We start from the raw sequence: 72089 nt of genomic DNA, 5'->3' as shown, positions 1-72089 counted from the left end.
CTCCAGTGGTGTCTCTATATGGCAAGATAATACGGCTTTTACAACACTAATACAACACTCCAAATATAGGTGTTTGGAGCACTCTAGTAGTGTCTCCAGATGGCAAGATAATAGGTCATTTACAACCCAAATACAACACTCTAATTGAAGGTGTTTGGAGCACTCCAGTCATGTCTCTCAATGGCATGATAAGAGGGCATTTACAACTCTAATAAAGCACTCCAATGGAAGGTGTTTGGAGCACTCTAGTAGTGTCTCTATATGGCAAGATAATAGGGCATTTACAACCCCAATACAACACTCCAATCGTAGGTGTTTGGAGCACTCTAGTAGTGTCTATATGGAAAGATAATAGGGCTTTTACAACCATAATACAACACTCCAATTGAAGATGTTTGGAGCACTCTAGTTGTGACTCTATATAGCAAGATAATATGGCATTTACAACTCCAAAACAACCCTCCAAACGAAGATATTGGGAGCACTCTAATAATGTCTCCAGATGGCAAGATAATAGGACATTTACAACCCTAATACAACACTCCAATTGAATGTGTTCGGAGCACTCTAATAATATCTCTATATGGCAACATAATAGGTCTTTTACAACCCTAATACAACACTCCAATTGAAGGTGTTTGGAGCACTCTAATTGTGACTCTATATAACAAGATAATAGGGCTTTTACAACCCTAATACAACACTCCAATTGAAAGTGTTTGGAGCATTCTAGTTGTGACTCTATAAAGCAAGATAATAGGGCATTTACAACCCAAAAACAACATTGCAAATGAAGGTGTTTGGAGCACTCTAGTAATGTCTCCAAATGACAAGATAATTGGACATTTACGACCCGAATACAACACTTCAATTGAAGGTGTTTGGAGCACTCTAGTAGTGTCTCCAGATGGCAAGATAATAGGTCACTTGACACTCCAATTGATGGTGTTTGGAGCACTCTAGTAGTGTCTTCAGATGGTAATATAATACGACATTTACAACCCTAATACAACATTCTAATTGAAGGTGTTTGGGACAATCTAGTAGTATCTCTATATGGCAAAATAATCGGGCAATTAGAACCCTAATACAACACTCCATTTGAAGGAAATTTGGAGCACTCTAGTGTGACTCTATATAGCAAGATAATAGGGAATTTACAACCCTAAAACGACACTGCAAATGAAGGAGATTGGAGCACTCCAGTAATGTCTCCAGATGGCAAGAGAAGAGGGCAATTGCAACCCTAATACAACACTCCAAATGAAGGTGTTTGGAGCACCCGTAGTGTCTAGAGATGGCAAGAGAAGATGGCAATTACAATCCTAATAAAGCACTCCAAATGATGGTGTTTGGAACACTCTAGTATTGTTTCTATATGACAAGATAATAGGGCATTTATAACCCTAACACAACACTCCAATTGAAGATGTTCGGAGCACTCTAGTTGTGACTCTATATAGCAAGATAACAAGACATTTACAATCCTAATACATCACTCCAATTAAAGGTGTTTTGAGCACTCTAGTTGTGACTCTATATAGCACGATAATAAGACATTTACAACCCTAATACAACACTCCAATCTAAGGTGTTCGGAGCACTCAAGTAGTGTCTCTAGATGACAAGATAATAAGGTATTTACAACCCTAATACAACACTCGAATTGATGGTGTTTAGAGCACTCAAGTAATATCTCTATATTGAAAGATAATAGGGCATTTACAACCCTAATACAACACTCCAATTAATGGTGTTTGGAGCACTCTAGTTGTTACTCTATATAACAAGATAATAGGGCAATTATAACCCAAAAAAAAAAACCCCAATTGAAGGTGTTTCGAGCGCTCTAGTAGTGTCTCCAGATGGATAGATAATAGGGCATTTACAACCCTAATATGACACTCTAATTGAAGGTGTTTGGAGCACTTTACTAGTGTCTTTATATGGCAAGATAATATTGAATTTACAATCCTAAGAGAACACACCAATTAAAGGTGTTTTGAGCACTCTAGTTGTGACACTATATTGCAAGATAATAAGGCATTCACAACCCTAATACAACTCCGCAATTGAAGGTGTTTGGAGCACTCTAGTAGTGTTTCTAGATGGTAAGATAATAGGGAATTTCCAACCCTAATACAACACTCCAATTGATGGTGTTTAGAGCAGTCAAGTAATATCTCTATGTGGCAAGATAATAGGGCATTTATAACCCTAATACAACACTCCAATTAATGGTGTTTGGAGAACTCTAGTTGTTACTCTATATAACAAGATAATAGGACATTTATAACCCTAAAACAATACCCCAGTTGAAGGTTTTTCCAGCACTCTAGTAATGTCTCCAGATGGCAAGAGAAGGAGGCAGTTGCAACCCAAATACAACACTCCAATTGAAAGTGTTTGGAGCACTCTAATAGTGTCTCCTGATAGCAAGATAACAGGGCATTTACAACCCTAGTGCAACACTACAATTGAAGGTGTTTGGAGCACTCTAGTGGTGTCTCTATATGGCAAGATAATATGGCTTTTACAACCATAATACAACACTCCAAATGAAGGTGTTTGGAGCACTCTAATAGTGTCTCCAGATGGCAAGATAATAGATCATTTACAGCCTAAATACAACACTCGAATTGAAGGAGTTTGGAGCACTCTAGTTGTGTCTCTAGATGGCATGATAAGTGGACATTTACAACCCCAATAAACCACTCCGATGGAAGGAGTTTGGAGTACACTAGTAGTGTCTCTATATGGCAGGATAATAGGGCATTTACAACCCCAATACAACAACCCAAATGAAGGTGTTTGGACCACTCTTTTAATATCTATGTATGGCAACATAATATGGCTTTTATAATCCTAATACAATACTCCAATTAAAGGTGTTTGGAGCACTCTAGTTGTGACTCTATATAGCAAGATAATAAGGCAGTTGCAACTCCAATGAAGCACTCCAATGGAAGGTGTTTGGAGGACTCTAGTAGTGTCTCTAGATGGCAAGATAATATGGCATTTACAACCCTAATACAACACTCTAATTGAAGGTGTTTGGAGCACTTCAGTAGTGTGTCAAGATTACAACATAATAGAGCATCTACAACCCTAATACAACATTGGTTAAAGGTGTTTGGAGCACTCTAGTTGTGACTCTATATAGCAAGATAATATGGCATATACAACACTAAAAAAACACTCCAAATGAAGGTGTTTGGAGCACTCTAATAATGTCTCCAGATGGCAAGATAATAGGACATTTACAAACCCTAATACAACACTCCAATTAAATGTGTTTGGAGCACACTAGTAATAAATCTATACGGCAACAGAGTAGGGCTTTTACAACCCTAATACAACACTCCAATTGAAGGTGTTTGTAGCACTCTAGTTGTGACTGTATATAACTAGATAATAGGGTTTTTACAACCCTAATACAACACTCCAATTGAATGTGTTTGGAGCACTCTAGTTATGACTCTATATAGCAAGATAATATGGTATTTACAACCCAAAAACAACACTCCAAACGAAGATATTTGGAGAACTCTAGTAATGTCTCCAGATGGCAAGATAATAGGACATTTACAACCCAAATACAACACTCCAATTGAATGTGTTTGGAGCACTCTAGTAATATCTCGATATGGTAACATAATAGGGCTTTTACAACCCTAATACAACACTCCAATTGAAGGTGTTTGGAGGACTCTAGTTGTGACTCTATATAACAAGATAATAAGGTTGTTACAACCCTAATACAACACTCCAATTGAAGGTGTTTCGAGCACTCTAGTTGTGACTGTATATAACTAGATAATAGGGTTTTTACAACCCTAATACAACACTCCAATTGAATGTGTTTGGAGGACTCTAGTTGTGACTCTATATAGCAAGATAATATGGCATTTACAACCCAAAAACAACACTCCAAACAAAGATATTTGGAGCACTCTAGTAATGTCTCCAGATGGCAAGATAATAGGACATTTACAACCCTAATACAACACTCCAACTGAATGTGTTTGGAGCACTCTAGTAATATCTCGATATGGTAACATAATAGGGCTTTTACAACCCTAATACAACATTCCAATTGAAGGTGTTTGGAGGACTCTAGTTGTGACTCTATATAACAAGATAATAAGGTTGTTACAACCCTAGTACAACACTCCAATTGAAGGTGTTTGGAGCATTCTAGCTCTGACTCAATAAAGAAAAATAATAGGGCATTTACAACCCAAAAAACAACATTCCAAATGAAGGTGTTTGGAGCACTCTAGTAATGTCTCCAAATGGCAAGATAATTGGACATTTACGACCCTAATACAACACTTCAATTGAAGATGTTTAGAGCACTCTAGTAGTGTCTCCAGATGGAAAGATAATAGGTCACTTACAACCCGAATACAACACTCCAATTGAAGGTGTTTGGAGAACTCTAACTGTGTCTCTAGATGGCATTATAAGAGGGCATGTACATCCCTAATAAAGCACTCCAACGGAAGGTGTTTGGAGCACTCTAGTAGTGTCTCTATATGGCAAGATAATATGGCATTTGCAACCCCAATACAACACTCCAATTGAAGGTGTTTGGAGCACTCTAGTAGTGTCTCTATATGGTAAGATAATAGAACATTTACAACCCTAATAAAGCACTCCAATGGAAGGTGTTTGGAGCTCTCTAGTTATGACTCTATATAGCAAGATAACAACGCATTTACAACCCTAAAACAACACTCCAATTGATTGTGTTTGGAGCACTCTAGTAATGTCTCCATATGGCAAGATAATAGGACATTTACAACCCTAATACAACACTCCAATTGAATGTGTTTGGAGCACTCTAGTAATATCTCTATATGGCAATATAATAGGACTTTTACAACCCAAATACAACACTCCAATTGAAGGTGTTTGGAGGACTTTAGTTGTGACTCTATATAACAAGATAATAGGGTTGTTACAACCCTAATACCACACTCCAAATGAAGGTGTTTGGAGCATTCTTGTTGTGACTCTATAAAGCAAGATCATAGGGCATTTACAACCCAAAAAACAACATTCCAAATGAAGGTGTTTGGAGCACTCTAGTAATGTCTCCAAATGGCAAGATAATTGGACAATTACGACCCTAATACAACACTTCAATTGAAGATGTTTGGAGCACTCTAGTAGTGTCTCCAGATGGAAAGATAATACGTCACTTACAACCCGAATACAACACTCCAATTGAAGGTGTTTGGAGCACTCTAGTTGTCTCTACATGGTATGACAAGAGGGCAATTACATCCCAAATAAAGCACTCCAACGGAAGGTGTTTAGAGCACTCTAGTAGTGTCTCTATATGACAACATAATAGGGCACTTCCAACCCCAATACAACACTCCAATTGAAGGAGTTTGGAGCACTCTAGTACTGTCTCTATGTGGCAAGTTAATCGGACATTTACAACCCTAATAAAGCACTCCAATGGAAGGTGTTTGGAGCACTTTAGTAGTGTCTCTATATGGCAAGATAACAGCTCATTTACAACCCCAATACAACACTCCAATTGATTGTGTGTGGAGCACTCTAGTAATGTCTCCATATGGCAAGATAATAGGACATTTACAACCCTAATACAACACTCCAACAGAAGGTTTTTGGAGCACTCTAGTTGAGTCTCTAGATGGTATAATAAGAGGGCATTTACAACCCTAATAAAGCACTCCAATGGAATGTGTTTGGAGCAATCCAGTAGTGTCTCTATATGGTAAGATAATAGGGAATTTACAACCCCAATACAACACAACAATTGAATGTGTTTGGAACAGTCTTGTAAAGTTTCCAGATGGCAAGAGATGAGGGCGGTTTCAACCCTAATACAACACTCCAATTGAAAGTGTTCGGAGCACTCTAATAGTGTCTCAAGATGGCAAGATAATATGGCATTTAGTACAATAATACAACACTCTAATTGAATATGTTTGGACCACTCTAGTTGTATCTTTATATGGCAAGATAGTAGGACATTTACAACCCTAGTACAACACTCTAATTAAAGGTGTTTGGAGCACTCTAGTGGTGTCTCTATATGGCAAGCAAATACGGCTTTTACAACACTAATACAACATTCCAAATATAGGTGTTTGGAGCACTCTAGTAGTGTCTCCAAATGGAAAGATAATATGTTACTTACAACCCGAATACAACACTCCAATTGAAGGTGTTTGGAGCACTTTAGTTGTGTCTCTAGATGGCATGATAAGAGGGCATTTACATCCCTAATAAAGCACTCCAACGGAAGGTTTTTGGAGCACTCTAGTAGTGTCTCTATATGACAAGATAATAGGGCATTTACAACCCCAATACAACACTCCAATTGAAAGTGTTTGGTGCACTCTAGTACTGTCTCTATATGGCAAGACAATCGGACATTTACAACCCTAATAAAGCACTCCAATGGAATGTGTTTGGAGCACTCTAGTAGTGTCTCTATATGGCAAGATAATAGGGCATTTACAACCCTAAAACAACAGTTCAAATGAAAGTGTTTGCAGCACTCTAGTAATGTCTCCATATGGCAAGATAATAGGACATTTACAACCCTAAAACAACACTTCAAATGAAGATGTTTGGAGCACTCTAGTAATGTCTCCAAATGTCTAGATAATTGGACATTTATGACCGTAATACAACACTTCAATTGAAGATGTTTGGAGTGCTCTAGTAGTGTCTCCAGATGGCAAGATAATAGGTCACTTACAACCCGAATACAACACTCCAATTGAAGGTGTTTGGAGCACTCTAGTTGTGTCTCTAGATGGTATGATAAGAGGGCATTTACATCCCTAATAAAGCACTCCAACTGAAGGTTTTTGGAACACTCTAGTAGTGTCTCTATATGACAAGATAATAGGGCATTTACAACCCCAATACAACACTCCAATTGAAGGTGTTTGGTGCACTCTAGTACTGTCTCTATATGGCAAGATAATCGGACATTTACAACCCTAATAAAGCACTCCAATGGAAGGTGTTTGGAGCACTCTAATATTGTCTCTATATGGCAAGATAACAGGGCATTTACAACCCCAATGCAACACTCCAATGGATGGTGTTTGGAGCACTCTAGTACTGTCTCAATATGGAAAGATAATAGGACATTTACAACCCTAATACAACAGAAGGTGTTTGGAGAACTCTAGTTGAGTCTCTAGATGGTATGATAAGAGGGCATTTACAATCCTAATAAAACACTCCAATGGAATGTGTTTGGAGCAATCCAGTAGTATCTCTATATGGCAAGATGATATGGCATTTACAACCCCAATACTACACTCCAATTGAAGGTGTTTGGAACAGTCTTGTAATGTCTCCGGATGGCAAGAGATGAGGGCGGTTGCAACCCTAATACAACACTCCAATTGAAAGTGTTTGGAGCACTCTAATAGAGACATTTAAATCCTCTCTTGCACTATTTCAAATAATATAATACTAACACAACTACTATAATATAAATTGATCTATATTTATCAAAAGAAAACTGAAAGGGAAAATTTTATAGACTTTTCAACTTAAGCTCCAGTTCAAAGGGAAAATTTTACAAAGTACCATTATTTTTCAAAACATAGAACAAAACACCCTCATTCCAAAATTCTTAACAAAATGCTCTTGTGGACCCCACATGTTCCATCTCTTTCCCTTCCTCTTCCTTCTCCCTATCTACTCTCATCTAGTCTTTGCTTATGTAAATATAAAATTGTAATTTTATTTAAGTTTGAATAACTTTTAATTTTTATGTGTATAAAAGATTTATAATAAAAAATTAAGTGTGAAAGTTTATTTGCTGAAATCAGAAAGTGTATTAGTGTATAAGAAGAATTTTTTTTATTTGAAGAATATATATATGGGTCTTTTTAAAAGTTATTATAACCTATGTTACTCTGTTACTTCACTTATAGTGTTTGGATCACGGGTAGGGCACGGGCGGGCCGGGCATACCCGGGGACGGGCACGGGTAGGCACGGGCACGGTGGGTATACGGGTACCATGGGCTGGGCATCATGGTTTTTTTTTTCAAAAACCCTGCCCTGCCCGTCTTATACCCGTGCCCGTGGTACCTGTGGGAGGCAGGGCGGTCCGGTCCGGTTTGGTTTTTTTCTGTTTTTTTTTTCTATTTTTTTCTTTCTTTTTTTACGGTGTTGTACGAATATTATTACGTGTTTATAAATTATAATTTGACTTTTAAAATATGAATAGTTCAATATCAAATAGTGTATATAAATAAATAAAATTTGTAACTTATAAATATATATTATTCGTGCGAAAAATTTGTATATTTATTCGGCTAAGTACAAATCTATTTATTTATTTCTTTACATGTTTTTATAATTTATTTATATCTTGAAATTTTTAGTTTACATTTTAAATTGATAATATATTTTCTAAACGTTCATTTTAAATTGATAGTATATTTTTTAAACGTTCATTTATTTTTAATAGGTTAAATAAAATATAAATAAAAAATATATTAAAACAATAGCTTAAAAAATAAAGACTACCCTCCTTTATTCCGGGATTAGGACCGACTATGTAAAATAACATAGACGGAGTTCTAACTTTTTTTTGTTAGTAATTCTAATTCTTCTTTAAAATGAATAATTTAAAAACTAATTGAAATGTTTAGAAATTTATAATTTAAAAAATAACCATAAAGATTAAAAGAGGTTAGAAATTTATACCGACACCACCTATCTAGAAGTTTGGATTCATATACCATTGTTCGCTCTCTTCCGCACCGTCTGAGTCCGAATTAACCTCGTGCCGCGCCTCGGTACCGCTTTCTTCAGTATCGACTTTGGATGATGATGCTTGTTCAGGCACATGTTGCTTGTGCTCTTCAGCATTAATCCAATCTTTCAAGCACACAAGTCTCTCAAAAACATGTGCACCCAACTTACTGCGTTTATCAGAGAGGATCCTGTTCGCCAAACTAAAACAACTTTCAGAAGGGACGGTTGACACGGGCACGGCAAATACATCGCGGGCCATCATCGCCAGCACTGTAAAGGTCCTTTGATGCCTCCTCCTCCACGCCATGATGTCAAGTTCATGTAAATTTTTGTTGTGCATCGACATATAACTCACTATCTTGTTTGTGGATGTGTGCGGTTCACTCTCCGACTGGAAATCTGCTAACAATCCACCACTGCTAGTGCTCCTGAAAGTGGAACTATTAAAAAATTAAAAAAAAATAGTGGACAAATAATGTAGATATTATAAATAATAAAGATTAAAAACACGTATATATTTATATTCATACCTAAGGGTGGCACGGGACGAAGACGGAGTTTGGTTGTCACTCATTCTTGAGTTGTATATGTTAAACATCTCATCGATCTTCGAATTCACGTGTGCCTCCACCCCGCTGTTGTCTAAATGTAGATTATGTTTGTACCTTTGAACTACTTTGATCGTGTAAAATTTCTTGTATGCCGGGTTGAGGCAGTTCGCGATAATGGCCAGGAGGGGTACATCTTCCCAATATTTTAGAAATTTTTATTTCATGGCATCTACGATCGGTGTGAGAGATTTATCGTGGGTTTCAGCTTGTTCCAATTGACAATACACCTTGGAGATGTCATAGAGATGTCTGAGCAACTGAAATAACGTCAATGAGTACGAGCAGGATAGTTGGACGGTTACTGTAAAAAAGGTTCCTAGGAAATTTTTAAGTATTTCTAGTTGCTCCCATTCTCCGTCAGTGAGTTCTAATTGCATTGCCTCGGGGGTGGAGCTTCTCAAAAACTCTCTTATGACAGCTCTGTAAGGAATGCATCGGTCCAACATCCTATATGTGGAGTTCCAACAGGTATCTATATCCCAAGGTACCTTCAACTTGCTAAATCCATAGTTGACACACATAAGCCCAAACCGTTGTTTTCTTTCTTAGTTTGAAACAATGTGGTTGAAGGCATCCTTAAATTTAATTATCAATAGTTTCACGGCTTCTGTTTTGAGATCCGCCTTCACGATGAGGTTAAGAATGTGGCAAGCACACTTTTGGTGAAACATTTCACCATTCATGATCGGATTTAGTGACCGTTTAAAAATCTCAATGGAAGCTATGTTGTTGCTAGCATTATCGAATGAGATAGAAAAAACCTTGTTTACCATATCCCTCTTAAGGTTATAATCTTCTAAAACCTCAATAATGGATTTGAAAATTACATTTGCATTGTGCGGGGAATCCAACACTCGAACACCTAATACTCTTTTTTGTAATAACCAACAATCATCGATCCAATGCCCGGTAACACAAGAGTACCCCAAGTCCATGTTTACCGGCAGTCCATATATCGGAGTTTGGTTGTCACTCTTTTTTATAGAGGTAAACTGGTTTTTTATTTCACTAACCATCTTTTTATGATGAATCCTATTGTACATTCAAAAATAATCTCTAACCTATTTATTTAACCTATTCAAAATAATTCTAACATACATTTGAAAAATAAATCAGAAATTAAAAAACAGAAATTTAAAAAACAAAATTTTAAAAAACAGAATTTTAAAAACAGAAATAAAAAAACAGAATTTAAAAAACAGAATTTAAAAAATAGAATTTAAAAAACAGAAATTGAAAAACAGAAATAAAAAAATAGAATTTCAAAAATAGAAATTTAAAAACAGAATTTAAAAAACAGAATTTAAAAAATAGAAATAGAAACAGAATTTAAAAAACAGAAATAAAAAACAGAAAATAAAAAACAGAATTTAAAAAACAGAATTTAAACAACAGAATTTAAAAAATAGAAATTAAAAAACAGAATTTAAAAAATAGAAATTAAAAAACAGAATTTAAAAAACAGAAATAAAAAAACAGAAATAAAAAATAGAAATTCAAAAACAGAAATTAAAAAACAAAATTTTAAAAACATAATTTAAAAACATAATTTAATAAACAGAAATTAAAAAAACAGAAATTAAAAAAACAGAATTTAAAAAATAGAAATTAAAAAACAGAATTTAAAACAAATATAATTACTTCAAATATTCAAAAATAAAATCTAACATATTCAAAACAAATCTAATTACTTCACATATTCAAAAAAATAAATCCAACCAATTTTTTTAACCTATTAAAAATAAATCCAATATTTTCAAAAATAAATCTAACCTATTCAAAACAAATATAATTACTTCACATATTCAAAAAAAAAACTAACATTTTTTTAACCTATTAAAAATAAATCCGAATTTCAATAATAAAATCTAACATATTCAAAAATAAATCTAATTAATTCACATATTCAAAAAAAAATTTAACCAAATTTTTTAACCTATTAAAAATAAATCCAACATTTTGAAAAATAAATCGAACCTATTCAAAACAAATATAATTACTTCACATATTAAAAAAAATAACCTATTTTTTTAAACTATTAAAAATAAATCCGAATTTCAAAAATAAAATCTAACATATTCAAAAATAAATCTAATTACTTCACATATTCAAAAAAATAAATCTAACCAATTTTTTTAACCTATTAAAAATAAATCCTACATTTTCAAAATTAAATCTAACCTATTCAAAACAAATATAATCACTTCACATATTAAAAAAAAAAACTTACCTATTTGTTTAACCTATTCAAAATAAATCTGAATTTCAAAAATAAAATCTAACATATTCAAAAATAAATCTAACCAATTTTTTTAACCTATTAAAAATAAATCCAACATTTTCAAAAATAAATCTAACCTATTCAAAACAAATATAATTACTTCACATATTAAAAAAAAAACTAACCTATTTTTTTAACCTATTAAAAATAAATCCGAATTTCAAAAATAAAATCTAACATATTGAAAAATAAATCTAATTACTTCCCATATTCAAAAAAATAAATCTAACCAATTTTTTTAACCTATTAAAAATAAATCCAACATTTTGAAAAATAAATCTAACCTATTCAAAACAAATATAATTACTTCACATATTTAAAAAAAAAAACTAACCTATTTTTTTAACCTATTAAAAATAAATCCGAATTTCAAAAATAAAATCTAACATATTGAAAAATAAATCTAATTACTTCACATATTCAAAAAAATAAATCTAACCAATTTTTTTAACCTATTAAAAATAAATCCAACATTTTGAAAAATAAATCTAACCTATTGAAAACAAATATAATTACTTCACATATTAAAAAAAAAAAAACTAACCTATTTTTTTAACCTATTAAAAATAAATCCGAATTTCAAAACTAAAATCTAACATATTCAAAACAAATCTAATTACTTCACATCTAACAAATCTAACATAAACTAAATAAATCTAACATATTCAATAAATCTAACAAATCTAATACTTAACATTCAATAAATCTAGCATAAACTAAATTTACTCTAGAAAAATAAATTAATCTAACATGAAATAAATGTAACCTTTAAATCTCGCAGAAAAATCTTATGGGAGGTGCCAAACTTCGTAATTTCGATACCTTCGTAATTCCATTTGCGTATTTGTAGAATGAATTAAATTGAGAATAAATTGAGAGTAATAAAATGAGATATTGAGAGAATGAGAGATTGAGAGAGTGTGAAAATATGGAGAGGAAGAGGGTTGTATTTAAAGAAAATATTGGAGGGGAATAAAATTTGAAATTTAATTAAAAAAAAAAGGGGGCCCGGGGGCAGCACGGGTCCGACCGGTTCAGGTTGATTTGACCGGTCCAGGCCCGGTTTGCCGGTGGGGGGGGGAATTTTGAAAAAAAATGAAATTTTAAATGGGTCGGGTACACAGGTATAGGGTATAAGGGCACAGTCTCACGGGTACGGGGGTCCGGGTAAGCACGGATTTTTTTTTCTGAAAAATCGCGTCCAGCCCGTTTAATGCCCTTACTCGTGTACTCGTCCTATATCCGGGCTTGGGCACGGACAGATCGGACACGGGCTGCCCGCCTGGGGTAATATTAATACACTATTCACTTAGAGTCTCGTACCCATATTTCAGATTCTTTTCGAAATAATTGATAATTTTGTTTGCTCCCTGATTCGAACTCACGCCATCTTAATTGGATGTCAAAACTCTAACCACTACAATAGACAATACCACGTGGTGAGGTCTAGTAATTATATTATTTATTGTATATTTGGATTAAACTTTCAGTTTTTTTTACAAATTTGATTTAAATTATGATTAATCTAAATATTATAATTAAAATAATAAAAAATAATATATATAATAGATGTATCGTATCTGAGCTTTTTGAAAATTGCCGTATCACCGTATCCGTATCCGTATCCGTATCCATTCAACATAGGTATTAACTTATTTTATAAAATCTAATATATAAATATTTTTAATATACGACATTTTTTCTAGTTTATTCGGTATAAAATTTCATATTTCTGGTTTTCACAATTATAAGAATTTTATCAATCACATGTTAAGAATAATTTAGTGAGATACTTATGCTTTCATAAAAATATTAGTATCGTGCCCGTGCGATGCAATGGGATATATTATAAGAAAACAAAAATATATTTTTATTAAAGAAATATTTCAATGAAAATAATAATTATTTTGTTAAAAAATAATGATATGACATAATTGTCTGAAATAGAATTTGACATGATAGAAAGGGGATGCAAACATTACAAAATTTAATAGCATACATAACACAAGCAATATGAAGGAAAACCGGCACTAATCAACAGAGAAAAAGGTTTTTCTAACATCCCTCAAGGAGATGGCACAAATCTTGCTTAGAACAACAAATTTTATGCAGTTTTGTCAGACGGCTTTCTATCTTCCAGCTTTATCTTGGCAGTGGACTTTGTACCCAACTCTGATTTGAGGTCGTTGACGCTCTTAGTATTGCATCACTCATCATAGTATTTGGAAACCTATTAAAAACACTGGTATTGTAATGAAATTCTAAAAATAAAAATAACTATGTTTAATGAAATTGATTTTGTCCAATGAATGATAAATTAAATCTAACACTTCTATGGAAAGATATGATTCTATTTCAGAAAGTAAATGAGATATATAATTATGGTTATTTTGTCACGGCATTAGTTTCATTCCTTTATGAATTCATGGGAAGGCAGGGCCTACATTTTAAATTTTCCAAGAAGGTAGGGTCTTCTTGGCAATTATGAGAAGGTACAGATTTTGTATTTTATGGATGACACGGGAATTCATTTCTCCAATTAAAAGCATGCTGCTACAATCCAAGACTAATGAATGGATTAGATGCGAACCTGTCATAGGTCTCAGCTCTAGTATATACTTTTATTACCCAATTATAGCTCTCTGTATCAGGTTTCATACTGTCTATAAGAAGTACAATTAATTGAAGCTTAGTAAGGTTCCCATTCTACAAAGCATAACAGCACAGCATATATGTGGTATAAGAACAAAGAAAGCTATTTTGCAATAAATTTGTAAAGAAATCAATTATCCGGTACGTGCAATCTCTCATCTAGACAAAATGAAAGAACTCATATGCAGATAACAAAAATATGGCCATACCTTCACCCGAATATTCCATATTTTCAAATGTTTCAAGTGTTATTTCTGGCATTTGACATGTAGCCTGCATGAAATAACCAAATTAATAGCTATTGGCCGAATTAGGAAATATTTAAGCTTGGTTGACAATAATAATGAATGTAAGAATAAAAAATTTGAGTTTTACCTGAACACTAAGAAGACAAACCTAATCGCCTCAGACCCGCGACTCATCGCCTATATTTTGGCAATCCATAGCAGCAACAGCTACTTGTTCGTAAAGAGTCCATTCTACATGAACAAAGAAATAAGCAAATCTCAGTTCTCTCAAATTTCAGTTTCTATAAAACCAATTTCACTGGAGATCAATGAAAATTTTACATCCAATTCTTCAAACTGTTTCATGTGCTATGAGAACTGCCTTCAAAACAACTTATGCAAATTAAAAAAGAGAGGAAAAAGTGGATTTTTTTTTTTTTTGAAAACCTTCGCAGAAGCTGTGAAGTTGTGAGGGGGAATCGAACTATCGACCTTTGGGTACAACAACTTTAGGACTTTTTCCTAGCCAATTGTGCTACCTCCCCTTTCTCGAAAAAATGGATTGTTTATATGGACAATTAGACCAATTGATGTCTTCCAAGAGCAATCAGAGATGACGGGACTTGAATGATATATCTATTCCAGTTTTACTGACTAAACGGATCAATACCAATTCGAACTTCGTTTATAATCCCGATTCGTATTCCAGTTTTTAATTCCCATTATCACAAAACCTAAAAAGAGAATGGATTCATATCATGATACAATTACAAGGAATTCTGACAACATCACTTAATGACTATGCGTAATTTGTCTATGGTTTTCTTTTCTTTCTAAAATAAGCCTTAATAAGAATCGCATTTCAAGAATTACGTAAACTAATGGATAGAAAAGATCAAATTTAGTGGTTAACTACAGAGTAAGATGCTCGAGATCTAAAGCGAGCTACAAATAACAAATGCTTAGACCGGATTAAATAAATGATATAATCAAATATTTGTTGAACACTTACATAGAGAACAAGCTGAGAGAACCTGCTAATGCTTCCTTTCTAAAAATTGAAATAAGATATAAAAAAAATTCTTTGAGTACCTATATTTCCTCACAAAACTGTGGATCTGAAAAGGAAGTCTCGACGGTGGTTGAAAAGGAGGAAAGCGGCGATGCCAAAGCGCAGCGAGAAATGAAAAAGACATGAGTAGCGGCTAACCGTCGAAAACTTGGTCGGAGGAGCACTTAGGGTTTACCTGATAGAAGAGAAGGAGACGGGAAGATCAGAGAAAAAAGATGCGTCGACGTGATATTAGTGGTGTAGCGATAAATGTGGCGGGGAGGGGACGGCTGAAGGAACTCCAATTAGGTTTTTTCTCCTTTGGAAAGAAAGGGACGGGGAGGGGACGGCTTTGGGAAGAAAGGGTCGGGGGAAGGGTACAGCAAAAAAAAAAATTCAGATCAGCGAAAAAATTTGCATATCTACGTGACAATATGTGTGACAATACATGTGGCGGGTGTAAGTTTCATTAAATTTAGACTTCTACAAAGAGAAAAGATGTATTTAATCAAAAGAAGACAGGTTATTTATTTATATGGCTCAGATTCAATCTAAATTTCGATCAATAAATCTCAGCCACACGACTTTCTGTCATCCAATTTAATTTGAGGTGCATAATATAGAAAGAGAGATACTTATTATGTATATGACATAATCTTAAAAAATTAAGAATATAAATAACCAATGCAAGAAATAATGCCAGCAGCTTTGAATCAGTTACAATGCAATTAATATGACTCGCCAGTAAATACATTATGGTGAAAAATGAAAAACTAAACTTTGCTGAATTTGGTTATTAATCGAACCAGATATGCACTTCGAAAGTGTAAAAAATGTACCCAAGCATCTATATCATTCATTGTTTTAATTTTTAAGATTATGTCATATAAATAATTAGTATATTTTTATTGAAGCATAAGTATCTCACTAAATTATTCTTAACATGTGATTGATAAAAAATTTATAATTGTGAAAACAAGGAATATAAAATTTTATACCGAATAAATTAGATAAAATATCATATGTTAAAAATATTTATATGTTAGATTTTATAAAATAAGTTAATACCATGTCTTATAATATTTTTTTAAAAGACTCATATGTTGAAAATATTCTACGTATACATTGATTTTAGCAAATAAAATTTCACAATTAATTTTTTATTCTAAATCATTTATACACATAAAAAATAAAATTACGGGTAAGGCTACGGTGCTATGGGTTGCATAGAGGGCTACAGTGCTACGGCTCAATATTCGAGTTTTCAAAATCCTAACGGTCGATCCGAGCTGTTCATCTTGTTATCCATATTAATATGTTTTTGGAGACCAAATTTTACATTTTTTTTGAAATTTTTTACTTTTTTTTAGATAGGTAGAAAATCAGTTGATCTAAAAAATTCTGCACTATTTAGATATTTAATTTTCTACCTATCTAAAAAATAGTAAAGAAATTTCAAAAAATGTAAAATTTAGTCTCCAAACACATATTAATATGGAGAACAAGATGAATGGTTCGAATCAACCATTAGGATTTTAAAAACTCGAATATTGAGCCGTAGCTCCGTAGCTCTCTATGCAACCCATAGCATATTAGTCTTATTTATAAAATTACAATTGTATATTTTACATAAGTAAAGAATATATGAGAGTAAATAGAGAGAATGAAGAGAAAGGGATTGGAAAAGAGAGGAAACAAGTGAAGTCTATAAGAACATTTTGTTAAAAATTTTGGATGAAAAGTATTTTGTTCTGTGTAGCAAAAAAAGGACGCTTGGTAAAATTTCCCGGTTCAAAGTTCAAACCTTCCGAACCTTACCGGATTCTTCCAAAAATACCACCTGTCAAGCCTGCGGATCCGTTTGATATAAATCAGGCTTATATATGGGCCACATGGCAGCTCTGTTTCATTTTTTTTTGGTTACAAGGCCCTTAGCTAGGCCAGGCAGCTCTGTTTTAAGGATCTCCAAAATTGACCAAGTTTATTAGTATTAGACTATTAGTATTATCATTTTTTTCCCTCACCGCTATACTCTCTTTCTCTCCTCTCTTTCTCGACAATCAAGGACAATGGATGCGGTAGATTCAATGGTGGATCCGCTGAGAGAGTTCGCCAAGGACAGCATACGCCTCGTGAAGCGCTGTCACAAGCCTGACCGGAAAGGTTCCTTTCGTCTCCTTTTTCGTTTCTCTTTCTTATTTTCACCTCAATTACTAAGATCTCTGTTATATGAGATCAATTCTCGCTCTAAATTGTTTGATATTCTTATAACTGTAGAAGATCCGATGTTGCCCATTAATTATATAAAAATTATATTCAATTTATCTGATTCGCGTAATTTTATTCTACTTATGCACCTGAAGTTTTCAGATCTAATCTGATTGGAAGTTCTAATACATCTGCGAATTTATATTCCTTTTCTTGTTGCAAATAAGGTCACAAAGGTTAATTTATCCCTCAAATTTTCCTGATTTCATCAAAAATACAAAAACTTGAATCTATATATATCTTCTGAGAGGATTTTCAGAGGTTTAGATCACCCCCCGTTCCTCCAGTTTATGTCAAATTCATGTCAATTATATCTTGCCTGGCCCTTATGACAGATTTATTGACAACTAGTTTATTTTACAGCTTGGGGCACCTGTTTGCAGTTTAAAACGGATTGGTTCCCCACCTGGCAATTTGAAATTCTGATAGTTGAACTTAGTTTTAGCAGTTTTTGCTCCATGATCAAATTATTTTTAATTAAATTCAATTTGAGAATCCCAAATTTAAGTGATAGGACCACATCTATAATTTTGGGTGTGTTTGGTCTGAAAGTGGGGTCAGTGAGGTTAGTGTTCTCAGTCAGCTGTTTGGAATAGTCGCTAACCTAGCTTTTGGTTGGAATAGTAGAACAGCAGTTGTTAGCGATTATTCTGAACAGCTATTCACCCATCCTCACCCAGCCAAACATACCCTTAGTCTTTTGTTTTCAACAATTTTGATGTATGCTGTCACTGCATCTAGTACCATTTGTGTCAAAGTAATCCATCCTTCAAGTTCTTGCTCAATCTAAGATTAAGAAATTCACTCAGATACTAGTACATAAAACAACAGATTAACATTTTTTTCCTTAGAGAATGTAGGAGAAAATAAAGGATTTTTTTTTTCCTTTGGAGTTCGTTTTAGATTGGACCTGATCTGTTTTAGTTTCTCTGATCTAGCAGTTGTAGTTTCTGTCAAGGAAATAACAATATCTTTATGAATGATGAACTTATGACACTACCGGATTCTTAGTAGGTATCGGATTTAGCTGGTATCATATGAGCTGGTTCAGTATCAGATACTATAGTTCTTTCATTTTGGATTCAGTTTCTATTTAAACCACAATTAAGTTTAATTTCTTCTGGAGTCAGAAATATGTTCTCTTCTGGTAAAGATATCACATGGTACTATGCTTTCCATCACTAAGTTCTCAGTACCGTTGTAACTATAAAACTATTATTGTCTGTTGATGCAACTATTTATTTAGTTTGGAAATTGGTTGTGCAGAGTTTTCGAAGGTGGCTGTACGCACGGCTATTGGATTTGTTGTAATGGGGTTTGTGGGCTTCTTTGTGAAGCTTATTTTCATCCCAATCAACAACATTATTGTTGGGTCCGGCTAAACTAAGGTTAGATCTATACTTCTTTTTTTTTGCTATTTTTAATTGATCAATTTAGTTTCTGTTGACTAGTTTTTCTTATTGTATTATTGTTTCTATTCATTTATAAGATGTAGCTTTGCATATTTAATTTAGCATACTCAATTGTTAGCCTCGTTGAGTAAACACCTTCCTTAATCTAGTCCCAATGTGCTGATTAACCAATTTCAGTTGTGTTAGTTCAATTCTTTTATGATTGGCAAATATGGAAATCTGAAGTCAGGTACTATGATCATCTTTATTAATTAATTTGCATCCTTTGTTCATTTTGACAGAGCTGTAGGTAAATCTGGTTGATGGTTCGAGAATTTATTTTGTGGGCATGACATTTAGTCAGAATCAAGTTTAATACTTTAATGCCTTTTCTTTTCTTTTTTGATAGAGAGTTACTTTTAGAATTACCATTTTGCAACTGAATATCATTATTGTAATATGTAGGTTTCATTTATGTCAGTTGAAGTTAATCTGTGGATTATTTGCTGTTTCTAATTTTCCTTCCGAGCAATCTCTGGCTTTGCTCTTGTTATCGCTTGTGGCTAGGTTCGGTCTTGTCAAGTAACTAAAATAGAAAAAAGAAAAGAAAAAAAAGGCCCTCTAGAAATTAATGATAACAATTTGTGGGATGTATATATGTATGTTTGCTGTTATCGAGTTGGATGCTCAAAATACAATTATAGAGCGGTTTCTTCCAGAATTTTGCGTCAATATTACCTTGCGTTCCACCAAACCGCCAAATTAAAGTACTTGTTTCAGAGGTGGGCTGAGCTCTTTATATTTAGGATAATTTCAACGTGCATTCAAATTTTAAATTTTATCTTAGCGTACATTTGGAAGTAGTTATTAGTTTTTGACAGAATTAATTTTCAGTAATAAAGACACAATTAATTACCTTTTTCTTCAAAAATAATAACTAACTTGTATTTAAATTTTATCTATGGGTGTAGGTTAGGATAGAATATCAATCAAATTCAATCCAAAAAAAATGTAAATAGAATTTTTCAAGCGTGCTGAAAATTACACTTATGTTTATGTGATATTATTAGGTGCTGACAATTTTTGTGTGGAATATTTAGCAAGGAAAGGATACTTCTACTCTACTATTATTGCTATTTTTATTTACGGATGCTTGTACAGCCAATCAAAGGAATTCGTATCCTCTACTTAACAAGTTTTGAGAATAGATCGGCACCGATTTATATCCGCACAAATATTAAAAGGGAGCGGATAATAGTATCTGTGCTACAGTATCCACACTGTATTCGTAGGGAACTGTCGAAAATTAAATGTGAAAATATAACTTCTTGTGGAAATTACAAAACCTGGACAATTCGAATTTTTTCCCTAAAGTATTAATACCTATGAACGGAAGTATTTATACTTATGATGTGAACAATTATTTATTGCGTGGATTTTTAAAGCCCGAAGATAACAATACCCGCGCTACAGTACCCGAGGATCGCTAAAAATTAAATGCATAAATATAACTTCATACAGGTACTGCAAAAACTCTACAATTTGAATTTTTTTTTCTAAATTATTAATATCTATGCAATTTTTTCTTTCAAATGAGATCCATGATGACGTATTTTCAGGCTCGTCATCACGCAAGTGTTTATACCTCGCCGTACAAATATTTATACCTACACTTGCAATTATTTTTTACATATGATACAGAAAGTATTAATATCTAAATATTGAAAGTATCTCCATTCCATTATTAAGCACGTTGGGTGTCCGATCCGTCAATGGCTACGATTGAAAGATCAAATTTCGGATTTAATCTTTTGCCCTCCAATTACATAAAATGTCTTCTTTTAATTAAATGCATCTGAATAATGTGTAAAAGTCTAAATTTAATTAAAAACATACTCGCCACACGTACCGCCACACAATGCATTACAATTAAAATTAAATAAACTCTAAAATTTAGCGATATAATTTATTTCCTTATTTCATTCATTCCTTATTTCTCCCTCTCCAATTTAGCGATATAATTATGTTTCCTTATTTCTTTCATTCCTTATTTTTATTCTATATTTCTATAGCTATTGCCATGAGAAATCTAGAAATATTATCAATTTTATTTATATACGTATCTATATTTAAACTTGCAAATGATTGAAACCCCTTAAATAACCGGTCAAAATGTCACCAACAAAATTTATGTAAATATGTAAAGTTTATACTTTATAGATATAGTTTTGTATCAGTAAAATCAAATATGTGGCAGGTAGCCCCTAATTCCTAAAATAAGAAGACATGGTGATAACAAGCAGGTTATTAAGTCAAAGCATTATTTAACTGGAAATTTTTTTTTAATACCATAAACCAACAAAATTAATGTAGGTTGCATGGTCACATGTTAATTAATTTTTGCTACCTTGTAATTTTATGCTTATTTGTGTTACTGTTTTCACTAAGGTTATATATTTTTATGCTTATCTGTTAGTGATTTTTAGCACTATAGTACTTTTAATCTTTGAATGTTTGTTATTTTGAAATTTGAATGGATTTTCTTCGAATTATGTTCAAATTACCTCATGTTTCCTCAGATTTTGTTAAAGTGTGGTGGACCCTAAAAAGTTAAAAATAGGTTGAAAATGAGAAGTGGAGACAATTAGTTTTTCATATAACCTTATTTCTAAACGACACAAGCTAATGTCGTGACTATCATCTTTATAAGTAATAGCACAAATAAAATAGAAATAAGGCCCTTCTTGTAAAATACACATATAAAACTGACAAGGGTCATTTTGCAAATAGTTAAGTCGTTGATGGATTTCATAGAGACTTTCTTATTTTTTTTTGTATATACTGTCTTCTCACTGGTAAAATTCCAAATTAGTATTTATACTTAATCAGTCTCATCCAGGTAGCATGCATCCTCACAAATAAGAAAATCCAAAAATTTAGCAACTGGTTTCAAAAAAACTCTAAAATAGTACTAAAACAAAACCAAAAATAAAAATATATCTAGGAAAGGAATTAAGCTAAACTCTTTGTACAACATTTATTAGACATCCTCATGAGTGCACCACTGAAAAATTTCCATTTGTAAGATTTTCTAACTATTTTAGCAATTGCCCAAAGTCCGTCAAATAAAAAAATGGCATTGTTAACATAAGACTGATGTTGTTTTTCAAATAATACCTCTGATATTGACCCTTAAGCATAACAACACTTTGAACATAAACGTGAAATTTTACAGGTGAATAGGGCATGTTATAACACAAATTTTCATTTTAAACAACAATTTCAATTTGAAAATTATACTGAAACAGAAGGAGGAAATTGATGCCCCCAAAGTATATACAAAAAATTTAGTTTACCGGGAGGTCTTGAGCGAGAAATAAGGTACAAACCATATTAATCTAACATTTCTAATTTTATTATATTTTTTCAATTGGAGCAATTATAATCTACTTTTCATATTATTTTGTTCACACTGACAATGATACTACAAGATTTTTTTTCGTGTTATATTTGATCCATTTTTTTCATTTGTTGTTGTTTCTTTTATTGTTATTTATAATTTATCTCTCCATTTTTTTTCATTTGTGTTTTTTTATTTTCATTTATATTTTTTTCTTAATTATGGGTGAAATGTCAATAAAAAAGTTTCTTCATATTCTATTCAATCTTAATGTCTCCGTTACAACGCACAGGCACGATACTAGTTTATTATACACTGAAGTATTTATACCTATGAGGTCAATTATATTTGTTGGAGGAAAGTTGACGCAGGAATAATTGAAGAACTCGAAAAGAGATTATCATAACAAGTTACACATCAAAATATTAATATCTTACTTTTTTTAAGTGCTAATATTTTATCTTCTAAGTATTATATCTATGAAGGTATAAATATCTAAGTATTTTTTACATATGACACTGAAATTATTAATATATATGTATTGAAAGTATTTATATCTATGCATTGAAGTATTTATTTTTATAATGTCAACTATTTTTGTTAGAGAAATGTTGACGCGGAATTAGTGCCGGAACTTTGATAGGGACCATATAATTAGTGAGGACAATAGAGAAAGGGTGTTGCTAAAATTTTAGAATAATAATTAGTTGGAACTATATAATATCTTTTTAGAATAATAATTAATAGATACAATATAATTAGTGGGATCATAATACATTATTCCTCTAAGTGCGGGTACTGTAGCACATATACTATAGTACGGGTACTGAAATAATTATTCATATTACAAAGCCTCGTGCATTACTTGTGTGAATCGAATTGATCTAAATTATGATCAGGTCTAGAACTAAACTCAAACGGTTCGTTAATACAAAGGGTGCGGACTCCATTCGAAGGATGTTTATACTGAACTAGATTAATGAGCACATTTGGGGGATATAATTAATCCAGATTGAAGGATGCTTGGGAAAAGTATCCTCTACGGATTTTTTCCGTGCGGTGCTGTGTGGCGCTTTTAATCTGGTCCGTTCATTTCGAATCGGACGGACCAGATCAGATCTTGCCTGAATTTAAAAAAAAACTCAAAATTTGGTAAACCCTTAATCCAGTCCGTCTGATCCGAAATGAACGGACCAGATTAAAAGCGCCGCACAGCACCGCACGGAAAAACTCCGTAGAGGATAGCGTTTATTTTTTACATATGAAACTGAAAGTATTAATATCTAAGTATTGAAGGTATAAATATCTAAGTATTTTTTACATATGAAACTGAAAGTATTAATATCTAAGTATTGAAAGTATTTATATCTATGCACTGAAGTATTTATTTTATGATGTCAATTATATTTATTAGAGAAAGGTTGACGCAGAATTAATGCTGGAACTTTGATAGGGACCATATAATTAGTGGAGACAATAGAGAAAGGGTGCTGCTGAAATTTTAGAATAATAATTAGTTGGGACTATATAATATATTTTTAGAATAATAATTAGTAGATATAATATAATTAGTGGGATCATAATACATTATTCCTCTAAGCAGTGATGGAACTAGAAAATAGATATTGGAGGGGCTGAAAAATTAAATATAGTGTAATTTCATTTTATAAAGGGGGCTAAAAGATATTAATGCATATAAAATTTACAAAATTTAATGGATCAAACTATAAATTTTTAAACTATAGGGGGGTGCTTAGCACCCTTTCCCCACCACTATGTTCTGCCCCTGCCTCTAAGTGCGGGTACTGTAGCACGGATATTGTAGTACGAGTATTGAAATAATTATTCATATTACAAAGCCTCGTGCATTACTTGTGTGAGTTGAATTGATCTGAATTATGATCGGGTCTAGAACTAAACTCAAACGGTTCGTTAATACAAAGGGTGCGGACTCCATTCGAAGGATGTTTATACTGAACTAGATTAATGAGCACATTTGGGGGATATAATTAATCCAGATCGAAGGATGCTTGGGAAAAGTATTCTCTGCGGAGTTTTTTCGTGCGGTGCTGTGCGGCGCTTTTAATCTGGTCCGTTCATTTCGAATCGGATGGACCAGATAAGATCTTGCCTGAATTTAAAAAAAACTCAAAATTTGGTGAACCATTAATCCAGTCCGTCCGATCCGAAACGAACGGACCAGATTAAAAGCGCCGCACAGCACCGCACGGAAAAACTCCGTAGAGGATAGCGTTTCAGGATGCTTGTACTCTATTGTTCCTGTGGAGTGTGCAATTATATGCCTTTTAACTTTTTGGGGTACACATATTTCAACAAATTTACGGCCATTAGGCACTGACAATATTTTGTAAACATCGAATAAGATATTGGTCGTTATGCTGAGAAGAATAAAAGATCCATAGTAAACAACTTTGTTGAAGAAGGACATATATTACAAATTGAGAAAATTTCTAGTGCCGATTATTATTTATTTATTTATTGTTACCATCCGCTAAAAATTAATAGAACGAAGCTAATATGGTTTTTAAACATATTTTAATGTAAATATTTTGTTAAGTAGTTTGAATCAATAGTTTAGATTCTGAAAACAGAGATATAAAATTTGAAACACAATGTGGCATAAAAACACGAAGTATTTAAACCCTCCTCAATTTTGATAACATTTCTCTCCCTTCACTCAAAGTCTCAAACCATCACTTTGTTCAAATCTACTCCTTTTAACTTACATCAGTGAGAAATTGGAATCATCTTAAATTTGTCTGATCGTGTTAGTATGCATAAGTAACCTTATTATTATTTTCACTTTCATCGACAAATTAATTCAAAAGAAAAGCTCCTCTAAGAAAGTTGACAGGCATACTGATATACTTGATCCGAACCGAATCTGAATGTATCACAATGCTACACAATCCAGAATGAAATCTGCTGAAATCCTTGAGGATTTCAGGGACCCTGAAATTCCAAATCCAACCATCTAAATTCTTTATACACGAATCTCAAAGCAGACAATTTTTTATTCACAAATCTCGAAACATATAAATGGTTGAATTCAGAATTTCAAGCTCCCTTAAATCTCTGAGAATTCCCGCAGATTTGTTTCCACACAACCCATTGATCATTGCCCCATAAATATTGCTGGTCCTAAAATTAATACCTTGTTTGGATGGAGAGTAGAGGAAGGGAGGGAATGGAAAGAAACAAAAACTTTCCGTTGAATCGTGTTTGGTTGTTAAAATTATGTCAGAGGTGGAGGGTATAGGAGGTGAAAGGTTTAACCTTGTATCATTATAATTAATAGAATCGGTTTCCCTTCCAAATTAGAGTGTAACGGATGGAAAGAAATTTTGTTACAAATATTTTTAGAAAAAATAACACAAATGCCTAACTCTATATTTTACATATATAATTCTCATACAAGATTTTTTCTTCAAACCTACAACAGTCACTGAATTTCTCATTAACCTCCTAAATTTTAGTCAACCAAACAAAAAATAAGACGGAAAGGAAAGTTACATTTATTTTCTCTCATTAATCATCCAAACACGAATAGGTTAAATATGTTAATCTTCCTTTCCATTTCATTCCATTCCCTTCTATTCTTAACCTCCTATTCCTTCCTCTACTCTCCATCCAAACATGGTGTGAAGGACGAAAAAGTTTTTTGGGATCCGGTTTACATTATTTTATTTTTGAAGGCAATATAAATAAACAATGAAAATACTATAGCTAGGGGTGTCAACGGGTACAGAATCGGGTGGAAATATTTTCATACCTGCACCCATACATTATTCTTATCCGCTACAAATTATTTTATCATATCATACCTTTATCCGTTATAATTTTTGGATAACGAAACGGTAGTGGATAAATAACATATAATACTAATATAATAATTATTTATTAAATAAAATATTAAAACATATACATTCATTAATTTCACACATGTTAGAAATTTTTTTTGATCATGTTAAGTACAAGTAAACCAATTAAGACACTCTTTTCAATGCTTATTAATATATACAATATATATAATTTCTTCTTATAATTACCTGATCGAGTAACGACATGAAATATGCTTTATCTATACTTCACCCATTTAGATAACGGAAAAAAAAAATCTTTACAAGTACCCGTATTCAATAAATTTACAAAAAAAAAAAAAAAAAAAAACTCATACCTGTCTTATCAGATATGATACGGAGTGGATAAAGAAATAAAGGAATGCCATTGACAACCCTATCTATAAGGATCTAATTCTTAAAGGTTTCACGAGAAGCAATTCTAAAAAGTTCCAAACCTACTACGCTAGACGCGATCTTTGAACTAAATCTTACCATTTCAACTAGATATTCTTCAGCACGTTACAAACTTACAATTAGTATAAACATCTAAGATATTTATTGTAAGAAGTTACAAGTCTTGCTATAAGTATAAAATCTTATGGTTCTAGCCAAATTTTGGGCTGAATTATACGATGAGAGTTGACAAGTTGTTTGTTCTTCTGAAAGCAAAAATTTGGAATATTTGAATTGGAAAATTATTATTATATTCGTTTAAAAGAAAAGAAATAAATTCACAACAATAACAACTGATTTCAAAATTTATTGAACAAAAACAAAATTATTGACTCATTAACTAGATAATTATTTGGATGCCGATAAAAATTAAATTATATTTTTAAGTGTTTGATGAATAGTTTACTCATTTGTAATGCACCGCAATTTAATATAATAAAGGATACATTATCATTTTTTTTAATACAAGTCCGTAGCCATATACATAATATACATTATTTTTGAAATTTTATTTTAACATGTAGTTAATTTCTTGTAAAATTTTAAATTAGGGAAAGAGCAGACTTACCCAATCCGATCAAGACATGGTCAACTACGGACTATGGCTCGTGCTTAGCTCGGGCTAGTTCCGACCCCTCTCTCTCTCTCTCTCTCGCACCGACTCTATCCATCTCTCCAATGCGTTCCCTCATCTCCCCATCGCTTTGTCCCTCTCCACCCCTCTCCCTTTCCAACAAACCCCATCTACTCTCTCCCCACCAATTCCAGCATGTCGCGAGTCCCCAATCCTCCCCCAAATGCTCTCTCCACGCCGTCTCCACCGAGCCTCTGTCGGCAGTCACGGAATCCAAGACAAAACCCTCGCCCGCTGAGGTGTCTCGGTCCATAATGGACCTAGCCCAAACGGGCACCCTGTCGGCATTGGCCCATGACACATGGCCGCTTGGTATTGGTGCCCGCTTTGTGGTGGACCCGGATGGAGCCCCTGCTCTCTGCTTCAATCCGGCTCATAGGTCACTTGCGGTAGACAACAGATCCAGTTTCCATGTAAAGGTACTACAGTTCTTCTCTTTTTATTTGTTTGTACAATGGAATCTGCCTATATTGTTTTCAAATTTAATATTTGGATTAATTCCAGGAGTTAATGGACATTCAATTAAAAGTTAACCAAAGATGAACTTGCAATTTCTTGTTTGGTGGAGATGGGGGTCAGTCTGTTGTTGCACCTTAGATGAAATTTTGAACGAATTACCAATATGATAAACTGCCATTTGAGGCAAAAAAAAGAAGAAGCATGAGGTGCCTTTAATTAAAAATAGATGAATTGAGTTTCTGTTTTGATATATTCACTAGCTTTTGTGTGCAGTTTGAGCAGAGTGGATTGAGAACTCCACAGTGTACCCTGCTCGGGAGCTTGACAAAGCCTACGGATGAAAAGCTTTTGAACGTAAGTGCTAAATAGCAAAACAAAATTTCATAGGTTGGATTTTCAAAATGCTTCACTGCATCTAACTCGGCTTATCTGAGGAGGTTCCCTTTTGTATATGGTGTAGAAACTTAGTGCAAAGTGGGAAAAGAAATTTGGTGAAGAGGCAGATCTGGACCTCATGTACTTGATATCAGTTGAAAGAATATTTCATATGGAAGATTTTAGTGAGGTATGTATTTACTTCCAACCTCAACTTTCTATATCTATAAAAGCAGACATTGCCTCACACAGTTTGTCCTCTTGTTTATTAATTTATGTGATAGGATGGTGTTTGGGTTGCTCCATCAGAGTATGTAACAGCCGAACCTGACCCTTTGAGGAATGTTTCTGAGAAGATAGTAGAAGAAATGAATTCAAGACATGCTGAAGATGTGAACCGTCTATGCAATGTCTATGTTGATACTGGTTTTCAGGCAAGTTCTGTTCTTCTGTACTCTGTTCCACTATAAAACAAGCATACATTAGCGTGTTCTTGTAATTCATATCAGTACCAAAAATCTTTATTAATATACTAGACTGTTTAATGAACTTTTAGCAAAGAATCTGGTACCACCTCTATCATTATCTGTACTGATACCTAATAGAAGTTTTTAGATTTTTGTTTATTTGGGTTTATGAGTGAATAGGACATAGATCTTTGTTTATTTGGGTTTAAGCTTTTAGACAGTAATAATCAGACATAGACTGAAATGAGTCTGTACCAATTTGCATGTGGACTGCTAAAACTGTGACAGGTGTCAAGTGCGAAAATGATTTGGGTGGACAGGCTAGGGTTTGACTTATACATCTACTCAGAAAACGGGGTTTTTGTTGTTCGAATCCCTTTCCCAAGAGAAGTCACAGATGAGAAAGCGGTGAAATCATCATTTAATTCCATGTCTCACCTTGCATGGGAGATTGAGAAGAATTATGCAGTTCCAGATTTTGAGCGTGTCAACTCCTTCAGAAAGATCAGATAGAGGTTTTTTCCGTTGTTTTTACCTTTTACAGTTGTTATTCTCTTTTTGGTTTCCTTTTTGACATTTTTGTGATGAGGTGAGTTGGGGGATTGCAATTGTTCTTTATGTTGTATTGAGGAAAATAATCATTGTTTTTAGGGAAATAATCATCTTGCACTACCTGCAAAATTTTGTGTACTTGAGTTATTTTTCAATACCACAAAAACTCGTTTTTCTTGTCAGTGAGCTAAGGAAACATTAAGTTACAGGATTTCGGATCTTTTCATTTTTTTTTTCCCCTTGCGTCTATTTCTTGAAATAAATGACACTTGTCGTATTATGTGATCCAAAACCTAAAGCTATCACTCGTCAAAGGGGAATGCAAATTAATTCTGGGTCAGTTTGACTTTAAATGATCGCTGGATCTCAAGTCATCATGTTCGAGTTAGATTTCAGGTCATCTAGTTTTGGATAATTCCAGGTCCCGGGTCAAATCTAGTTTTAGGTTATACAATTTTGGATCATCCCTAGTTGAGTCAGGTTTCATGTCGATGCTTTGTATCATTTTTATATTTCAAGTTATTCAGGTTCGAGTAAGGTTGGGTTTTGAATCTTCCTGGCAGATTATTTTCGAATTTTGAGTTGTTCGTGTTTGGATTTGGTCAAGTTGAGAGTCATCCAGCTTGTAATCAACACGTTTTTAGGGTTGTTCCGGCTCGGGTTAGGTTGGGTTACAGATTATATTCGGATTTGTTTGTAATTAGTTCAAGTTTTTAAATAAGTTCAGTTGGCGGGGTCACAGATAAGTGGAGTTGTGAACATATGGATAACCGAGCACTGACAATCATGACTCTTCATTCTAGGTCCTACAAATCAGATTAACCTTACCAACAAATTGAAGTTTTCAATTCAATTTAAAATAGAAAATAATGTTACACAATTTCTTTCTTTTTTTTCTTTTTTTTTTGGGTCTAAACCTATTTCAGTTGTAGAGAAGAAAGAGCTTTTTGTGCTTTTGACATACTGACTTGTAGTACCATCGAGTTGTTGTGAATGGTTGCTATTTTGATGTCTGTTTAAGATTAATGTAGTGGAATCGGCGAATTATTCATTCTACCATAACGAATTGGCAAATTATTCGGCAATTTGCGAATTGTACGTTTAATACACATATTTAACAGCATTTTATGAATAATCGGCAAATTATTCATTCTACCATAACGAATTAGCAAATTATTCGGCAATTTGCGAATTGTACGTTTAATACACATATTTAACAGCATTTTATGAATAATACGTCTCAACACTAAAGCTTTTAAACTTTAACAACATTTTGCTTTAACGTAATTTGCTTTCGAAGAGGACAGAGAACAAACAAAGTCATAAAGACGACATTTGGTTGTGGCTTGAAGTGAGAAATAAGGATTTGGTTGAGGTGATCGTGGTTTTAATGAGGAATAAGAAGTTTATTCCAGGAAAAGTTTTGGTTAAGGCGCTGGCCATTTCTATGGAGGATATCCAGGTTACAATTTTTATGAATGGAGTAGGGACAATTTTGGATGGTGAAGACAAGTTGCAGATGGTGTCTTGATTAAATATGGAAGATATAGGGCCTTAAATGCAAATTGTTATTCTTATAGCTGTTGTTAACATTTTTTTTGTGTGCTTTTCTGGATTGTTAGCCATAGGTTTTGATTTACGATGTTGTTGGTCTTATGTGGTTGTTGGATGGTAGTTCATTTTTGTAAGTATTTTGTGGTACGTGTGTAGCTAATATCAGTAATACTGTGTAATATTTTGATTTTCATTTTAATGAAAATCGGTGACAATGTTACTTCTTTCAAAAAAAAAAAAAAAGAGGCCATGGGTTTGAGGGAAAATATTTAAAATGGGGGAGAATTGACTAAGTACATAGCCCTGAAAAGAAAGTCCATAATGCCGGCTCACCCAACGCAGGATGGATTATTTTATCAGTATGTATAATGAATCCATACTAATTATTTTTCATTCCAGTTCCACATCTTCTTGATATAATATTAATCAATACGCAAAGTTATCTGGAAAAGTGAAAACATCAAACAAAATCTATCAAACAATTCAAAAGCCTAGATTCTCATTTATACACATATATAATAGAGAGTAACAAATATACATGATCCGCAAACTTCATTACTACACTACACAAAGACACACAATGATCATTAAAATATTTAATTGTCTACACTATACTGGTATTGTCTAATTTGGTATACTCATCTCCATTGCTCTGTTTGCACTCATAGTAAAGAACCGTAATAGCCATCATAGTGTACAAGTTAACCACCTGCATTAGAAGCTGGTACACGAACCCTAAAACCAAACTACCAGCCTTGGAACTGGAAGCAAACATAACAAGTATTGTATTACATGCATATATGATGCCTGAGGCGATGATCAATGCAAGAATTAAGAGAAATACTTGCATCTTCTTTCCTTTCAAAAGTTTTGTCGCACATGAAATCGCACTAAGTCCGTAAACATTTGGTTCAATAACAGAAATCGCCACACTCATGGACCAAATAACTCCCAAGTAGACCATGAGAAGAGTTGCTAACAAAATCAAAGGGATTATAAAAAACCATGAACTACTGATATTAATATTGTAAATACCGGAGACAATCCCAATTATGAACGTGATTGCAAAAACAATGATGAGGTAGATAAAGGAGAAGAGTAAAACAAAAAGCTGTGTAATTACTGGCCCTTTGATTATGCTCTTAACCTTGTTCAGCAATTCTTTCAGTGTCAGCGTCTCTCCTAGATATGCTGTCGAGTTCGCATAGTAGGTAATGATTGACAGGAAACATGAAATCACAAACACAAAGACACAGTAAACAATTTCAAAAACGAGCAACTCTTTGGTAACTACCTTTAAGGTATTAAGAAGCTCGGTAAATTCAGGGCTTGATGGGTCAATTGTTGGTAGCAACTTCGCCAACTCGGTGATCTTAGATAAAAGAGGTGTGATCGATAACTGGATGCCGATGTAAAGCAACATATGGCCTAGGATGTAGATCAAGAAAATATTAGAAAAAAGTTTAGGATTCTTCGAGGGGAGGAACACGGCTTGCCATAGGAAGGAAAAGGGGGAGAGAGACTTGGCCATGACTTGGCTTTGGATTAACTAGAAAATGTTTCGCTTTGGATTTGGGTAATAGCATAGATCTATATATATATATATATATATATATATATATATATATATGAACTAATTAGAAGACTGGAGAGCCGGGACCGAAAGTCACCGAATCAAAATTAATGCAAGATAAGAAATTTCATTGGCATTGACTTGGAACCATTTTAGCGTAGACTGGACCAAGTCTTGTCATTATATCGTCTGCCTGGGCTGGAGCTGGACCTTGTGTAACTTTATTGCATTTAACAGATTGGTATTTGAGAAATAATTAAATGAACTTAAAAGAATATATTTTTTTTAATTACAAGGAGAGATCAAAATATCCATTCGGATTAATAATCCTCTTCATTCACAATTATTTGTACTACACGTTTAGGTGGAATTTTCTTATAGATAGGTTAATTTCTTGTTGTCTTCTCCACGAAACAAGACAACTGTTGGAGTTGTAGGATAGCGGAATTTTCCACGCCATCTTTTACAAGTTACTGTAATTGTTGTAATTCCAAAAGATCCACTTGTGTATGTTTGTGTTATAGCTCGCAACCACGAAATTTCCGAGCTAGGGCCATAGAATATATATGTGATTAATTTAAATCCGGTGTTCACATATCAAGTTCTCTGTATGTTCCTTTTTCTATTACGGGCCCACCCACAAAGGAGACGAGTATATTGCATACATACAGGTACAGATATCAATATATCATATAAGATATAATAAGGAATATATACATTGATATGGCTATTATTTGTGGTAGATAAATCTTTAGTGTAATAGGGGTCCTGATATGTCAACACCGCTTGTCTGTGGATGTCCATTTCTTTCTTTTTTTATTAATTTCCTTTTCAATTATTTTGTATTGTTTGTACTCTGTTAGAAAGATATATTCATTGATTTTCAAATTAATTATTTAAGTTGGTTTTAGTTTAAATTTTGATGATTTATTCATTTAATTTTATAAGTTCAAGCTAATTACTTTTAAGATTATGTTATTATTAGTTCACGTTAATTTATATTAACAAAGTGTTTCATTTATGTATATACATATATTCGATTGATAAAGCATGTACTTAATTTTACATTGGAGTTCTATTTCGTGGTTAATTTATATTTACATTGGAGTTCTATTTCATTTGAATTAAAGTTTTAGTTGACTTAATTTTAACTATTCATTTGAATCAAGTTTATCTTAATTTATCATTCATGATTTCTTATTTTTTAAAATTTGCTAGCATTTAATTATTTAGGTTCATTTGGTTTTATATTATTGGTATTATTTTGTTACATTTCAACTAAAGTTTTTAATCTGTTCCAATAATTTAACTATCTATTAAATTTGATTTAAAATAATCCTTATTATGTTATAATTAATTAATCATTTGGAAAAAAAAAATCTGGATTATCACACAATTAATTGAAGTTCAATAATCGCCTCTCTATTTTCTCTATATTTTCCTTCTTTTGAATGGAATATGAGTGAGTGTATGGTACTACTATGCATATTACGATTTGACACTGTGCTACGGCTCTATATTTGAGTTTTCAAATCCTAATGGTCGATCCGAACCGTTCATCTTGTTCTCCATATTAATATGTGTTTGGAGACCAAATTTTACATTTTTTGAAATTTTTTTACTATTTTTTTAGATTTATTAAAAATCACTGTTTTTGGATGGTCCAGAATTTTCAGATCAAGTGATTTTCTAAATACCTAAAAAAATAGTAAAAAAATTTCAAAAAATGTAAAATTTGGTCTCCAAACACATATTAATATGGAGAACAAGATGAACGGTTCGGATTGACCGTTAGGATTTGAAAACTCGAATATAGAGCCGTAGCACAGTAACAACCCGTGATATGCATAGTACCATAGACTCACTCATGGAATATTACTGAAGGTTTTTCAAACGATACCAATATACATTAATTAGAGGAATTAATCAAAATTGGTAAGAGAATTAAAGGAATAATGAAACATGTTTTTTTTTTTGATCAATCATTTCCGCAAATTGAAATATTTTTTGTTAATTATTATCAAGTCTGCTTTGACAAATTCTTCGTGAACATCTATATAATTTATCTTTTTGTTTATGGAAGTGCTGAAATTAAGAAGAGGATTTCTGAATCATATTTGAATTACAAATGTGTCATAAATTTCAGCACTTCCATAAACAAACGGATAAATTATATAGTTGTTCACGAAGAATTTCAACGCCTCCATATAGGAATATGCTAGCAACGGTTCATATATATCTTATGGAGAGGCTCTATGCTATGCATAGCATGCTAGCATATTCTCATATATATATAGAGAGAGAGAGAGATGGGCTATGGTGCATTGCAATGCATAGGCCATGGTGTGCATTGGACCATAAATCACCGATTCAAAGTCCAAATAACCGATCCAAACCGTTCATCTTGTTCTCCATATTAATATGTGCTTGGAGACCAAATTTTATATTTTTTGGAATTTTTTTACTATTTATTAAGCCACTTTGAAAATCGCTGATCCAACGGTGGCTTCTGATTTTACTGTTCCAAACAGTCACCGTTGGATCATCGATTTTCAAAGTGGCTTAATAAATAGTAAAAAAATTCCAAAAAATATAAAATTTGGTCACCAAGCACAAATTAATATGGAGAACAAGATGAACGGTTTGGATCGGTCATTGGACTTTGAATCGGTGATTTATGGTCCAATGCACACCATGGCCTATGCATTGCAATGCACCATAGCCCATCTCTCTCTCTCTCTATATATATATATATATATATTCTCATATACAAGACAGACAGGGGAGCCGGGACCGGGTCATAATACAACGGTAAGATATTATGTTGACTTTGACTTGGAACATATTGATGTTTATAATATGTTCCGTTTGCGTGGATTAGATGAACTCTCTCGTCAATATATATATATATATAGAGAGAGAGAGAGAGAGAGAGAGAGAGAGATAGAGATAGGCTAATGTGCTTCCGGTAGCATATGGGCCGAAATGCTTCCGGTGGAAATTTGAAATTCCAAAAAGTCGATCTGAACCGTTCATCTCCTTCTCCATATTAATATCTGCTTGGAGACCAAATTTTATATTTTTCTGAAATTTTTTACTATTTATTAAGCCACTTTGAAAATTGCTGATCCAACGGTGGCTTACCAAACAGTAAAAATCAGAAGCTACCGTTGGATTAGCGATTTTCAAAGTGGCTTAATAAATAGTAAAAAATTTCAGAAAAATGTAAAATTTGGTCTCCAAGCAGATATTAATATGGAGAAGGAGATGAACGGTTCAGATCGACTTTTTGGATTTTGAAATTTCAAATTTTCACCGGAAGCATTTCGGCCCATATGCTACCGGAAGCACATTAGCCTATCTCTCTCTCTCTCTCTATATATATATATATATGAACTTACAAGACAGACAGGGGAGCCGGGACCGGGTCATAATGCAACGGTAAGATATTATGTTGACTTTGACTTGGAACATATTGATGTTTATAATATGTTCCGTTTGCGTGGATTAGATGAACTCTCTCGTCAATATATATATATATGAGGAGGGTTCAAATGCACCCAAATTTTTGTGCACCCAAATGCACCCTATATTTCAAATCCTTTTTCTATGTTTTCAAAGTCCGAATAGTCAATCCGAACCGTTAGATGTGATATATATATTAAGATGTGCTTGGAGACCAAATTTTACATTTTTAAAATTTTTTTTACTATTTATTAAGCCACTTTGAAAATCGCTGATTTTATATTTTCTGGACCATTGGATCAGCGATTTTCAAAGTGGCTTAATAAATAGTAAAAAAATTCCAAAAAATGTAAAATTTGGTCTCCAAGCACATCTTAATATATAGATCGCATCTAACGGTTCGGATTGACTATTCGGACTTTGAAAACGAAGAAAAAGAATAGGGTGCATTTGGGTGCACAAAAATTTGGGTGCATTTGAACCCTCCTCTATATATATATATATATATATATATATGAACTTACAAGACAAACAGGAGAGCCGGGACCGGGTCATAATGCAACGGTAAGATATTATGTTGACTTTGACTTGGAACATATTGATGTTTATAATATGTTCCGTTTGCGTGGATTAGATGAACTCTCTCGTCAATATATATATATATATATATATATATATATAGAGGTGGGCTATGGTGAGTTGCGAAGTAAAACGCGTTTCTACTTCACGCCGTATTTTTATTTTGAAAGTCCAAACGATCGATCCGAACCGTTAGATGTTTAATCCATATTGAAATGTGTTTGGAGACCAAATTTTACATTTTTTGGAATTTTTTTTACTATTTATTAAGTATTTTTGAAAATTGCTGTTTTGCTGTGAACAGTAAAAAACAGTAAAATTTTCTGGACCATCAGATCAGTGACTTTCAAAATTGCTTAATAAATAGTAAAAAAATTCCAAAAATTGTAAAATTTGGTCTCCAAGCACATTTCAATATGGAGAACAAGATGAACGGTTCAGATCGACGTTTTGAATTTAAAAATCGCAAAATATGAGCGTGAAGTAAAATAGTCGCTTTACTTCGCAACTCACCGTAACCCACCTCATATATATATATGAACTTACAAGACAGACAGGGGAGCCGGGACCGGGTCATAATGCAACGGTAAGATATTATGTTGACTTTGACTTGGAACATATTGATGTTTATAATATGTTCCGTTTGCGTGGATTAGATAAACTCTCTCGTCATTATACCAATAGGCAATAGCTAGCGCTGGACCTTGTCCTCCGGGGGTGCAGTACGTACAACAAAATTTACAATATTTTAATACCGTGCTGTGCATTAAAAGATGCCTTAGTAATTACATAATTAATATGTATGTCCGAATATTAACCATTTTATTGCATTTAACATACATTATGTTTGAGAAAAAAAATTAATAGCGGTGGTGCATGCATGTGAAAAACAAGAGTTGAATTAGAGTGTTCTCAATTTTATCAAGTTTCTTTGTAAATTCAACTCTAAAACATATTAGTTTAATTTTAAATAATGAATCCAAACTATTGAAACATTTCTACCTTACGAGTGATGTATCTACGTGTAAACATTTTAAATTTAAGAATTAATTTTGTATAGACTCAAGCAGTTAAGATTAGAAGGTTCACAAAAGAACTTGGTGATGAACCCATATATATATATCCAAATAAATACAATGGTCAAGTACTACCCAAGTTCCACTACTGTCTTCAACTAATCCAGTTAAATAAAAGCATTCAAAAATAATAATAATAATAATAATAATAATAATAATAATAATAATAATAATAATAATAATAATAATAATAAAGGTACGAATTTCTTTAAAAAAAAATAAACATAGAATGAGGCGATCATTGTATGAACTTAAAGAGTATAATTTTTAATTATAAAAACAGATGAAAATATGCATTCTGTTATAAATAAAATAAGTTATGGATGGATGTTCATTTGCAACTCTTCCGTAATTATTTCAAAACTCCTCATAAAGATTTATGTTATTCTCTTCTCATTTATCAATACAATTAATATACAATGACTTGTTATTTACATTTTCTACCTATAAATAGAGGATTGTAAGATTGTATTATACATATAAGAAAAGCATAAGAATAAGAGATAGCTATCTTATACATTGTCAATATCTTGTTTGATTTATTTATCTTTATTTTACAACACATTATCAGCACGAATTGCTCGGAAGAAACAAAGTTATTTTGAAAATGACTGACGCAATGGTAAGTAAAGAAGATCCATGTCTAGTAGACAGCAGAACAACAAATACCATATTAAAAAGCAAGAGATATTTTTCACAATTGCATCTTGGTGAGACTAATATCCATACTATATCTGGTACAAGTAATTTAATTGAAGGCTCCGGAAGAGCTTGTATTTTATTACCTAAAGGAACAAAATTAATAATAGATGATGTATTAAATTCAAGTAGATCCAGAAGAAATCTACTAAGCTTTAAAGATATTCGAAAGAATGGTTATCATATTGAAACTATGAATGAGAAAAATTGCGAGTATCTTCATAACACATCTATTAAGAATGGTCAGAAGATCATAATTGAAAAGATGCAAGCAATGTCATCCGGATTATATAGTACTTATATAAGTAAAATATAATAAAATATGGTTGCTAACCCAAAGTTAGCCGTTACTAACCAGAACTTAGTTGATCCAAAATTATTTACATTATGGCATGACAGATTGGATCATCTAGGAAATATAATGATGAGGAGAATAATTGAAAGTGCAAATGAGCATCCCCTAAAGGACTTGAAGATCCTATTATCAAAAGATATGACATGCGAAGCATGCTCTCTTGGAAAACTAATTATTAGGCCATCTCCAAATAAAGTTGGACCTGAAGCTCCTTCATTTTTAGAAATAATTCAATGAGATATATGTGGACCTATTACACCTCCATGTGGACCTTTTAGATATTTTATGATGTTAATTGATGCATCAACACGCTGGTCACATGTGAGTTTGTTAGCAACAAGAAATGTTGCATTTGCTAGACTATTAGCACAAATTATCCAATTGAGAGCTAATTTTCCAGATTATCAAATCAGAAGAATCCGACTTGATAATGCAGGTGAGTTCACTTCTCAAACTTTTAATGATTATTGCATGTCTATTGGAATTACGGTAGAATATCCAGTGGCCCATGTTCATACACAAAACGGTCTGGCAGAATCGTTGATTAAAAAATTACAATTAATTGCTAGACCATTACTCATGAGATTTAGTTTACTGTCTTCTGCATGGGGACATGTCATATTACATGCCGCTGCACTAATTAGATTAAGACCAACTGCTTATCATAAATATTCCCCATTACAATTGGTCTCCGGAAGAGAACCAAACTTGTCCCATCTAAAGGTATTTGGTTGTGCAGTATATGTTCCAATTTCTCCTCCACAACGCACAAAAATGGGACCTCAAATAAGGTTGAGAATTTATATTGGTTTTAATTCTTCTTCTATTATTAGATATTTAGAACCATTAACAGGAGATGTTTTTACATCAAGATTTGCTGATTGTCATTTTAATGAATCAATATTCCCAAATTTAGGGGAAGAAAAATAAAAACTGGATAAACAAGTAACTTGGAATTCATCGTTATCTTATCTTGACCCCCGAAGTAGTCAATGTGAACTCAAAGTTCAAAAGATCATAAATATGCAAAGAATTGCAAATGAATTACCTGATGCATTCACAGATACGAATAGAGTTACTAAATCACATATTCCAGCTATAAACGCACCTGCTCGAATTGACATTACAAAAATATCTAATGAATCTAATGTGCGTAGAAAACGTGGAAGACCACTTGGTTCTAAGGATGTAAATCCACGTAAAAGGAAAGAGCAAAATAAAGCAGTTGGTCCAACTCCAGAAGAGGTTGATGGTAAAACTCCTGCAGAAGTCAATAAAACCCCAGAAGAGGTTGATAGTAAAACTCCTGAAGAAGTATATAAAATTCCAGAAGAGATTAATGGTAGAACACATGAAGAAGTTGATAAAACCCCAAAAGAGGTTGATGAAGTTCCAGAAGAAACTCAAGTACCAAATGATTATGAGATTTCTATAAATTATGTAATAAATGGCACTATATTAAATAGAAATAAAACACATGTTGATGAAATCTTTGCATTCGCTATAGCAAGCGATGTTATAAACGAAGAAGATAATGTGCCAAAAACTCTAGAAGAGTGTAGACATAGAAATGATTGGCCTAAATGGAAATATGTCATACAAGCAGAATTAAGTTCATTAGAAAAGCGGCAAGTATTTGGACTTGTAGTCCAAACGCCCAAAGATGTTAACCCTGTAGGTTACAAATGGGTATTTGTCATAAAAAGAAATGAGAAAAATGAGATTGTGAGATATAAAGCAAGGCTAGTGGCACAAGGCTATACACAAATACCTGGAGTTGATTATGAAGAAACGTATTCACCTGTAGTGGATGCGATAACTCTTAGATTTCTAATAAGTCTCACAGTTACAGAAAATCTAAAAATGAGACTTATGGATGTTGTAACAACCTATTTATATGGTTCACTTGATAGTGATATATACATGAAAGTCCCAGAAGGATTGAAAATGCCTGAAGCATATAAGTCAAAACCTAGAGAGATGTACTTTATAAAATTAAGAAGATCTTTATACGGACTAAAACAATCTGGTCGAATGTGGTATAATCGACTGAGTGAGTACCTTCTAAAAGAAGGATATAAAAATAATATAATTAGTCCGTGTGTTTTTATTAAAAGATCAAATCTAGGTTTCACAATCATTGCAGTGTATGTTGATGATTTAAATATTATTGGATCTCCTGAAGAGATTGAGAATACTGCAAAATTAATGAATAATGAATTTGAGATGAAAGACCTTGGTGTAACAAAATTTTATCTCGGCCTGCAGATCGAACATCTAAAGAATGAAATATTTATCCATCAATTAAATTATGTTGAAAAAATATTAAAGAGATTCAATATGGATAAAGCTCGTCCTTTGAGCACACCAATGGTCGTACAATCGCTAAATGCAAAAAATGATCATTTTCGCCCACAAGAAAATAATGAAAAAGTGCTTGGTCCTGAAGTACCATACTTAAGTGCATTCGGGGCATTATTATATCTTGCAAATAATATGAGACTCGATATCTCATTTGTAGTAAATGTGTTAGCAAGATATAGTTCCAAACCAATCAGAAGACATTGGAATGAAATTAAACAAGTATTTTGGTATTTCTGCGGAATTAGAGATATAGGGTTATATTATCAAAAGGATACAAAATCCAATTTAGTTGGATATGCAGATGCGGGATATTTATCGGATCCACATAAAGCACGATCTCAATCGGGATATGTATTCACCTATTATGGAGCTGCAATTTTATGGCGATCGACAAAACAAACTCTTACAGCTACATCTTCAAATCACGCCGAACTGGTCGCCTTATACGAGGCGGGTCGAGAATGTGTTTGGTTACGGTCAATGATTCAAAATATTCAAGAAGAATGCGGACTTGAAAACATCAAGGTAAATCCTACTCCGCTATATGAAGATAATGCAGCATGCATTGCACAAATCAAAGAATGATATATCAAAGGAGACCGAACTAAACATATTGCACCAAAGTTCTTTTCGGCAACAATCCTCTATTTATAATATCTTGTTTGGCAACAAAATTTGATCTCCAAGTACATATCATGTTGAGAAGTTTGGATTAATTGTTTGAACTTGATAATAAAAATATGAGTAGAAAGTAAAACACCATTTCCTAAAGCATGATAGCCAGTGTCAGGTGTCTAAGCCGTCAGATTGGATTTAAGATTCGTGCATTGATTTGATTTTGATGGAACAAAAAATTTGAAAAATGAAAGGCTCCGTTACGTAGGGTTGGGTTTTGATTTGTTCTTTTCCCTTAGCGCCGCTCTCTCTCCTCTCCCTAAAATCTCTTTTCTTTATGCTCTTTCAAGCCGCTAGTTCTCCCTCCGCCAAGCCCCTTCCCCGAGCTCTCCCTCCGCGGAGCTCTGATCGCTCTCCCTCGATCCGCTGGTTACTCTCGTGCTTTTCTCAGCGGATTTTGCCTCCTCCCCTCCGTCTCTCTCTATCCTCCTCGCGAGGAGACACTCCACTGTTGGGCCACACCTTATCGCTCGTCTCCCGGTTAGCGCGTCTCTCTCTCAGCAATTAATCAAAGCTTGTGAAAAACCTAGATGCGGTTTTCCTCTTTAGTTCAATTTCAAACCAAATTAGTTGAAATTAGTGAGATTTATTTGCATAATTGGGAGCCCATCAATTGTTGCAAAATTAAAACCTCTATGCTCTGTACTATAGCTCATACTGGTACGTATCTAACAGCCAGATTAAGAATATGTTGGTTTCTACCTCACTTCCTTGTTCTTTGCTTACTTATATTTGGATTGTAGAGACCTCAGTTATTGTTGCAAAATTAGGAGCTCAATTTTGCTCTTTCTATTTCAGATTTTACTCATTGTTGCACGACATATTTAGACATTGGTTAGCCTCTCTTACTCTCTCTGCCAATTTTCTGGAGATATGTGAGGGGAGATTGACACAAGATAGGCTATCAATTTCTTATTTGTTTTCTTTCTTAGTCTATGATTAGTTGTATTGTATAATGTTATTGTACCTGCTGGTATATCTCCTTTCAGCTAAACCAAATTACCATTTTAGAGCTTCAGAAAAAAAAAAATTGACGAGTCATATTCACGAGTATATATATGTTACTACGTTGGCTCGGATCGGTTCGTCATATTCACGAGTCAACTTCCAGCTTTTGCCTCTGACTAGCTCGGCTCAGCTGGTTGTTAGCTAGTACTAATAGATAAATTAGTTTCAGTTTAATAAAATATTGCTCTCAATTAATTAGTTTTGCGTGCCTCAATAATACTAGCTTATCTGCAAATTATTTTTAATGAATTACTCATGTGAAATTGCAAAATTTTGTACCAGAGATAATTGTGAAACCATCAAAAGCTTTATTCAAATTATTTTCTCTATTATTAATTGTTAGCAAAATTAAACTTCACATGCTTCTTCCTTTACCATTTTTAGTTTGAATTTATTTTATTTTATTTAGGCTAGTTCGAAATTGGTATAATATTTTGAATGAAAAACTCTGCCTGTGTAGTTTCTACACAACCTGCCCCAAGTCAGGAAAAGGAGGAGGGTTCGTGGTAGGCTTGGCGAGCTAGCGGTAAAAAAACAACATTTTTATGGAAATGAAACCCTCACAAATTGGGCAGGAGTAGTACTAGGATGGGTGACCTCCTGGGAAGTTCCTGTGTTGCTGATTTCGGTTGGGTTTCATTTCTAGCCTATCCCAACTTGTTTGAGAATAAAGGCTTTGAAGAAGAAGAATGCTTGAGGCATTTTATTTGCTATTATATAATGAAAAATGTTTTGTTTCTAGGGTTTTCTGAATTTATTCAATTACGGATTGAGTGATGTTTGACAAATTTTAATATTATAGTAATGAACATGTTGAATTTATAAGTAAAAGAAAAAAGTAATGACAAAAATGAACTTCAATCAATAGTTAATTATTATATTTCATTGTATAATTAAATTATTAAATCATTATGCAAGGTCTAACTTATGGAAAGTACAATTTTAAGTATCTAATTTTGAATAAATTTTAAAAGAAACTAATCTCAGTAAAAAATCTTTATTGATTTTAAATGAATATATCATTAAAGGAACAAAAACTATACATTAATAAAGAGAGAATGTGTTGTTTGAAAAATCATTAAGAAAGATATATAATATTTATCATCTAAAAAGTTAATTATTATTGTGTTAATAACATAAAATGTGTGTGAATATAGGTGAACATAGGTGAATATAGGAGTGAAAATGGAGTGGATAATATTGATCCGTATTCGAAAAATTAGTTATAGATATTCGATATCTGAATGTCAATGTAGATACCGATACTAATATAATTTTACATTTCAATTATTCATATCCAAATAATAAATATATAACATATAATTTAATGTATATTATAAAAAAATATTATTCATCATTATAATTAGCTAAATGTTATAAACTTCAATTTTTTAATAAATATTCGATCTGTATCCGTATTCTTATCTTAATAATAAAAGACGGATATTGATATGGTTTCACTTTCACCACTGTCCGCTCTGTATCTGATCTGTTTTCACTTTTCACCCCTGCGGTGAATATCATTAGCTCGGCAGTCTTTGCCCGCCTTTACACGAGAGACTGCTAATGACACGATCCTTTTCTCCTCACGATCCGGTGCCTCACGATCCTTTTCTCCTCCACCAGTGACGCCGCTCTCTCCATTGCACCGACACAGTCAGCCGAACAAAGTTACCGGTAGCCTCTCTCTCTTTCACACACACTATCTATCTACTTTGCAGTTTGAAAACTGCGACAAGAGTTTCTTGGCAGACGCTTCCAAGCCTTTTTCAAAAAAAAAAAATGAAAAGGGTGAAAAGAGAAAATAATTAAAACGCTAAAATTTGCAGACCCAAGACAATTCATTTTGCCTCTTTTTAGTGTCAATTACTTGTCTTCATCCTGGTTGTAGACCGTTGTTTCCATTTTCTTTGCAAACACTTGTATTGTACCTAACACAGTGGCCCTATAAAGAAGCTAAATGATATATCAATCAAGCACAAAAAAGCCATTTTAAGCTCTGAACTGTATAATGCATTGTCATAGTTTAGTTAATTATCAATTCAGTTAGATTTATTGACCCAGAATTGTTCAGTGGAACACCTGAGACAAAACCCCTCAATGGCAGCAAATCCTGCATTTGGGTTTTAAATCCAAGAGAAATAAGGAAATCGGACAACAACACCTTCACCAGTCAGCAATGGCGGCTCAAAATGAACAATTCGTTGATTGGGAGATAGTGCACATCCCTGGCAATACTCTTCTTTCTCTTGAAGATTCCACTTGTAATTCTTTTCTTCTCATTCACCTTCAATAGATTTTATCTAAGTCATTTATTTAATTTGATTTGATTTGATTTGAATTTTGCATTTGTCTTTCAGTGAATGTGGTGGCTGCCAAGATCGAGCCTAAGCTGGCAAATACAATAATTCGGTGAGAATTATAGCTTTAATTTAGAATAATGTTTTTGTCAATTAAAAAGTTTTTAATAGGCTGTTGCCTAGCTTTTCATTTTTCTATCTAAGGCAATTATAAATGCATATGTTTTATTAAATTAGTCTGATGAAAAAGTTCAGAAAAGAGAAAGTTTCAGTTCTCCCCTCAATTGTACTAGAAAACCCTAATATATAAAACCCAACAACTGTTACTGAACCAGTCGTCCTGATTCCTGAATTCCTTGATTGTTCTGAAGACTTGAATGTTACATACCAGTGATGTACTGAATTGTATTTACTGGTTCATACAAACAACTTTATAGCTGTCCTTGTAGTGCCAGACCTATATTCTTTGGTACTGAATTCTAATTACATTTGGTTATTATTTTTTATTTCATCACTGTGCCATGCCTTTTTTTTTTATCAAAAATTGATTGTCAGGCAGTTAAATCAGATATGCCCACTTGAGGACCTTCGTCATGTAAAGCGGGTTAAAAAGGAAAGTTCTGAAGGTATTGATTTTTAACCCAATATATTTGAGCATCCATTTTTGAACGAAGCCTTACCACCTCTAATTGTTTATATATGTACTTGTTTGCAAGAATTGGTTCGAAGGTCTATCTGTGCTTTTTTTGTGGTTGGAACTAAAAGTAACAATGTGACCAGGTTCTGGGCCATGTAGGTCTGGTCATACGGTTGGGTAATTTCTGGTTTCTGGCTATTTCAGTTGAGTTATTTGTTGGTCTTGACTGGAGTCATGTTGAGATCTGGGTGAGCATGGTTTTTGAGCTACATCAGGTTTTCCTTAAATCTACTTATTTTTGTTCAAGTTGCTTATGCTTGGTTTCAGCTCCAAGTCTGAAACTCTAGACAGTCATGTAACAATTTGATCAGTTTTAGCTGACTTATCAGAATGTCAGATTAGTTCAGGTTTCAGGCAGATTTTTGGGGTATGGTCATATTCTGCCAATTCTAGTTGGAATTATTTGATTTTCCAGTATAATATCTGTGGCCTAAAGACAGTAATTTTTTTTAGTAGTGATTTGTGGTTGATATGTTTATCGTTCTTCAATGGTGTCAGGAAAAGTGAAATTATCAATTATTCTATATGTTTCATCTGAAAATGGAAGCTCTATTGACGCTGCTCCAAGTGGTGTACGCCAACTAATAGATAACTACAATTTGAGTCTCTTTGTCACAAAGGTAAACATGGGCTTATTGTTCCTGTCAGCTAGTAGTACTGTTAGTTGATAATTGATGGTTTTCAACTATCATACTGTTTCAGAAAATGATGTACTTAATACAACAACACAAAACTGTTTGGTTAACTGAAAATGGTTCTAATCAACAAGCAACAGACTTGCAGATAGTGTTCCATAAGATTGGGGTTCCAAGGGAGGGTGTACCTCCTTCAACAAAATTCCCAAATGGACCAAAACCAATCGAAAGAAAAATAAATAAGAAATATCTTAGTTTGTGAATGCAATGTTCTTTATATGCAATTGTCAAATAATGATTTTAAATATTTAAATTTAAGGTTTCTAGATGCCAAGCTACCTCAAAAGGGGAGTGGGAAGAGCAATGCAAGCTTTGGCCTACTTCATTCCATCCCCCTGCCAAGTAAACCATTATTTGCAAATAATTTCAGTTCTTGTGCTTTGCAACTGGTGTGGTTTCATGAGCCATTATTTGTCTTTTTCTAAATGGCTATGCTGCTGAAACTGCTCTAATTGATACATAAAATTACTTAAACTTGGTATGAGGAAGCTAGTCGATGTCTTTCCCTACTGGTATGAGGAAGCTTGCAAATTAAAGTACTGGTTGAACTACAGAGCCTCCGAACAATAGTACCAATATCCAAGATCAACAAAAAAACAAAGAAGTCCTATCATACTTGGAACTGGATTTTTTTATTCTAGTCCTAAATTGTAATAGTTATTTGTTTAATCTTTGGATTTTTCAATGTTTTTTCTTCACTTCTATAAATGGCAGTCCGGAAGGTGTATCTGGATTGGATGAGAAGGATATTAAGTCCATATATAGTTCCATGAGAAGTGTGATCGAACTAGTTCAATCAAATATTCGACATAAGGTATGTTTAAATTGTCGCTTTGCTTGAGTTATCACTTCTCAGAATATTATGATACTTGAGGTGTAGGCTGTTGCTTTATGTCGGATGATTTTCATCCAGTCATGGGTTTTAAGTTATTACTAACCAATTATTGGGAAACAAGGATAATGTTCATGCTTGTGTAATGTATTCTAAGCCATTCAGATAGAAATGGAACTTCTGTGATCCTTATATCTCACCAGTGGTGTTGCAGTCATGTTATCTGTAATCATATTTAATAAGATATACATGGGATAATCAGGATCAAGCTCACAAGAGCAAAGTAATGTCAGAAAAAAAGAAAAAAAAAACTGCCTCATCTTTTAGTTGGTATCATAGTAGTAAGCTCCACACTGACCATAGTCAAAAACTGAATTTGGCAAATACAGAGGTGTCATTATTCAATCTAGTATTATTAGCGTTCTTATCGATATGTAAAAACTAATTAATTTTTTCAGTGTATTAATTTTTGATAATATTTTAGAGACACGTGACACAAACTTTAAATGCTAGTCTCTAGTTAAGAATAAAATTTTGTTCTATCTTACAGTCAAGAAAATTAGTGGTAGGCTATTGATTTAAAGAGGCAAGTAGAATAGCTTTAGTGGAGATGATTTTGGCAAACCCACTAAAACCTTCATGTTAATGTCTTGCAAAAATGTACTTTCACTGGTACCAGCAGAAACAAAAATTAAACAGATAAACACCTATGCTTTTTTTGGTCGTGGGATAAAGTGAAGGGGTAAGGGGATACTCTCCTCAGCATTCACACATGGGTTAAGAGTTATATACCCCTCCACTGAACATAGCCCTAGAGTGTATATATATGGCTAAAAGCATTAAAGTTCTTCATTCACCAACCACAGTGGAAAGTGGAAACTATTCTTATTTGTTTGGTTTCTAGTTCCCAAGTAGTATAAGAAACATAAAGAAAGGAAGCTTTAGTAAAAACCTTTTTTTTAATCTTTCCAGATGAGGAATGTTGCTATCATTGTTGATCCATCTAATGGTCAAATAATCTCAAAGGCTCGAGATGAAATATTACCCCTTCTCAGATCATCAGAAGAAAATGACTCATCAAACTCTAGTAATGAAGAAACAAAATCTAAGTGGAGTGAAAACAAAGGGGTTGCATGTGTTAATCCTTGGGGATGGCTGGAACAATCATGTCATTACCATGGGGTGATGCCATGTGAGAGTGGTTTCACATGGCATCCTTTAAAACATGCGGCTATAGTTGCAATTGAAAATGCTGCTGCCAGGGATCGGCAGTTATTCCCAAATCCATCTCCATGTGGGAATACTTGTTATTCCGAGTTTTATTCTGTTGATGGTCCAGCAAAGCGGTTGAAGACAGAGGTACTGAGTTTTAGCTTTGGCTTACATTAGTCGATGCATCCAGTAAGAACTTATCACAGATCTAATTGAAATTTTATGTTGCTATGATATTAACTTCCTGTCAATTTTTGTTATTAGGTCTATATCATCCCTTTCTACTTTTGTGTATCATAATTATAATAATTTTACTAATAATACCATGTGTTTTGTTATTTCATTCCAGAATGAGGCTCCTTTAACAAAGAAAGATTCTGAAAGTGTTAGTGATTTGCCATGGGAAGCAACAAGGCCATACTTATGTACTGGCTTTGACATATACCTTGCCTGGGAGCCATGCCCAATGTAAGTTCAGTTATCACTTCTGCATTTCAAACCAATGCTAGCTACATATCTTTTGTAACCATGCAAAAGATAATCGCGAAATGACCTGTAAAGGAAATATATACATTAGATCTACCCTTGGTGGTCAGTTGCAAATGGTTCAACTGTAATTTTTGAGTGCAGATGCCATAAATAAAGAAGATGCAAAGTGTTTTCATTGATTGTTTTAACACTTAAAAGGAATCCATCTATGCTTTTCGCTGAAATGTTTTATTAATCCAACCTACAACATTTTCCTGTTTTTATTATTGAAGGTGTGCTATGGCACTCGTTCATCAAAGAATCAAGCGCATCTTCTATGCCTTTCCAAATCTGAGGGTTGGTGCATTGGGCAGCGTGCACCGGTTGCATGGACAGAAAAGTTTAAATCATCATTACTCTGTTTTTAGAATATTGATTCCTGATGAGGCCCTCAGTGAGATTTTCTTAGAGAATCCGAATCATTAACAATTGTCTATTTGTTTTGTATCTCTTTTGTTTTATTTGTTAGTATATTTTGTGGACAGAAAAGTTTAAATCATCATTACTCTGTTTTTAGAATATTGATTCCTGATGAGGCCCTCAGTGAGATTTTCTTAGAGAATCCGAATCATTAACAATTGTCTATTTGTTTTGTATCTCTTTTGTTTTATTTGTTAGTATATTTTGTATACTCAAGAGGTTTTTTTGGAATTACATTATCGTTAAAAGGCTTACAAAGTCTAAATCTTTGTATGCTTTTTGTCTTCGACGTTTATAACAGAATTAATTCCAAAAAATACTTGTGGTGTCAATGGATACGATATGGGTATTAGGGAACGCAAATGCAGTGGGTGAATAACAAATAATACGAATATAATAATTAGTTTTATTATATTTTACAAATAAAACATTAAAACTAATACATATTATCTATATGTAATTACATTACTAATAAAAAATGCAATTAATTTTAACTAAATTATTCTTTATAAATCACAAGAATTTAAAAATACGAATATTTTTTCGGACAAATTTAATTATTTAACTAAATAACAAAGCATGTTAATAAAAGTAGTATGTCAGCATTTTTCTTATAACAAAATGACAAGAGTGCATCATTAATTATTGCTCAAACATTATGATATAAAATATGAGAAGGGTTAAAATGCATCATTGGTTTTGTGCTCCAATCATACTCCATGTTTCTATTTCCGTTTACAAAGTTCAAACAGTCGATCTGAACCGTTCATCTTATTCTACATATTAAAATATGCTTAGAGACCAAATTTTATATTTTTTGGAATTTGTTTACTATTATTTTATATAGGTACAAAATCACTTCATTTGGACCATCCAAAAACAGTGATTTTGTACCTATCTAAAAAATAGTAAAAAAATTTCAAAAATTATAAAATTTGGTTTGTAAGCACATTTTAATATGTAGAACAAGATGAATGGTTCGGATTGACTGTTTGAACTTTGTAAACGGAGATAGAGACGTGGGACATGGTTAAGGCACAAAATCAATGGTGCATTTTAACTCTACTCATAAAATATTACACAAATAAATTTCACCATCACTAATTATTGCTCAAAATTTATCATATAATTTTATTTTATATAATTACTCTATAGTGTAATGGGTACGAAATAATATTTATCTATTTAGCTAACGAAAAAAATTCTTACCCATACTGATGCTCATACCCGATAAATTAACGAAAGAAAAAAATTTCTTAGCCATTCTTACCTTATGGAATACGGTATGGCAAAAAGGGTATCATTGACAATCCTAGCTACAAGCTGTTTACCGGATAAAGCGGTTTACGAAGAACTATTCTCATACAGGTTATAATTGACTATATTATTTATATCTCATCATATCGTTTGTTTATTATTTGTCAATCTTACCATCAAGTAACAAATTAATTTTAATTCAACTTTTTTATCTATCACATTCACACATTTCTCACAAATATAAAAGAAAATAAACTGTAGTGGGGAACGATTCAAGTCTTACTTATATTTAATTTAAACCACTAAATTTAAAATAAACGAATCAAATCTGTATAATTGAGATGGAACTGAAATCAAAGCCAGCCCGGGTTATAGGCAATTGGTTCGTCTCTGTTAGGAGAATTCAAATCCCCTCGGGTTACCTGACTGAAAAGTGAAAACAATTACAATCGGACGGTTTTTTTAGTTTGAATCGGATTGAGTTTGATCTTTCTGGAATTAATCTGGACCGTTAGTTTCAATTTGTTTGAATCAGGTACCTGGGAGGATACGGATCCCTATCCCTGTTAGGAGGCATTTGAATAATGCGCCTAGGCTGCCTTTCGTCTTAGACTTGAGCCATGCCCGGTTTATGGGCCAATTCCCAGTTCGTAATGCCAAAATTGATTGGATTTTGCAGTGATCCAACACGTTAAGGGTCAAAGATTCCGTGCTCCAACGCATTACAGGGAAATAAAAATAATATCAATAGCTATTCCTATATAAGTAGAACAACGGCGACAAAAAAGGTGTAGTATCTGTATTATTAAAGATCAAAATATTAATTAGTTTACTGAATCGGTATTCTTATCCATTTGATTCTATTTTATAAGAATTTTCATATGACTAAATAGTTATTTCTACTTATAATAACATACTAATATTGTACTCATGCGTTACAATAACAGAGACATATTATAAGAGAACAAAAAACAATTCTCACATAAAATGATATATTTTTATAAAAAATAGACCAATAAAAAAATAATTATTTAACAATATTTATGAATAATTTTTAAATAGATTAGTACTAAACTCAAATTATAAATAAAAATTGAATTAGTATATAAGAGAGGAGATATTTAAACTAATTATATGACATTTTTTAAGAACCTAGCTACTATGTTCATTTAAATGGACAACTCTCTTATCATATACTAATTGACTTTTTAGCTTTCATATTCTTTTATGATGCACTTTCTTTTTATTAAATGATCATTACTTATTTAATTATATTTTCATAACTAAAACTAAAGAGGAGTGCTATTTTAAGATCACAAATTAAAATTTTGAACCCTGAGAGAGAACTTTATATATAAATATCTAATTTACCCTTTATCTCTCAATTATTAATTTCTAGCAGCAAAAGATACTATGCAGATTCTTTCCAATATTTTTTGTTGTAAATTATATTTTTGTACAACGAAGGATCTGTTTCATGATTGAGGTTTCTACAGTTATTAGATAATGCAATAATTGTCCAATCAGCAAGATTAATACCAATTATATTTATTTAAATAAGATCATTAAGCTAATGAGAAATTACATTTTTTAAATGATATAAAAATAGAAAGAAATAAAGACATGATCAATCAATTATCAATCAATCTAAATGTTTCTTAAACGAAATTTTAAAAATGAAAAGAAATCAGAATCAATCTGAAAATCTAGTATTTGACAATCAAATAAGTGTGGAGAGTATGTGCCTAAATAAATTTAGACTACTACTAATAAATAGTAACCAAACCAATTTCAAGTAAAATTTAAAAACTATATAATAAATGACACAACATATACAACATATACAAATGATATTGCAACCTTCAAAAAAACATATACAAAAATATTATTATTAGTACAATATAGAAATTAACATGAAACCCTAATTTGAGGGTACTCTGACTAATTTAGTAGTTAATATGCTATTAACGGCTAGGTCAACTAAATTTTAGAGATCTAATAAAGTTGTCCATACAATTGGATGGCTGATGTTTTCCTCTCTTTTTTTTTTTCAAAACAGAAGGGCAGTCTATCATTAATTTAAAAAATTCTTTCTAGTGATCGCGCAGCTAATAAACACTAGTGAGCCAAAAACAATTTCCCCTTGACATCAAATATAACATCTGCCACTTCTCTGCTCTCTAGGAGTTCGCCAAGATATTAATGTATTTTCCATGTAGGTGCCTCTCGAAAGGGTACGTAGCAGCATATGCTGCTTAATTGAAGATGTCAATACGTACATTGTGCATCTGACTGTCAATCTGTCATTTTACAGATATGATGACAAATCATTGTTGCTAATGAAAAACTCATAACCGCACTCTGTGTTTTTACCTCCAAACATGAAAAGATTATCATCATGTGATGTCATGTCGTGTCGGAAGGTTTTCTCAATTGATCTAGTAGGTCCGTCCAACTGAATCTTTGCCCTCACGCCATTGCCTTCGCTTAGTTGCTAAACGAAAACTGAAGTGTTCATTATAATACTAGGGGTAGAAATTGATGGCCCAGTTGTGGCCATTGATCTCGAAAGGTGCCGATTGGATAGCGTCACGACAGCTCCTTTCTAATAAACAGATGTGAACCTTAAACCAGTTCAATTGTGCTCACTGAAGTTGTCTCTTTCCCTTTTCTCATGTTTGCCATATCTTCTTCAGCGTAAATATTTGAGAACGACACAAACAAACAAACAAACAAACAAAAAATTATTAGTTTGGTAAAAGATGACACATGAATTGAACGTATTTAGATTTTGTGTATTTTTTTTTCTTTTTCCAAGAATGCAGAAATATTTATTTATATATTTTTAAGGATTGGAATGAGAATTTCAATTTTCAAAATATAAAAAAAATTATGTAGATATAATAGAAGAATTATTTACAAGGACGTTATTTTCGAAATCTATATCTTTTGCAAGTGGTATTTAAATTAAATATTGGTTACTAATTTTAAAATATGCCTAAAAGTTGTTTCGCCTTGATTGTGAGTGACATAATAGATTTATGGTAAATGATGAGTTTCAATTCTGCAAGGCTTAAGAAATTAACGTTAAAAACTTTTAAAGACACGCACAAATTCTATTGTTTTGAGAATTATATTAAAGGTGAATTTCCTGACAACAAAATATAAACATGAAGTTTTTATCTAGATAAAAGGAAAAAAAATACTGATGAAAAAAATCAAATTAACTTAAAAATACTTGTCAATTTCAATTTTCAAGTGAATGAGACAAAAAAATCTGACTAAAATCTAAAACAATAAAAATGATTGAGGAACTCACCTTTGAAATCTAATAGTAGTTTTTTTTAACAAAAATATGAATCACCTTTTTTTCACAAATTCACTCGAGGTATCACCAATACAAGACTACTCGACCATTCTCTCCACTTAATACTTATATAGGACTTTATACACTCAAAATAGAAACCATTTACAATTCGTTTTTTATCAACTTTTGATTAAAAAAAAAATATTATAGCCAACTTTAAGCGGGTGAAAAATAGCAATTCTTTCCAAATTTAAATTGTCACACCAAAAATAATAGCATAGCAAATTGGGCATGACCCATAATGCTCTAAACAATTTGAATTGTATTTTACCCAATGTTATCAGAACCAGACCGGACGCCAAAACGGTAAAGCTTCGGGTCAACAGTTTACTGATTAAACCAGTGGATCAACTAGTTCAACTGCGGATTTTTAAAACATACACAACTTAAAAGGCTTATATATATTTGAATTGTAATTAAGAATTTATGCATAATAGCTGTGATTTGCCTATTTAGAATTGCACATACAAACATTATTATTTTTTTCCTAATGACAGTTTTTGTAAATGCTATTCAGTGGTGTTCAGAAACCCACAGGTTCTCTATTGGCTTGTATGAAGTCATAAAAAGATATATCCGACTTTTTCTCTTTTGATATTGTGCATGTTTGAGAAACACATGTGAATAATAACTGCAATAAGAGTCTAAGACTATTTATGTTTTTATTTGTGCCAGTTAAGACTAATTTTAACCATACGTTATAGTAACATAAATGGATAAGTGTAATTATCCAATTTCAGTAATATGAAATGGACTTGTGCCTTTTTTTTTTAAAAAAAAAAAACATAAATGGATAAGTTCTTTTATCTCCAAGATTTTTTTGTAATAAAACTTTGCAAATCCAAAGATAATAACATTGGAATTGCAAAAGAGAACCTTGAGGGCCTTTAATTTCAGCAAAATGTCAAAGGAAACCCATCATTTCACAAATCTGTATTGAAATTTTGGTTTGAGCATTTTGTCAAACACATTGAGGGCATTCAACTATATTTTTTTTTTTGATGGTTAGCAGCAACTATCGTTAACAGATATATTGATAAAATAAAAGTTTTTTACATGATATATATGTACATACATTGCTCCCACGGTATTTATACGGAGCATGTTTCTTTTGAACTAAAAGTCAGCCATTGTCTAACCACCTCTCTATTTCTAATGATGTGTCATTTATCAATTGACCCACCACTCTTCTTTTGTTTGAGAAAAATCTTCTATTTCTCTCTCTCCACAACACCCAGGCCCCTGCTGCCCATATGACATCCCACCTGACTCTATTATCGTGTGTCAGTGCACGACCAGTGTTGGTCCAAGTATCCCTGATGTTATCCCCTCCCCCATATCGTATATTATGTTGCGCCATAAGTCCTCTCCAGAACCCCGATGAGAAATTGCAATTCCACATGAGGTGGTCTCTTGTTTCCGCTTTTGTCTGTTGGCATAAGTGGCAGCCTGTTTGGACTGCACAGCCTCTATAAATAAGTACTTTCGTGATTTTGCGCAATTAGTCCACTATTGTGCATTATTCTATAGGCCACGCACAGGAGAATATCCCGTTGTTAGTCCATTTTCATTTTTTAACTATTATACTAATGGGATCAAATATTATTCTTAAAAGTGCCTTTAAACTATGAAATGTCAAGGTTCATATGAGATACTTACATTATTTACTTTTGTTTGCTAATTCTAATTACTAGAAGATGAGGTGGATAATTTTGTCTTGCTTGAACGAGGAGCTATTTTCATTACCATACATGAGAGGATTTTGAACAAAAAAAGAAAAGAGAGAAAAAACCAACACAATTTCTCTGAACGGTTTTGACCGGTTCGTTCTTTTTTTTTTTTTGAAAAAACAGTCAATTAATCCGGTTTTGACCGGTTCTATTACATTTCTGATCTCTTCAGCAAACTGAACTGATACAGTCTCGGGTCCGGTTTTTTCTGATTAAACTACCAGTCCGGTCTAATTCTGATAATACTAATTTTACCAACTTAATTAATATAAGAATGGGGATATAGTTATTTCTTTATAGGAATTTTCATATGACTAATTATGTTATCTTTTTATTATATATGGCTTTAGAATTTAAAAGAATATTCATGTATATTAGAAATTATCTGAATGTAAAAGAATTTTATCAAAAAGAAAAAATAATTCTAAAAGTTATATTTATTTCAAAATGAAGTCTGAGGAACAATTTTTAAGTTGTTACAAGTCCAATAGTAATTTAAAGCCAATTGAAATATTTAGAATGAATTATTTCCGTATTTCGCAAGAGCTATCGTTTGCTATATCTTGTGAGGCCTGAATCGCGCGTCGGATATTGATTTTGAAAAAAAAAAAAAAAAAATATTATTTCCTTAGATAAATACCGTCAATCCAGAGTAGATCAGAACGGGCACTCTCCTGGATTTCGAGTTTTAGTGGTGATTTATTAGTACCGATTGATTTTGTCCCTCCCTGGATATTGTTTGTCTCCCTTCTGGATGTTTGATTTGTAATTCGGGTTAAATTTAGTGTTAAAATCAAAATAAGTTTATTGAATTATAGTTGGTAATTAGAATTATAAGTTAAAGGATCAGAAATTATAAGTCAGAACATTGAAAATACAAGTCAAAACATTGTTTTTTTTATCGAGTACCCAATTAGTTAATGAGTTTAAATCCGATAAGTTATTTAAATCCGGTCCAATTTGATATTTTTTGTCCCCTCTGACGAAAATCCTGAGTCCGCCCATGTTTTTTTCAAAAGAAAAAAAAAAGTAGCGTCAATCCCAATAAACGTTGATAAGGAACAATTCACATCCGTTGATATAGCTCGCAAAAATTTAAGCATGCAATCCTTGCTCTGTTGTATGGTCCAATTATACAGTTCCGTCTTATTTGAATCATTTTGGTGCTGTTAACTGGCAGTGCTCAAATGTTTTTGGATTGTCCTGTAGGCAAAATATGAGCTTATACTAAGTTGATTCAGCTCTAGCTTGCACTTTAAGGGCAATTAGGCCCATAACTTGGAATTTGTATCTTCTTAACTCAAATTCTGAGTTATATTAAAGAGACTTGTGCGTTATAGGAATGAGCTGAATTAATACGAATTTTTCCACTTCGCTTCTCTGCCTCGCTCTGCCACCTTTGTCTCTCTCCTCATACGCCTGGTTCATTTTGATTTGCTCCATTCGAGCAGCAGGGCCGGTTCTAAAGATTTTGGAACCCAGGACGGAAGAAAATTTTGGACCCTGTATATATATCAATGTTGTAAAAATTCGTCTTAACAACTGATTATATGCATGTTTAATCTTTAACGGCAGCAAAACCGTTATGAATACATTTATTGGAGGCCTATTAGTGAATTTTTCTGATTAATCGGCCGACTATTCTCGATTATTCTCAATTATTCCGTTTATTCTCGTTTGATCATATGTTTATTTCCGTTTATTCTCATTTATTTTCGTTTATTCTAGTGATTATTTATTTTTATATTGCTTTTTTTTTTCTGTGACTGTGTGATAATAAGTTTTATGAAAATTTATTGCAGTTTTATTTGTGCTTGGTTATACATTCAACTTTTTTATATATGTTTTTTCTTCTTACTTATTTTGAATTAATTGATTAATTCCTCTATTATTTATATATCATATATTTTTCTTACTTACTGATGTATTTTTTTCAATTAGTACAGCATGTTCATATATTAAATTAAGTTGTTATTACAAACTAAATTTAGTGATTTTATGTTTGAATGTTTCGTGTATTTCAAATAATATGTTATTAGTATTTGAAAACGTTTAATTCTCGAATTTATTTTTTCATTAAATAAATGTATTACTTATACATATAAAGTGCGTGTGTATTGTGCGTAATGTCATGTTATAATAATAGAACTAAGTTAAATTAAGTTTATTTGATAAGTTTAATGAGTTAAATAAATTATTTTTAATAAATTATGAATATATACACATAATTTTAATAAAAATACAAATTTGTCCGCATAATTATGATTAATCGGCCGCATACCGATTAATCACTTGACAGTATTCCGTCCGTTCAACAAGCGCATGCCGTTATTTACATTACTGATATATACATTTTTTATTGATATGTCAATAGATCATACCTATTTATAAAAAAGTTTGAACCATTTATATATTCAAAGTTTGGACTCTAATATTTTATTTATTTTTAATATATACAGATTAATTTTTTTTAATATATGCAAAATATTTTTTTTCTTTTGGGGCCTCCTTGAATCTTGGGGTGATCACCCTGGCTGTCCAGCACCAGGGCCGGCCCTGACGAGCGAATGACTCCGTCACTATTCAATGCTCCGTCTTACGTTTTGAGCAGATGCTTCCATCCAATGGATCTAGCCACCGCTCGTCGGTCCATCTCGCCTTACTCCAACCAAGCAGGTGTTTCTGTTTAACGGATCCGGTCATTGCTTTTCGATCCGCTTCGACTCTCCGGGTTCGACTAAGGGTGCTGTAAATTCGCTTTGTCCGCCGTAGTATCTAATATTACTAAATAAGGTACGTGTTGTTGTGGTTGTGGCCGATGATGATAATGATGATGTGTTTTCTTCTTCCTCCTTCCTCCCCTCCTCTCATTCTGTCTCTTTCCACTGTTGTGGTCTCCTGTGAGGTGATTGTCCTGGTCCAATTGACTCAGCTTTCGGTCTGGTTTGATTCAATGGCTCATCGGCTGAGTGGTAACTGCCCTGGTTCAGTTGATTTAGTTCATTGTCCGGTTTGATCAGTGTCTTCTTGGCTGAAGTGGTGACTGTCCTAGTCCGGTCTGATTCAATACCTCTCAGGTGCGTACTCTACTAGGCAGTGTTGACAAAGGTGTAGTCACACCCGCTTTACTGCTACGTTTGCATATCAAGAGAAGAGAATAAACATTCCAATTGACTTGCTAATATGGTGCGAACTGAACATTTCGCAACTACTGATTTTACTTTTCCTCTTCTCTTTAATTTTTAGCAATGAGAGATTTTACAAGTAGTTCAGTGTACATGATACTATCTTTGTATAATAAAATATCTATGCTGGAACAAGTTTGTAATTTGGTCTGATATTAAATGAAATCGCTTAACGACTTACAACTAAAAAAAAAACAATACAGGCTAAACATGCGATTCAATTGGTTATTATTGTGTTGATTTAAATTTGCGATCAATAAGCGAATGATTTGTTTGATTTTAACAACTGAAGACCATGGCTTGGCCACAAATTTCCAAATCAGATGGTATATTAAGATTATTATTGTGTTGATTTAAATTTGCGATCAATAAGCGAATGATTTGTTTGATTTTAACAACTGAAGACCATGGCTTGGCCACAAATTTCCAAATCAGATGGTATATTAAGACGGATGATACTGAAATACTAACCACCAAAATATTATGAGAAAAGGTTTCTGTCCACTGAGTTTTGTCCACCATCTGTCCACAGATCTTATCCACTCTCATTTAACTAATTTTAACGGCTTGGTCCCACCTTTCAACCGGTATTCAAATCTTTTTCCAGATTTCGCTATTTAAATATTCATTATTTTTCCGATCCGATCATCTCTTTCTTTTTGTAATCTCATTTTCAAAAAAAAACCTCTCATCTCTCCTCTCTCTCTCACCTATCGCCTCTGTTGATTTTACTTTCAGTTTATAGAGAAGGGCCAGGAGAAAAGGGTGCTTAGTAGAACCGATTTTTTTATTTATATCCAAAAATTAAATCAAATTACAAATAATAACCGAAGCACTGTTGAATTTCGAAAACTACCCAATCCGGTTATCCAATAACCGGATTTGGGATAAATGTCCGGTTATCCAATAACCGAACTCAACAAATATAACCGGTTATTCACTAACCGGAAAGTTATGTTTTTTTTTTTTTTTTAAAAACCGGTTAATCACTAACCGGAAAGTAAGTTTTTTTTTTTTTTTTTTTTTAAAAACAGAAATTTCGAATTTTTTTTTATTTTTTATATTAAAATATTAGAAATGTTGAATATATTTATTTGAAAATAGATGAAATACAATATAATTTGATTTATTTGAAAGACTACAACAAATAACCCGGATCAATATTTTTCAGGCCGGATTTTTCGCGGCTGTAAGAAAAATTAATATATTTCTTTATGTGCTATTGGAAAAAAATAAAAATGCTCAGATTCTGAGTTATTGATCCCGGTTCAAAAGTCACTTCTAGGTAATCTAAAAAATATTGTGATCCATCTAGTACATTTAATTAATAAAAAGTTGTTTCTATTTTGAAAATTCTTTTTGAAAAATAATTATTAAATAAATTAAAGTTTTTATTTTTTTTTTTAAATAGAAACAACTTTTTATTAATTAAATGTACTAGATGGATCACAATATTTTTTAGATTACCTAGAAGTGACTTTTGAACCGGGATCAATAACTCAGAATCTGAGCATTTTTATTTTTTTCCAATAGCACATAAAGAAATATATTAATTTTTCTTACAGCCGCGAAAAATCCGGCCTGAAAAATATTGATCCGGGTTATTTGTTGCAGTCTTTCTAATAAATCAAATTATATTGTATTTCATCTATTTTCAAAGAAATATATTCAACATTTCTAATATTTTAATATAAAAAATAAAAAAAAATTCGAAATTTCTGTTTTAAAAAAAAAACAAAAACAAAAACATAACTTTCCGGTTAGTGAATAACCGGTTATATTTGTTGAGTTCGGTTATTGGATAACCGGACATTTATCCCAAATCCGGTTATTAGATAACCGGATTGGGTAGTTTTCGAAATTCAACAGTGCTTCGGTTATTATTTGTAATTTGATTTAATTTTTGGATATAAATAAAAAAATCGGTAGTAGAACATTGATGAAACTTTAAATATTGTCGTTCGTTTCTTTCGCTTTTTTAGTAAAGCATGGGCCAACGATTAGGATTCAACGCTGCTCACACGAATTGCTGTAATTTGATTTAATTTTTGGATATAAATAAAAAAATCGGTAGTAGAACCTTGATGAAACTTTAAATATTGTCGTTCGTTTCTTTCGCTTTTTTAGTAAAGCATGGGCCAACGATTAGGATTCAACGCTGCTCACACGAATTGCTCTCAAGCAAGGTTGGAGGCAGGGATACGGGCCAACGATTAGGATTCTTTCGCTATTCAAATCTCATTTGAATTTACCTTCTCTGTTGATTTTGCTCTCATCTCTCCCCTCTCATCTCTCTACCGACGACCACGACGGCAACGAGAGTGGATAAGAAAGAGATGATCGGATCGGAAGAATAATCTGGATCAGCCGCGACAGCAACGAAATCGTAATTGTTGTTTTTTTATTTACCTTCTCTGATCCATTTTTCCTTTGCAATGTCGATTTTAATTGAGATTACTGACTCGATCTCATTTTTTATACATGATCGCAATGGAACATTCAATCGTGGAGCGCGATCGAATATAAGTTTTTGTTGAAGAGCACGGCAAAATTCAAATCTAGTAAGTTATTTTTGTTGAATTTATTGTTTTAATTGTATGCAGTAACAGATCTAGCATTTCAAATGAAATCTGGAGGAAAGAGATGATAAAGAGGCGATATGAAGTATTGATCTGTTAATTTTACAGTATTCATCTTGTCATTTTACAGTATTCATCTTGTGGAAATCTGGAGGAAATAGATGATAGAGAGGCGATATGGAGTATTGATCTGTTAATTTTACAATATTGTCTTGTTAATTTTACAGTATTCATCTTGTGAAAATCTGGAAGAAAGAGATGATTTGTTAATTTTACAGTATTTATCTTATAATTTTACAGTATTCATCTTGTAATTTTACAGTATTCATCTTGTGAAAATCTGGAGGAAAGAGATGATAGAGAGGCTTCTTACTCATTCGAACAATGAACACAAGAGGTTTTTAATATAAAAGTTATTTGTCCATAGTTTTTTTGTTGCTATTATGCTATTCTGAATGTTGCGGTGAATATTTTTATCTTGTGTTGAACAGATGTTGTTTGTGGTGAACATATGTTGTTTTGTGGTTAACATATTTTTTGTGTGATGATGGATGTATGTATAGATTTAGCAATTTTAGAGTATACATGGTATTATTTTATGGTTTATATTTTACAATTTTACAGTATACATGATTCTTTATAGGTTATAGTTTAAACTGAAATGTAGCATTTGTTACATTTTATCTTATAGTATAAATTGTATTATTTTATGGTTTAGTTTTAGAAATTTTACAGTATACAAGATTCAATTGAAAATTTACAGTATTATGTGAAAATTTTACAGTATACAAGATTCAATTGAAAATTTACAGTATTATGTGAAAATTTTACAGTATACAAGATTCAATTGAAAATTTACAGTATTATTTGAAAATTTTACAGTATATAAGATTCAATTTTACAGTATACAAGATATAATTGAAAATTCTACTGTATACAAGATTTAATTTTGACAGTATACAATATTCAATTGAAAATTCTACTGTATATAAGATTCAATTTTACAATTCTGCTAATTCAATTTTACAGTATACAAGATTCAATTGTAAATTTTACTGTGTAGGATTCAAGTTTACAGTATACAAGATTCAATTTTACAATATACAAGATTCAACTCAGTGCGAACGCTAATAATTAACTCTAACTGTCAATAACCGCTAATAACTAACTTTAACTGTCAATAACTTCCTATAACTGTAATTTCCGAAAGTACAGTTTGAAAGTACATTTATTTTGTCATGTAGTGCAAGTTGCAATCTTTTTCTAACTATCATAGGACCACTTCAAATAGTTGATGGATGTTTTGTGATTAACTAATACATTTTATGTGATATATTGTATAATTATACAGTATGTAGAAGTAATTTTACAGTATTCGCGCAAGTCAAAGTTGTGAACAAATGGTGGACAAAAGGATGTGGACAATTAGACGCTTCCAAATATTATATGGAATTGTTTTATCTTTGAAATCTTATTATGATATTGTTCTTTGTAAATTTTTATAGTGTGTTCCACCATTATAGTCGTTAATTTTTTATATTTAAAATCTGAACAATTAATTGAATAAAAGATGAAGTAATAAAAATAAAATTACATTTAGGACGTGTTCGGATGTCACGGGATTACAGAATGGGAATTCACTTTTGAAAAAGTGGGAACCCACAGGTACGGAATGCACGGGATTGATTATGGGAATATGAGAAAATGAGTGTTCGTTTGTATCATGGGATTAATTGTGGGAAATCTTTATTTGTTTTAAAATATGTATATTTATTTAATTGTTTTAGTTTAGTTTAGTTATAAAAGATTTTTTTATTTAATTATTGTTTTTAAATAGTATAGCGTTCAATATTGATTTTAATCAATTAAGTTAAAGTTAGCTTAATATAAAAAAGTAATTAAATATAAAATTACAATGAAGAAAACTGTCATGCCACCATCTATTTATTTAGACCAATAATATATTGTAAATTTAATATTTTATGGGTTGTAATTGTAACATTTGATAAACATTATTTTTTTAAAATTATATCAAATAAATTAAATTAAATTGATTAAATAATAATATTAAAAAGATGAACCGTTTCTAATAAAAAATATTACTAAAATGGTACAAACAAAATAAGAAAAAACAATTAAAAACGTTTTAAAAAATAAACATTTAAAATATCTAATGACAAAAATAAAATAAAAAACCGTTTACAAACATTTGCAAAAAAAAAAAATATATATATATATATCAGAAACATTTACAAAAAACAAACATTTAATCTAATATATAGCATACAATTTCTTGCTTTAAATTAGTTAACATTAAAATATATAATTTTTATGCTCTAAAACACATGTAATTACAAAAGAAAAAAGAATCCAGAGCTGGAACATAGAATTAGTCCCACAATTCAAAATCAAATGGGTGAGTGGTTCTTTATATATACATAGACTAGCACTGGGGTGATTGAGAAATTTAAAAGAAGTGAAAGAGAGCCACGTGGGGTGGAGGCAGAAAAAGAAAAGGAGAGAGGGTGGGTCCCAGCAGGAGAGAGAAGATTGGATAGAAAAAAATGAAGTCTGAGCTCCGTTTTTTGTTCCCACTCAATTGCATTGAAAATGACATGAATGGGTACAACCGCAGGAAATATTTTGGGAAAAAAATTGGCAGCCGAACGCCTAACTGGGTTTATAATCCAATCTGGTCCAAACCCATTAAAATTCCTATAGGAAATTGACATCCGAACACGCCCTTATTATAGACAATATATCCTCTTCAAGTGGCTAATATCAACGACGTTGCCAAATTTACAAAATTAAAAAAAAAATTTATCTTTTAAATTCATAATAGTAACTAGCTATAGTATTAAATATTTATTATTTTGTTAGAATCAACATTTACTTTAATGGTTCAATGTAATATTTTTCGTGTGAAAGGTCGTAGATTTATAAGTCGGATAAAAAATTCTAAAAAATGAATGACTTTTTCTCTACGAAGTTGGAAAAATCGAACTGTCAATCTTTAAATAACCAATAGTTTTATAATTTTTTCTTAGCCAACTGTGCTGCTACCTTCATTTTAGAGAATGGATGACTTAATTCCAACTCTTTACTCAACAAAATACATTAATATTTATATTTACTAAAAGATAAACCACAGTAATGTTCACCAAAAGGAGATGTTTATTTTATTGAATGCTGAACAAACATTCAATTTCCTCTATACTGTTTATTTTTATTTTTATTTTCTCTTAATAAACCTATCATGTGATCGCTTCAAACCAAACCGTTCTTATTTTGATAGGCAAACAGTACAAAGAATTATAGGTGAAAAACACCAAAGGTACCTAGTGCAGATTCTCGAGGATAAAATAAAACATATGAAAAAAAATTAATAAAATTGAGTTCGTTGGGCATTAATAAGGCCGGTGGGAATACGGAATAGTTATCAAAACTTATCATATGGACCTGGTGGATTGATTCCAAGCTATTTATTATGTGTTGATTTGGCGGCTAGCATGAGGAACACAGTGCCATCTAATGCCTGGTCGGTGCTGCGTTTACTATGATTAGTTGGGACAACAATTTGGTCCATCTGATAGTCAATGCACCCCATCTACTTTTCATTATTTCCCGTGGTCATATCATATATCAATTAAGAGGATCATGGACTTGTGTTAGTGGTCATCTCATTAACCGGGAAATAATAACTATCGCCGCCTCACCGATTATAACTTATAACAACCATACCTCCCACCGTACCTAAAATATTGTATGGTAATTGTTGTTATACTAATACTAGACAACATTTTTTTTTGGTTTCCTGTTCAATAATCTAAATTTAAACTTTTATTTGATTGACTAGAAGAATTCAGTTTTAAAAAAATTTAACTATTATTTAGTTTTAATTTTTGAACAGATAACTCAATTTTTTTATCAATACAAATCCAGTAACCAAACTTGCACATTAGCACTCAACATTTGATTGGTTTGGATGCAAAAAAATATTTTTATCATAGTTGGACACTAAGAATGTGTGTGTTTTTTTTAAGAGAATGGTAAATTAGTCATTTCATCTTAAAATAAAAGATTAATAATAAGCTCAAATAAAACTTTAAAATTACATTAAAGAAGAAAATTTGAGAAAGGTTATTTATTTCGTTGGGAAATAGGCAATTTCTAAGTTTTTTTTTTTTTGAGAAATTGGATATTTAAATTTTTTTTTATAGGTATGACAACGTTTACTCTAATTTAGAATGGAAAAAAAATAAGAACTTTAAGTATTTTGACCGGAAAATTATGCAATTTTATTTCAACAAGTATACACACCAATTCTCCCGTTGTTAAAATTCCATATTTAATTTAGATATATTTTGAAAAATGTTATTTTCATGTCATACGCAAGAAAAATAAATTGTCACCAGTTCCAATTCATCATCATTTATTGAATGTGCATTGCTGTCTTTATGATGACGAATTATCATTATTTCATTTGCATTGCTCAATCGAAATTAAAGTATTTAACTTCCATTCTGATTTTTGAAGATTTTTTTTTTGTAAAATTTTATCTAAAGTATCGGTTATGACCGTGTAACTCATGCAATTTTTTATTTTTTGAAATTAAAAAACAAATTATCGATAACAATATGGATTGCTATTTCTTTCATCTCACAGATAACACGGAACAAATGATTCGATCTCATTGGTTATTTTTTGGGATTGAATCAGTAGTTTGGTTCCAGTAATTTTCAAATGTTGTTGCGCGCACTGGTCACAAGAAATTCGAAAAGTATTAGAATCAAACTATTGATTCGCAAGAAATTCGAAAAGCATTAGAATCAAATTATTGATTCGGCCTCGATAGAAGTTGTGTATTAAGTGAATAAATTAATCTACATTTGTTAGAATGTTTTTATTATTTAGAATTTTAAGTAATGTAGATTAATTTAACTTAGATTAATTACAATTATATCATTATATTATTTAGGTCTAACTTAATTTAAGATATAATAAAATTGAGTTCAATTGAGTTAAATTAAGTTTAATCTTTAGTTAATTTAGTATCATTTAATTTTCAGGATAAATAATCCAACAAAAAAATGCAAATGGACGTTCGACTTTAAAAGACTTAACTTTTGATAGAAAATCCTAATTTTTTATTATTATTTTTTTATATATAGAAATGTGAAGGTCTAATCTACCAACTTTCATTTAATGTTTATAAAGGATCTTTCATCCGAATTTCAAACTCACGAGCTCTTACACGAGAAATATTGTCTTTTGTTAATAGACTAAAAACTCGTTCTCCAATTTTATTTCATGATCCCATTTCAAAAAGTTCGCGAAGAGATCCGGGTGAAACTGAGAACTTTCTTTCTTGGAGCCAAAAATATTGCCAAAGCCTCAAAATTATTTTTTTTATGTTTGCAACGACAATGAAATATGATTCGATACCAATAGATATTTCAATGGAACCGAATCATTAGTTCGGTTCTATCTATGAGATGAAAAATAATAATCCATCTTATTTCCAATTATTTAATATTTTAATTTCTAAAATTCAAAAATTATAACTCATGCACATCTCCATTCTTATATTAAGCACGTAGATGTCTTGATTTGCCAACAGTTTTGATTATAAGATGAAATTTTGGATTGAATATCAGCTCTTTGATCAAATATTTTGATTCTATGCATCTTTTTTTTTTTATATTTGTTCACATGTAGAAGTCTAAATTTATTTAGAGACGTACTCGCCACACGTATTCTCTACATGCAAATTATATCATATTTCTGATTGATCTTAATTTCTTTCTATTTTTTTAATATCATTTAAAGAACTTTTGAATTCATTGATCATGTCTCCATTTCTTCCTATTTTTTACGTCATTTAAAGAATGTTATTTGTCATTTAATATGTCATTTTTCTTTAAATTTTTTAATAAAATTATAGCAAAAACATAAAATATATATATATATATATCATTTAATATTGTATTTAATATGTCATTTAAGAAATGTTATTTGTATGTAGATCTCATTTAAAAAAATGTTATTTGTCAATTCAAAATTTTTTATGAAAATATATTATTTTGTTTGAAAAAAAATTTGTTCTCTTCTATTATCTCCATTGCCACGGACGGGCACCATAATAATATCATATTACATGTAATATTGACACTTCCGCGGCTATTAATATTTTTATACGGCTTTCTGTGATCATTGTTTTGCCCCATATGTGAAGTTCACGTTTTTTTCTGTTTGTCTGCAGTCTTAGGTCAAAATTTTGAATCATTTAAAAATAAAGACATTGAAGAAGACGTACGTGGAACAAGAGAAATGAAATTAATTAAAAGACCTGTTTACATTTTTCTTAGTACAATTTTGCGTCCATATATATATATATATATAGGAATATATAATTCTTTAGAAACAAAGTCGGCCGTACCGGTACAGCAACGGCACTTAAACAATCAAACGGATTAAAGGATCGGAATGGAGATTTAGTTTACTGAAAACTTTAATTGTGTCTTTAATGCTTTACTTTTACACTTGAACTACTTTGTTTTCTTTTTATGACACTCAATTATCTTTGAGTTTGTTTTGTAACTCTAATTGCAAGTTCTTACTACAAGAACATGTCTATCAATGAAATAGGGACTTGATCCCTGTTCTTTCTCAAAAAAAAAAGAAACAGAGATATATGGAATTATTTTATTGTTTTAGTACTATATGTATTCGAGGCGGAGGAATTAAGAGGAAATGGGGTTAATTGAAGACTGTAATGTTCTTTATGTATAATAAATTTCAACTCTATTCTCTATTAATAGTTGTTTATCTTAATTACGGCCACTTTGCTTTTGAATATATTTGTTTGATATTATTGAGGTCATTAGGATGCTGGATGTTCAATTTCATATAAACTCTCAGCCAAAAAGCTCTAATACTAAATTTATTAATGAGGGAAGTGGTCAAACTGGGAAACTGAAAGATATATAGGTATTAATAGGGAAGTGAATAATCAATTAGAGATAAAACCATGGTGACAAAGAGTAGAGGAGGTGGTTATGAAGCTAACTAATTTGGGCCACGCTTAGGCAAAAAGTATGATCTTACAATTGCAATTTTAATCAATCCATCATGTTCATAATTTTTAAACTTAATCCGAGATGAAGAAGTAATATAAATATCAATAAGTCACTACTGGGGGCGTAGTCAAGATTTTTATCAGGGGTAGACAAAATAATTACTAGTACAACTAGCAGGTTCCAAATTGTCGTGAATTATCTAATTCAAATTGTGAATTGTTCAGAGATAGATAAAATATTCTCTAGAAATAGACAACAGTCTAATTATACACATACCAATATCTGATATTCAAAATTCATGAGTAAACAAATGCTTACCCTTAATTCAATGTGACTTCGCCAAATCATTATTACGATCCGATTTGATTCACTTTGTGAACAATTTATATCTATCGTTTAGACAAATTTCAATTGAATTTTACAAGTCTCACAATTAATTTAGTGTTGTAATATGTAGGAATTTAAGACATTTAGGTAGTGTTCGACACACTTTTCTTAGAGCATCTTAGAGATCCTTAAACTAAAGAGTATTAAGCTTGTCAAATACTTACTTTTTTTATAAAGCTTAAAACTATTTTCTTAAGCTTTCTTTTGTCTAAATTTTTAAGTTTGTCCAAACTATTTCAAGAGTCATTCTGCATAACTCAAGTAATTGAGACTTCTTAAGAAAACTAAACATACACTTTATTATTTTTTTATTACCAAACATTTTTTCAAAGATTGAATGTACAATTGAAGAATTTTAATAAAAATAATGCAAGTAAACTCAATATTATTTAAAAGTAAGTTTTCACTTTAATAATAAGACAACTTGGATCACTAGCGATGGTAAATTTAAGGATTAAATATTACTTAAGAAAAGTAGTTTATCGAATGCAGAAAGACCAAAGCAAAGAAGAAACTGAATAGGAAAGAAGTGTTTCTTTATAGATAGGCATATACCATTATATACTATTTAATAAGTTAGAAAGCTTGGCCAAACAGATATTGGAAGAAGTTGAGCTATGGTTGATCTACTGCAAAGGTCCAGTCAATAGAGAAGAGGTAGGCTGACAGGGAGGGGTAGTAAAGATGTAAATATGAAATTGTCAGGGGTTTTGATGCTAAATGTAAATCAAAATATGCAAAATAATCCTGTACATTGTGCGATACACAGTGCATAACATAAACCCACTTTAAATTTTTTTTGACCTTTTGTAATGAATTTCATTTACTGTAATACGTCAGAATGCGTTGCAACGATTTCAGCTCGTCCACGATGCATTCAATAAACACTATTTAATATATTTGGTTTGTTGTAGGGCATGGCATTGATTCATACGACCACTATTTTGTAAAATTTCACAAGTCAATGACTAATTTTGGACAATCTGACGACTAAAAAATATATAGTAAGTATTTGATATTCTCAATGACTACATGCGTTACAATATTTTCAGTGCGTTGAAAGATAATTTGTTTAGTGTTTTGGATTTTTATACTGTTAATTTTGAAAATGGAGTTAGTGCATGGCAATCATTTAAAATGCATTACAACACATTCATCTATTTTGAAGATTACTTTCCTCTCTTTCTTTATAAATATAAAACATATTTTGTGCTCAAATCTTGATCATGAAAATTTGAACTGTCAATTGGAACTATTTAATGTGATTTACATACTAAGAGTATGTCAAATACTATATTTATATATTCACACTTTTAATTCTTTTTAGATAGTAAGAAAAATCTATCAATCTAATAATTACATACTGTCTAATGACAATTATTTTCTTCCTATATAAAAAAGAAAATATATATAATTTGATATTTTATACATATATAGCGATTTAAATAGTGAAGTATCTAAATTTAAAAAAAAATCAACCTTAATTTGCATAGCAACTCGACACAACTATATATTTATTTAAAATTATTAGCGCAGCGCCCGGTCAAGATCAACGAAGTCAAACAATTCGTATAGAAATAATAAAAATCATATCAGACGCTGATCGTATTCAAATCAAAGCACTTTTCAAACTAATCTCAAGTTTAACAGACGCTGTAGACCTGTAGTTTGATTAGCGCTCCAGTAGTACTTTATACAGAGGTTGTCTTGTCTGATAGAAATCCATGCATAATTAATACAAAAGATCTCTCCATTTTTATTGAAACTGGATAGGAGATGTACCTCCTCAACGCATGGTCCCAGGTGGATCCCTTCGGCTTGTGGGCATCACCCTGTCTGAATCCTTGGACCTAGTCACTTTCAGAAAAGTCTCGGATTATACGTGGCAATTTCTGTGTTGCAATTTGTTTTTTGAAGTTTAACTCCTCCAATATTTCCGATCTTCCTGTAAAACAAGATGATTATATATTTAGCATATATGAAAAATCTGATTTTCACAGATTTCAGTTTTTCACTTTTAAAATTTTAAAGGATCGAGATCTGGTTGACTGGAGCAGAGGCTATATAAATATTTAAATACAGCTTAGACATTTATGCTTTAAAGTTTCAAGAAACAAAATTATAAAAAAAAAAATAGAATGTGTGGCCCACTCTCCCAATCATGCAGACATGCTTTTCTTGTGTGCTGGAGCTTTGCTGTTAGAAAATTACTAATAAAAAAAATACTAACATCAAGACCCGGCTCCCACGTCTTTTTCCACCGTTGCCAAATAAGATTTTTAACGATTCCTTTTGCTATTATTTTTTCTCTTAAATTTTCTGCATAAGAAAATTAATCTCTAACAAGAAAAATCCAACTATACATGAAATTTTGTGGACGTCTTTGGTTTGTTCCATCCGTGGTTGGAAATAAATCTGCTGCGATTCCAAAGTTCCTGTGATTCTAAATCTCTCCCTTCATTTTGTAGTGTACGAATTTCAAGAGCAGTTATTTTTTATGCACACATCTCAAAACATATAAAGAGAGGAATTTAAAATTGCAGGAAATCGCAGAAACATTGGAATTACAGCAGATTTTTTTCCTCTTTCATTAGCAAGCTCTGATTTTACATTTGAACGTCTTATCTCTATTTTCTTAAAATGTACTATATTATAACAAGAAACAATAGAGACAAGTGATATGATTGTTTCATTTTTCTTTCATGGAAACTCTATTTAATTAAGACTAGTAATTGTGTCTGTGCATAACAACGGGAGCAAATTATGTAGTAGAAATTATTAAGCTTCTTAATAAGAAGGAGAGATAATTTAAATCAAATTTGTAGTGAAAAATAGTTAAATACTATATTTATCTACAAGATAACACATGTGAACTCTAGTGTAGTGGTAAGAATTTTGACACTAACAGAAACCCAACTAGGTTCGAATAAAAAAGAAAAAGGGTGCGCGGTGCATAGGCTCAGTCCGCAGGTGCCGTGCGTGGTTCAGAAGCGCGTTCCACGGGTGCGGCGC

The 72089-nt window shown here is 32.1% G+C and overlaps 4 protein-coding genes and 1 long non-coding RNA gene across 9 annotated transcripts; 3 read left to right on the top strand and 2 right to left on the bottom strand.

The window, feature by feature from the left end:
- Positions 1-13614: 13614 nt before the first annotated feature.
- On the bottom strand, positions 13615-15979 carry LOC144565660 (uncharacterized). 3 transcript variants are annotated; one of them, XR_013514930.1, is made up of 5 exons: positions 15641-15979; positions 14697-14800; positions 14531-14594; positions 14260-14332; positions 13615-13899 (listed from the first exon to the last, which is right to left on the bottom strand). It is a non-coding gene; the product is annotated as an uncharacterized LOC144565660 (long non-coding RNA). The 3 variants fall into 3 exon arrangements; XR_013514929.1 differs by having other exon boundaries at positions 14260-14594; XR_013514928.1 differs by lacking the exon at positions 14260-14332.
- Positions 15980-17577: 1598 nt separating this feature from the next.
- On the top strand, positions 17578-19760 carry LOC144565629 (protein transport protein Sec61 subunit gamma). The gene is made up of 3 exons (XM_078315438.1): positions 17578-17762; positions 19134-19255; positions 19561-19760. The coding sequence occupies exons 1-2, from the start codon at positions 17669-17671 to the stop codon at positions 19247-19249; spliced, it is 210 nt and encodes a 69-aa protein (XP_078171564.1). The 5' UTR covers positions 17578-17668; the 3' UTR covers positions 19250-19255; positions 19561-19760.
- Positions 19761-27591: 7831 nt separating this feature from the next.
- PGR7 (proton gradient regulation 7) lies at positions 27592-29590 on the top strand. The gene is made up of 5 exons (XM_078314865.1): positions 27592-28027; positions 28341-28421; positions 28528-28632; positions 28727-28876; positions 29198-29590. The coding sequence occupies exons 1-5, from the start codon at positions 27653-27655 to the stop codon at positions 29420-29422; spliced, it is 936 nt and encodes a 311-aa protein (XP_078170991.1). The 5' UTR covers positions 27592-27652; the 3' UTR covers positions 29423-29590.
- Positions 29591-31487: 1897 nt separating this feature from the next.
- LOC144565188 (uncharacterized) lies at positions 31488-32610 on the bottom strand. Its single transcript, XM_078314866.1, has one exon. It carries the CDS (start codon positions 32544-32546, stop codon positions 31620-31622), a length of 927 nt encoding a protein of 308 aa, XP_078170992.1. The 5' UTR covers positions 32547-32610; the 3' UTR covers positions 31488-31619.
- Positions 32611-44338: 11728 nt separating this feature from the next.
- Positions 44339-49764, top strand: EMB2820 (Cytidine/deoxycytidylate deaminase family protein). Of its 3 annotated transcripts, none has more exons than XM_078315433.1 (10): positions 44339-44486; positions 44884-45073; positions 45170-45221; positions 45665-45735; positions 46305-46426; positions 46761-46843; positions 47216-47315; positions 48306-48692; positions 48895-49013; positions 49307-49764. In XM_078315433.1, exons 2-10 carry the CDS (start codon positions 44989-44991, stop codon positions 49497-49499), a joined length of 1212 nt encoding a protein of 403 aa, XP_078171559.1. In that variant the 5' UTR covers positions 44339-44486; positions 44884-44988; the 3' UTR covers positions 49500-49764. The 3 variants fall into 3 exon arrangements, with proteins under 3 accessions (XP_078171559.1, XP_078171558.1, XP_078171560.1); XM_078315432.1 differs by having other exon boundaries at positions 44403-44486; positions 44874-45073; XM_078315434.1 differs by lacking the exons at positions 44339-44486; positions 44884-45073; positions 45170-45221 and having other exon boundaries at positions 45697-45735; positions 46263-46426.
- The last annotated feature ends 22325 nt before the right edge of the window (positions 49765-72089 follow it).

This window comes from Carex rostrata, chromosome 14, assembly GCF_964058835.1.
Source record: "Carex rostrata chromosome 14, lpCarRost1.2, whole genome shotgun sequence".
In the NCBI taxonomy this organism is placed as follows: domain Eukaryota; kingdom Viridiplantae; phylum Streptophyta; class Magnoliopsida; order Poales; family Cyperaceae; genus Carex; species Carex rostrata.
The sequence above is the reverse complement of the archived record's forward strand: the minus strand, read 5'-3'. Positions and strand labels throughout refer to the sequence as shown.

What these genes read in the sequence shown, in the direction of transcription:
- LOC144565188 (XM_078314866.1), bottom strand. Translation starts at nt 32,546, where the DNA reads ATGGCCAAGTCTCTCTCCCCCTTTTCCTTCCTATGGCAAGCCGTGTTC.
- LOC144565629 (XM_078315438.1), top strand. Translation starts at nt 17,669, where the DNA reads ATGGATGCGGTAGATTCAATGGTGGATCCGCTGAGAGAGTTCGCCAAG. An exon ending in TCACAAGCCTGACCGGAAAG is followed by an intron (nt 17,763 to 19,133) that starts GTTCCTTTCGTC and finishes TTGGTTGTGCAG; the next exon opens with AGTTTTCGAAGGTGGCTGTA.
- PGR7 (XM_078314865.1), top strand. Translation starts at nt 27,653, where the DNA reads ATGCGTTCCCTCATCTCCCCATCGCTTTGTCCCTCTCCACCCCTCTCC. An exon ending in GATCCAGTTTCCATGTAAAG is followed by an intron (nt 28,028 to 28,340) that starts GTACTACAGTTC and finishes TTTTGTGTGCAG; the next exon opens with TTTGAGCAGAGTGGATTGAG. An exon ending in ATGTTGATACTGGTTTTCAG is followed by an intron (nt 28,877 to 29,197) that starts GCAAGTTCTGTT and finishes AAACTGTGACAG; the next exon opens with GTGTCAAGTGCGAAAATGAT.
- EMB2820 (XM_078315433.1), top strand. Translation starts at nt 44,989, where the DNA reads ATGGCGGCTCAAAATGAACAATTCGTTGATTGGGAGATAGTGCACATC. An exon ending in TGAGTCTCTTTGTCACAAAG is followed by an intron (nt 46,427 to 46,760) that starts GTAAACATGGGC and finishes TTTAAATTTAAG; the next exon opens with GTTTCTAGATGCCAAGCTAC. An exon ending in AATCAAATATTCGACATAAG is followed by an intron (nt 47,316 to 48,305) that starts GTATGTTTAAAT and finishes TAATCTTTCCAG; the next exon opens with ATGAGGAATGTTGCTATCAT.